Source organism: Lucilia sericata, unplaced genomic scaffold, assembly GCF_015586225.1.
Source record: "Lucilia sericata isolate MDLA Ls3-8-SP2 unplaced genomic scaffold, ASM1558622v1 Contig000549F_arrow, whole genome shotgun sequence".
Lineage (NCBI taxonomy): Eukaryota > Metazoa > Arthropoda > Insecta > Diptera > Calliphoridae > Lucilia > Lucilia sericata.
Genome location: NW_023994559.1, coordinates 223309 through 291177, shown reverse-complemented (window position 1 = coordinate 291177; position 67869 = coordinate 223309). Strand labels below are relative to the sequence as shown.

Here is a 67869-nt window from a genome sequence, read left to right as displayed (position 1 = left end):
TGTTTTTTTTTTTTTTTTTTTTGTTATTTGGTTGGTGAAGGATTACTTTTGTTGAAATTTGTAGGAACTACTTACCATATCTGCACGTTTATCCGTGCAGTTAGGTAGATAGTAAGTTAGTTAGTTAGTTTGTTTTTTTTTTTTTTTTGTTATTTGGTTGGTGAAGGATTACTTTTGTTGGAATTTGTAGGAAACTACTTACCATATCTGCACGTTTATCGTGGATAAATCTACGTCCAATTTTATCAAATCCTCTTCGGAGTTCTATGGGAAATAATGTTTGAGTTACTTTAAAAAGTCCTAAGCTACGACGCAGCAAAACATTGTTTTCTGCCATTTTCGTAATTTTTTGTTGCGCCGCAATAACAGAGTCAACTTTTTTTTTTTAGGCACTCTAGTTCAAATTTTACGACCTCCATTGTTTTTTAGGGTTGTAACTAAAATGTAAACAGCAATAATACATATTATTAAGTACAATTGTGTAATATTGGTTATAAGCACATATTTATGGTTGAATGGTAAATACATGATTTTGCATTTTAACGTTGTCAACATTTAGTTCAATTCGCCATTTCCTTCTAAGCTATCAACTAGCCCCAATTCCTGTTGATGGAACTGATAATGTGAACAAGTTTAGAGGATTTTTAACCTCAACCCCATAAAATTACATTTTCGTTAATTCGTGTTATTTTAACTATCGTTCCCATATTATTATTAGCAGTATCTTTTAGTAAACAAAAATTATCGGTGAAAACAATAGCTTAAATAAGCAATTTGATCCATTAATGTTCAATAATTTTCCTTTCTTTTTTATCGCAACTTATACTTTTTTATCAATTATTATAGATTTGTTCCTCATAATTATTTCTTAGCTGTTGTAAAATTTGATGAGGTTTCTTAACACACTCACATATGTGTAAAAGATTGTGGACTTGTACGTCAGATTTTTTGTCCATATATGTTGGGAAAAAACTTTACAAAATCTTGTAATAATATTTCTGCAGATTCTAAATTATTTTTAAAAGAATACGGGCAGCACAGAAGTCTAAAGCGCAATGGAGAAGTAAGAAATTATAATAATTATCATCACTTACATAATCTTTTTAAAACTACAATACCGGTATAAATCAAAACTTGCGGATATTCTGTTGATTTCCATCTTTTAACCTCATCTAATGGCCTAGGTTTGCGGGCAAATTCTTTAGGGATACAGCCAACTAAAGATAATAATGTATTTGTCATGGATGTTTGTTATCTGATTGCATTTGTTTTAACAACTCATTTAATATTTTCCTCATAACACCTAAATCTATTAAATGCATGGGTTCAACAGGAAATTGAGTTACCATATTAACTTTAACTTCTTCTAAGTCAGTAGTATTTGTTCGGAACATAATAGAATGGTGTTCGGGACAAGTCCTATTTTTAAACATTTCATCTGTTCTTTTCTCCCCTTGGATATCAGAATAGACGGTAACTCTATCTACTCTTTTTCCCACTTGCAAACACCTACTACATCCATGGAATGCATTATGACCGACACAACCAGTCACAAAGGATCTAGCGGGAGCATCACAAATGAAAGCTCTAATATTAACAGGCACATTTCTTTCATTGTGTCTTAACTCTTTTATTAATAAAATAAAATTTTCTTTAAGAACATATAACAATTTTATAGTTTTCTAAAAGGTATCTTTACGCAGAACGCTTTGGCGTAAAAAACTTGTCCTATTTTTTGAAAATGTTGCCACTGCGTCCTTCCGAATATGACCTATTTTTTATCAAAACTTCAACTTTGGGCGACATGTTCTAAAATCCCAAAGCTGGGATCAGAAAACTGAAAGCAGTTTTGGAAACCTCAATATGTTTTCTATTTACTCCAAAAGTATTTTCCCAGCCCTGAAAGAAATGTGGACCCTATGGGCAAAAAAGTAAAAAATCCCATTTTTGGGATTTTCATTCCTATTTTTGGGGAATTGCGGGATGCCCTTTGACCTTTTCAATTTTTTTTTTGCATTTTCTTATTTGAAACGACAAATTTAACAAGCTTTGAAAATTTCATTGAGTTTTGTTCATAAATAAAGATTTTGTCATATATTACACATTTGTTTAATTTCTAAAACTATGATTTATATCAAAATTTAATAGGGTCGCAGATAGCTACAACAATTTAGTCCATATTTATCCCTTAATATCATTTTTTAGTTAGATATGGAAATTCTCGACCCTTTACAAAAAATTTCAAGCCAATATCTCAATTACATTCAAAAATATGTTCATTTAAACCTGTGTCCCTTAATTTCATCTTTTTCATATTTTAGTATTAAGTATGACAGAACATATTTAAATCTATATTTACCTATTTTCTATTTGTTTGCTTATCCTTATAATTGAAAGGACCTATTATGCTTAAATTTTCAAAAATTTATAACTATTTTTTATCTAAATTTTTTCGACAGATCATTTCGTTCTGTTTCGTTTATGATCATGTAGGTAAAAATATACAGGTAATGATAATTTCGATTTATTCACTAATAAGAAATATCAATGACTGAATTACAGGTTATAGTAATATAGTCCTAAATGTTAATAGGTAGACAATTCGTAATTTTTTACTTTGGAATACCTATATCGGAAATGACAAGAATTGGTATAAAAGTAAACTTCTTAGATTTTAAGTACCATATTTAATAAATCTACAATGAAGATTACATTAAAGTACGAAGAGTTGTGTTCCGTTTTATGGAGTGTATCTTCAAAAGGGCCAGAAAGAATTGAAGATATTTCAAATTATATAAAAACTACATATAGTAGAAAAGTAGACAAAACAGGCATATCAAAAACTGAAAACTTTTTAAAACTTTTTGATGTAAAAAGTAAGTCTGTGGATGGAAATCAAAAGAAATTTCGATTAAAATTTTGTAGTTGGATGGAAACTACTACGGAAATCTCAACTTACAACACATCAACAGGAGCGCCTTGCAAGTCATACGAAGACTTATGTTCAAGGTCAAAAAAAAGAGGGTCACACAAAAACTTTTTTCAATCTCAAATGAGGAAATTGCTGATACATTTAACGAAATGCTGAAAAAGGAAAACCAACCTATGGATGTCGTACATATTGCAACTATTTTTCCTAATGCATCACCAAAACGACTTAAGCGAATTGTGGAAAGTATACCAACTCCAACATCACAATCAAATTTTACTTAAGAGGAAGCAATAGCGCTTATGTTGGAACTGGGTCTCAGTCGAAATAAGTACCAAATATTAAGGAAAGCTCTGCATGAAAAAGGACACAATATATTACCATCATACAAGGCGATCCAGGAAAAAAAAACAAACTATCCTACCATCACCTATTGCTGTTAATGATGTGGAAGCTTGTATTGATATATCATCTTTGCTCGAAAACACAGCATCAAGAATTGTGTCAGACTTTTCCGAAGACTAACTAAGGAAAATTCATAACTGTGATGTTGTCTTAATGTGTAAGTGGGGATGTGACGGTTTATCAGCACTTCCAGAATACAAACAAGCTTGTGGAAGTCGGACATTAGCAGACTACAAAAGTGTATTTCATCATTAGTGCCATTACGAATTCGATCATATTCCCTTAATCCATCATCGTCAAGCATCGGAAATTTTTGTAGACCCATTGATTTGAATATATAAAGGAGTCAAAGAAAACAACAAAAGATTTAGTGGAATATTTAAAAGATGAAATAAATGCACTGGAGCCCATTTGCATAAAAATAAAGGAATTCTCTATTAACGTATCATATCAGCTAAGCTTAACAATGATTGATGGAAAGGTCAGCAATGCCATAACAGAAACTTCTTCCTTCTGGAGATGCTCAATATGTAATGAGAAAAAGTTGCAATTCTCAAATATAAACAAAAGCAGAAGTATTAATGAAGAAGTCCTGTCTTTCGGAATTTCACCACTTCATGCCAGAATACGATTTTTGGATTACTTTTTACACATAGCATACGACCTCAAATATAGAAGTGTGCCAGAGAATCTTACTAAATCAATAAAAAATAATGAAGAATTGAAAGAACTGAGAGCTGCGGAAAAAAGCAGAATCCAAGAAGAATTTAAAGTTCAGATGGGATTCAACATCGACAAACCACTTCCAAGTTGCGGTAGTACAAATGACGGTAATACGGCGAGAAGGTTTTTTCGTGATTTTGAAATTACTTCAAAAATAACTGGAATCGACAAGGAGTTGCTTCGAAGAGTTAACACTATTTTAATGGCACTGAATAGTAAACATAAAATTAATGGAAATCGATTTGGGGAATATACATCTGAAATTTCTAAATTACTTGTATCTATGTATCCATGGAGGGAACTAACACCAACAGTACAAAAAGTATTGTGTCATGGTCAAATAATAATTGAATCGAATATTCTTCCACTTGGAGAGTTAACAGAAGAAGCCCAGGAAGCGAGGAATCACTGTTGCCAACTTTTTTCCCAAAAATATCGCTAAAGTCGATTGAAAAATAGCTAGAAAATAGCTAAATTCAAGACATTTTGAAAAATTTAGCGATAAATCGTCAAAATAATATTTATTATATGATTCTGAAAACAAATAGCTAAAAAAACTAGCTAAATTTTTCAGATTTTTTATATTATTCTAAAAAGTCAGCGATTTATCGCTAAAATCTATATACATACGTAGGAATGGGATAGTGATACAAAAATATCTTATAACAAACACATAAGAGAATCTTTTTTTATGTTAAATATTTTCACCATAGAAAAATAAATAGAACTGAAACTGAGAATAAGAAATATTACTCTCTCACATGTATAGGTTCTCTGTGAATTTAATACAATTGTATGAGTATTTTTATTTTTGTTTACATAAAATAACAAAAATATGAAAGTACAAAATGTATCCGAATACACCATACCCTACCACATTGCGAGTAAGTAGCAATAAGTTATTTAGTATTTTTTAATGTAGAAGTTATATTCAAGAGATTGATGTTTGCTTAATTAATGAATGTACTACTCATTATAACAATATATAGTCAAAATTTCGTATATATAAAATTTGTTGAGTCGAATTTTATAAATACTCTATTCTTGTATAGCATGTACCGCTTACAAAAAAGTTCAATAGGCTAATTTATGGGCGGATTACATCATTACATCGACGCAGGTGTTACAAACTTTAAGACGTAAACAAAATACCGTTCCCATTAGTGTGGTGTAGGGTGTATTTTGACTGCATTTGGGCTGCTTTGAAATTAACAATAATCGTTCATATCAAGCGTTAATTTTAGCATTAGCACAATTCCTTTGGCAAAATAGCCCCTGCTGCTACAATAAACACTGCTAAAAGTTATGTTTTCCCATAAAATTATTGAAAACATTTTCAGAAAAAAAAAACAAATTTTTCAATCGTTTTTATTTTTTAATATTATTTTCAAGTGTCAATATTGACTCAACCCAGCAACCACAAAGAGTTTATTTAAAATTAAAAATAATTTTTAATGAAGATCTTTCTTACATTGGTCAACTGATATTGAATAAAAATGGCTAATTCAAACCATTATTTCATAAAATATCGAAATATAATATCAAACAAAAATATAAAAACTTTTTAAACGAAAGAGTTTGTGTTTGTTGGGTTACATATTTTTCAACTAATACATTCTCACGACTTAGGTTTTTGACAGCAGACTTAGGTTTTGTCATACTCAGTTTCAGTTCTATGTATACCTTTTCTATGATTTTCACTTTTGGTTAGGAAAAATGTCAAGTTGAGGTTAATTTCGATATGCGACCCTATACAGATTGCTTTAGAAATGTTGTAAAGATAAATTGAATTTCGAAATGCTGGCTTTTATGGATCGATCCTTTATTTTCAGCATAAGAGTATTATTTATTTTTCCATTACAATACAATTACAAATTATATTCTTACCTAATTTACCGAGCAGGGTGACGATAACCATACGACCGTTGTAGTGTAGCAGACCAGGATCTCTGCTGGAAATCGAACCCACAACCCTCAGACTGACAGCTAGCACACTACCAACTAGCCTACTGGGGCACCCAAGATTATTATTATACACTCCTTTTGTGGGAAGTTTATCTGCAATATCGATATGCGGCCCTATACGCCTTAGAAATGTTGTAAATTTTTAGGACTTTATGGATCGATCCTTTCGTCACTTATTTCCAATGTTCACTAATTTTTAGAATTATGGTAAATTTTATTATCATATCACTCATTTACTAAAAGACTAGAATAATTAAATATTCGTTTTTTAATTGAGTACAACAAAATATACCCCTTTTAAAGTTTTTCGTATAACTTTACCTGTACGCACAAATATTTGCTCCTAATTATGTTCTTCAGAACATTCAAAATAAGTACACACAGTTAAAACTCAAATAATTTACATTGAATGCATATTTTTATATACATACATATATGTAAATCGTCATTCGTAGCAACTTTTAAGCGATATTATCAAAATATAAATGAATAAAAAATGCCTTAAAATCTAAAGAAAAATCGCTAGATTTCCCGCTAATAGCTAAATCATATTTTTCCCCGCAAAATGGGATTAAAAATCGCTAGATTTGACGAGAAAATAGCTAAATTGGCAACAGTGCGAGGAATCGAGATTTTAAGCATGTTCAACTATTCAACTCAAGAAAATGCTCAGGCAATCACAGAATGAAGATATTTTTAATAGTTTACTTCTATCTTCTGATCCTGTTCTTTCAACTATGCGAAAAAGATGGATTTGTTATGAAACTCTATCATCTCAAAACAAGGAAGATTTAAAGGACTTATATTACCTTCTGGATATGTATACCGATATGACAGATTATTTTATAGAAAATAAGTAGTGTTAGGAATTAAATATAAGTAGGTTGTAAATTTTTTGTAAAGGGTCGAGAATTTCCATATCTAACTAAAAAATGATATTAAGGGATAAATATGGACTAAATTGTTGTAGCTATCTGCGACCCTATTAAAATTTTGATATAAATCATAGTTTTAGAAATTAAACAAATATGTAATATAAGACAAAATCTTTATTTATGAACAAAACTCAATGAAAAATTTCAACGCTTGTTAAATTTGTCGTTTCAAATAAGAAAATGCAAAAAAAAATTGAAAAGGTCAAAGGGCATCTCGCAATTCCTAAAAATAGGAATGAAAATCCCAAAATGGGATTTTTTACTTTTTTGCCCATAGGGTCCACATTTCTTCAGGGCTGGGAAAATACTTTTGGAGTAAATAGAAAACATATTGAGGTTTCCAAAACTGCTTTCAGTTTTCTGATCCCAGCTTTGGGATTTTAGAACATGTCGCCCAAAGTTGAAGTTTTTGATAAAAAATAGGTCATATTCGGAAGGACGCAGTGGGCAACATTTTCAAAATGTAGGACATGTTTTTACGCCAAAGCGTTCTGCGTAAAGATACCTTTTAGAAAACTATAAAATTGTTATATGTTCTTAAAGAAAATTTTATTTTATTAATAAAAAGAGTTAAGACACATTTTTGGCAAAAAACGGCAAAAATCTAAAATTTGTTGAATTTTTCAATTAAAAAACGTATATTTTTGGATCTGTAATGATATTGATCTGAAATTTTTTGTATATTATTGGAAATTTTGTTGTATAACTAACAAGAAAAAATTGAGTCCATTTGGTCCAAAATTACGCCCGGTATTCAAAAAAAGGCGGACCAAGGTATGGTAAATTTTGTATCACTAAATTTTTAAATGCCCTATAACTCGGATATTATAAGAGATAAGTAGTATGTCCAAGCATGTTTTTTCAAGATCTCGTTGAGCGCTTTCAGAAAATAGGGTTCATCTTCAAAACTTAAACTCGAATACTCCTTGGCTACGCTCACGCCAAATTTTATCCCGATCGATCAGCCGTTTAGAAATGCCAGATTTATTTCCAAAAAATTTCCATTCTGCCTCACTGTGCATCATTATTTTCAACATTGTTCTGTACTCCCCAAATTTAGCCTTCTTAAGAACTACGTTTTTTACGAACAATTTCTCGTTGCAAGGATCTTAAAGATGCCATTTCAACAAATAATTGTTATTATAATATATTATAAGTATACTTACCGAAATTAAATATATTTTGATAACACTTTTAATTTCACTTTTAAACACTTTAAAAACACTCTACTTATGCAACTGTTCGCACTCAAATGAGTTTTTTACTTTTCTATTTTGCCCTTTTTTCAAATGGCAGTTATTTTACCGTTATTTTACATTTTGGCATTTTTGCAGCTAGATTTAGCATGTTTTATTTTGATTTAGCTGTAAAATTTTAATTTAGCATTTGGCATTTTATTTAGCATTTTTATAGAATATTTTTAGCATTTTTAGCTTTTTGTGCAATTTTAGTATATAAACAAAAAAAAGACAAATTTTTGCAAAAAAGCTTTATATTGGAAATAGGTTTAACCGGAAAAAATCAGAATTAAATGTCTACCCAAACACAAGCAACAAGAAATATGAGAAATGTAATAATTTACACTGTAATTCGAAATAATGCAAAAGATTCATGAAGATAAATAACTTAAAATTACGCCAATACAAGTGAATACTTTAAAATGTTGTATTCTAAAATATTTTTCTGGAACCCAATGCTCTTTTAAATTCGAGGTAATAGAAATAATTCAAGAGATTTCATACATTTTTACAAATACGTTCAGTCCGCTATTATACAAACTAATACTTTAGTTTGCTCATGGAATGAAACATATAATTTTGGAAAAGGCTATGTATGATGGTTAATTAACTAATTTTATTTTTTCCTATACGAAATAAAAAGGTTTTAATTTTTATCATCCTTCAGGAGTTCTTGTTAATTTATTGAAAATAAGTATTAGAAAAAATCAATAATATATAATTAAGACTTTCTCATCCTACTTTCTGTTCTTTTTATTTTTACCAAATTTTTAGTAATTTTGTTGTCACCTTTTTTTTTTTAATTCAAAAAAATACATAAATTTCGAAAATATTATTGACAATTTATTCCAGAATTACAAACTTACGGATTTGAATATATCTCTCAATTCATTTCATACATTCTCATACATATTTTTCCGAAAAAATCTTGGAAGTATGAGTTATAAACCTGACATCTATACACCGAGATTTAAAATTATTTCAACGGAATTTTCAATATTTTTGTGACATGAAAACCATTTTTAAAGTGTTTTGAGGAAGACAAATAAAATTGTTTATATAAAAAAAGTAAAACTAGAAATATTATACTTATCCTTCCGAAAACACATATAGGTTTTATACCATGAGCAACTAGTGTAATTAATAGAGTTTTAATGTAATTTTTGCATTCAGAAATATTTTAAAGTTAGAGACATTACATATTGCTAAATTTACAAAAATTTTGAAACAATTTTTAGCATTTCTGTTTATCTTAATACCACGGAACTTAATTTTTTACCCTACTCCACTATACTACGTTTAAGTATACTAATCGGCTAAGAATCATTTTCAGAATCTGAAATTTTCTAAACAATAAGCACGTATGCTATTTGGTCCAATGATAAAACATTTAAAAAATGGTTAAAGTCCGTCCTTTATTTTACCTAGCGCCCATACATATACAAATGTATAAAGCCTCTCTCAGAAAATTAGTTTAAATATATCGCAACCAAGGTTCAATTCAACATAAATGCTTTATTACGAAAAATAAATCAAATTTTATACTCATATGGTCAACCACGGCAGAATATACTTTCTTACTTGTTATAAATTACAATGAATTTCAGTTACAAATTAATATGAATTGTTCATGAAAACACTTAAAAAATTTTAGAATTTTTTGTTTTTGGCATTTTAAAATCAATCTAGCATTATTTTAGATGGGATTTAGCCGCAACATTTTTTGAGACCTGGTCACAGTGATCACACTGCATAGAAACATTGACTCTCATCAAATAGAATTAAATATGGGACAACTTGCAAGACAATGTCGCTCATCTTGCCGTCAGTATAGTCCAATATAAGACAACATCCAAGACATTGTCGCTCATATCATCATCGTGTGTATTTGTTAGAAGAAAATATTTAAGATTAGTCGCTCATACTGTCGTCAATAGAGTTATTTAAAAGACATCGTTGAAGACATATTATCTTAAACTGTCAGTAATATAATTAATAGAGAGAAGTATATACGAGTTTATTCTCTCAATAGCTTATATAGATGACGATTTTAAAGACATTGTCTTCTATGGTGTCTTCATAAAAAAAGCCCAAAAGACAATGCTTAAGAATTTATCGATCATATAGTCGTCAACAGAGTAAGTTACATGACAATATTCTAGACCTTGTCGCCCATCTTTTCATTATTTCTGTTTGATACAGGACTATTTTGAAGGCGTTGTCTTACTTCATGTCTTTGACATCGTTTATAGAAGAATATATTAAAGACACAGTCGCTAATCTTGTCGTTAACGAAGATTTCTTACACATTGTCGTTTAGCCAACTTCAGCGATAGGGGACAAATTCGAAAATGTCTTGCATGAATCGTCGAAGACAATGTCGCCTACGATCATTTTTCCAACTGGGTAGGTTCACTGTTTTGTTCACATTCAAATTAAATATTTGTAAAAAGTAAAGGACTAGTTAGTAATTTTATAATTTTAGATAATAACATGATGTCTTAGGTATCACTAGTAAGACAAAAATTGCGAAATATCTAATAGCTGATTTTTAGTATTTTTTTTCTAACATACTACGTTTTTTAGCTATATTTTTTGGTTCACTTGATTCGGTTCATTCGGAATAAAATCAGTTTACTGCTGGCAGTGGAAAAAATCTATTTATATTCGGCTGTCTGTGAATATAGACATATATTTTTTAAAAAATAGGCCGCGGTAAGCATTTGCCTGAAGAATAAAATTGCAAAATTTTACTGGAAACAGCTTTTTTCACATTTTCGGATATCTTCAACCCTTACCGTGGATATTTCAAAAATATAATGCCCAGATCCATACCGCCAGGGCTGTAAATAGATGCCAGAATGTAAAAATTTTGGAGTAGCCTCCATAATCTTCTAACCTATTTATTATTGAAAATGTTTCGGATATTCTTTCTCGTAAAGTGTATAGGTCGGACAGACAGTATGACACAAAAGAATCCTAAATTGAAGGAACTAAAAAGGCTTGGACCGAAATGTATTTGTCATTACTTAAGAATCTTAATAACTCTTAATCACCTCGAATTTTCGAAGTTATCTCAAGTAACGGCTGATATGTTTCTTACTCAATCTTTTCTAAAACGCGCAAGAGCGTAAAAATACAAAAAATTATCTTCAGTTGCTTAACAGCGTGCAACAATGTAGGTTGATGTCGCTTTGTTTCAAAAATTGCAATAACAATTTGTAAAAACAACAACACAATTTGTAAACAAGAGAATTACTTGCAAAAAACTCGTACACTCCAAAAAAATTTTACAAATGCATAAGAATGAAAACATATAAAAACAGTATTTTTAATACTTTTTTTACTCATTTTAAATAAAAAACTTTATCTTTGTGAAGAAATATATATATTTCTTTTCTTTGAATGTTTTATCTGCAAAATTTACTATTTTACTTGTTACGAAATTTGATCATAACTAGCGTAATTAGGCTAGTTATGATCACCACTACAATAACAGTTTCTTCGCGTCTCTCTTTCTGCGCTTGGCTGATCTAGTGCAGCTGATCTAGTGATACATAAGACATTATGCTATTAATTAAAATTTTATTATAAGCAATTAGACCATTATTTTTTACAAAAAATTAATTTGAATGTAAACAAAATAGTGAACCTATTTAAGTGAGCGGGAGTGTATCTCCTCTTTCCCCCTCCCTTTCCCTCTTTAATGATTTTTAGAAAAACATTTTTGAGTAACACATTTTTGACCGATTACGGAAAAATATTTAAAGAAAAAAAATATATACATATATATCTTAAATTTCATAAAAGTACAAAAATGTACCAGAGGAACACATAATTACCCGTTTTTGCTCATTTAGGTTGAATTTCTTGTTCCCGTTTCCCCCCTAAGGGTGGGCTTTCGAAATAAATATATTTCTGAGACTACAAAACTCATCGTCTAAAATATTTTTTCTTTACAACGAAAAAAATAGTCTTAAAACACAGAAGTACTAATTTTTCCCGTTTTTTTTTTGTCCTTTGTCCTATTTTTGTCTACTTCATATATATTTCAGACACTTTAAAAAGCTTAATTGCTTTTTTGCTGAAGAGTAGATAATAATTAGTACTTACTCTCAAAAGTACTAATTTTGCCCATTTTTCATCCATAAACCCCTTCTTGTCCCCTTCTAATCCAAGTTTTGAAAATCACCTTCCATTTTGAAACATAAATATAACAATGTTCGAAATTTAAAGAAAATCCTTCCAGCCGTTTAAGTGTGATTAAAAAAGATAGCATTGTTTTAAAAGTACCAAAAAAAAGTTTAAAAGAATACATTGAAGTAGTTTGAATTGTCTGAAGATATGCATTTTTTGATTCTTTTTACGCAGCAAATACATATTTCCTTTTTTACCGTTTTTCCCCCTAAGGGAGATTATACAAATCATAGTCTATAATATTTTGACTTTATAATAGAAAAAATCGGTCTTAAAGCAGACCGACCATTTCGACCATTTGGCCTATTTTTTGTACCCTTCTGGTCCAACATTCCCAACGACACTTTGCTAGTACATATTTCTGACAAATTAAAAAGATTAATCAAAAATGGTTTTGCTTAAGTATAGATAAAATCAGTATTTTCTCTCAAAAGTACTAATTTTGGCCGTTTTTCACCCATTTTACCCCCTTGTTGTCCTATTCTAGTCCAAGTTTAAAAAAAACAAGAAAGTATAGTTGGGCGTGACCGACCATATGATACCCTACACCAGTTGTGAATATTAATTGTGATTTATTTTTCATAAGAAAGCATTTATCTGCGATTACCTTGTTCCGATACATTTAAGCAATTTATGGATGAAAAACTAATTTTCTGAAACAGGCTTTATGTGGGAGCTAGGGGCAAATATTGACCATGCCCGATAAAATTTTGTGAATATATTTATATTTATATAATATTTTATTGTGCTGAATTTAATCGCGATATTTGTGTTTATAAGTTAATATAAGTTAATTTTGGAGCTCAGAAGCCCTTTTCGGGGGGTTCTGTTGTATGGGGGCTAGGTGAAATAATAGACCGATTTTAACCATGGGCCAAAACAAGCGTGTGTGCCAAATTTCATCCAATTATCTTGAAAATTGCGACCTGTACCTTACGCACAAAGTTTACATGGACAGCCAGCCAGACGGACGGACAGACGGACATAGCTTAATTGACTCAGAAAACGATTCTAAGCCGATTGGTATACTTAAAAGTGGGTATAGGGCGAATATTTTTGTATGTTACAAACATCAGCACAAACCCAATATACGCTCCCCACTAAAGTGGTTGGCTAAATTCTCTATCTATATCATTATTCGGTAATGAATATTGTGCATACAATTGATTTTCTGGAGGTGACCTTGTATGGGAGCTATGGCCAAATATGGATCGATCGTGAACAAATTTTATGGTGTGATTTATGTAAGTATATAAGAGCGATATTTGTGCTATCGATATCAATATTTAGTAATGAGTTATGTGCGTTTAAGTAATTTTCGGAAGGGTCCCTTGTATGGGAGCTATGACTAAATATGGACCGATCGGAAAAAAATTTCACAGTAACATTTCTGTATATAAGAGTAATACTTGTACCAAATTTTATATCGATATATTAATTTAGTAATGAGTTGTATGGGAGCTATGACCAATTAAGGACCGATGGGAAAACAATTTCACAGTAACATTTCTGTATATAAGAACACTACTTGTACCAAATTTTATATGGATATCTTAATTAAGTAATGAGTTATGTGCGTTTAAGTGATTTTCGGGAGAGGACCTTGTATGGGAGCTATGTCCAATTATAGACCAATCCTGAAAATTTTTTCTTTGAATTAATTCTATTCTCATAAGATTTTAACTTGTAAAATTTTGTGAAGATATCAATATTCTGACGGAAGTTATTAACAATAAACTTGTTGTTTTAAATTTTGATTCATAACTTTTCCCGATGTGAACCGATTTTGCTCATTTTCAATACCAAACTGCCTAGGACAATAGTAAATATTTTGGGTGAATTTCGTGAATTTTTGTTGTTTCGTATTAACGTGAGAATGTTTTATACAGACAGACAGATAGACAGACGGACGGACAGACGGACATAGCTAGATCGACTCAGAATTTCATAAGGTCCAAGAATATGTATACTTTGTTGGGTTTCAGATGAATATTTCTTGGTGTTACATACGGAATGACAAAGTTATATACCCTCATAATAAGAAAGCAAACTTATACAGATCTGAAGTTATTATTGATTCGTCAGGTATATGGAAGTTGCCATAGGAGGAATAAATTGACCTTTGAATATATAATGCATCTATATCAATAAAAAATTTTATGTCCAACACTAGTATAAATAGAGTTCAGGCTCGCGACGATTCATCGGGAACGGAAGTAGACGACGACTGTCTCGACATAGACATTGAGCCACTGCTTTAATTGTGACCACCCTCCGCTCGCTACGCCTGTGGTTGTTCAAATTACTGTGAATGACACTTAGGAATATTGACAGGTGTCCTTACTTACTTCCTGATAATCAACCTAAGCGCCATTACAGTTTGTGAAAAACCCCAGAAGCATAAATTCTAGGACAGCGACAATTACCCTTATGTTTCGATAAATAAAATCCGTTTTGAGAACGTTTGACAACTTCTCGATTTTTATTATACTCACGCAGTAAACAAGGAAGTGCATTTTATAATCAACGTTATTTATTCGTCTTAATAAGTAACAAATTTCTTCATATAATGGTTGGAATTTGTTTAAATACTTAATTTTTTATTGGTTTAAATGCCAACTTTTTACTAATTTCCTGATTGTCTGAAATTGTAAATCTCCATTTTATATGCATAGTATATGTTTAACATTTCCTAACATTTGTTTAACAATCTCAACTATCCAAAATTTTTAAAAATCACAATAAAAAATCAAAGAAAACATACAATTTTGTACTAAAAATTAGATTTTTTTGAAATCGGTTAACCGAGACTTAAAAACCGGATAACCCGGTTAACCGAAAACCAATGTTTTAAAAAAACCGGTTTGCGAAAAACCGAAATATGCAATAAAAACCGGTTCTTCGGTTAACCGGTTAACCGGTTTATAAACACTACCTCTATCACAACTGATGGTGGTGGAGGGTATAAAAAAGTATTAATATAAAAGTAGCTGGTGGAGGGTATTTAAGATTCGGTTCTGCCGAATATAGCACTCTAACGTGTTTTTCTCTCTTTTTCCTTTTGCAGATGGATCAGTTCCCGAATATGAAATGTGCCTGGTCTGTTTCCGCTACCACCCTTTTCGCTACTGCAGGCAGTTTAAGAAGATGACGGTAAAACAAAGACAATATGTCTGTTTCGCCCGCACGCATCTAGTCGGAGGATGTATTCCAATGGAAGCCTGCCAGGAGTGTGGAGATTTGCACCACACCATGTTGCATCCTGAGCGGTCCCAACGACAGCGTCAACAACCACAGCAACGACAACGTCTTCAACAACAACTACAACGACGTCAACAACAACCACAACAACGTCAACACCAACCGCAACGTCGTCAACAACAACAACGTCGTCGATCACTACCTCGCCAGCAGATGCAATCGTCACGTCGCCGTCAGCAACAACCTTAACGTCGCCGTCAGCTGGTACAACGTCGTCGTCCCCAACCACGCCGTCGTCAATCTGTTGCAGTTACCCAAAATACCCAGGAATTGGTACAACGGATCGTTGCAGCTATGGGCCAATTGTCGGGGGCATTAAACATTGCACCAGTGCAAGAGGGGCGTGATGTCGAGGATCGATCTGGCAACGACTTGATCGACCTCGACTAAGCCGCATCGGCCACATATTCAGCGGCGATGTAAGTACGGTTCCAACCGTACTTTCGCGGCTAAGGAAGAAGAAGAAGTCAGTCTTCGACTACAACCGAACGCCAGCGGCCATAAAAAACAAACTAAAACTTTAAAAAAACATTTAAAACCAAAAAAGACAAACATATAAATATAAAAGAATTTTAAATAAAACAAATTCACAAACATTTATATAAACAATTAAACAAACATTCATACAAACAAGAAAAAGACATTCAAAATTAAAAACAAGTTAAAGTGCTATATTCTTAAATACCCTCCACCAGCTACTTTTATATTAATATTTTTTTAATTGATCAAATATTTGTAGAAATAAGTTTTCTCATGTCTTAAATAGAAAAACTCCAAGATTTAAACGGCTTAAATCTGTTACAATTGCAAGATTTATTGAACATTACAAACTCCATTTTGTTTTATATTTTTAAAGCGCCTTAAGATATGATTTAGCGATATTTAATTTGTGTGAAAGATTTAAGGAAATTAAAATTTTCGGGTCAGGACCTAGTATGCGATATACGACCAATTATGAACCGATCGCAAAAAAAATCTTTAAGTACCATTTGTGTATATAAAGGCTATATTTCAGTCAAATTTTTTATCTATATCGTAATTTGGTAATAAGTAATGTATGTTTAACTGATTTTTTGAAGGGAACCTTGTATGGGACCGATCGCACCCATATTATGAACCGATCGTGAAAAAATCTTAAAATATAATTTTTGTATACAAAACGAATATTTGTACAAAATTTTGTATCAATAGCTATATTTGGTAATGAGTAATGTGCGTTTAAGAGATTTTCGTAGAAGGACCTTGTATGGAGCTATGACCAATTATGGTCCGATCGTAAAAAATTCCACAGTAACATTAATGTATATAAAGACAAAATGTTAGCTAAATTCTGTATCTGTATCATTATTTGGTAATGAATATGCATAAAATTGATTTTCTGGAGGTGACGTTGTATGGGAGCTATGACCAAATATGGACCGATCGTGAACAAATTTTTGCAATATTTGTGCTATCGATATCAATATTTAGTAATGAGTTATGTGCGTGTAAGTGAGGGAGGGGACCTTGTATGGGAGCTATGACCAATTACGAACCGATCGGAAAAGAATTTCACAGTAACATTTCTGTATATAAGAACAATACTTGTACCAAATTTTATATGGATATCTTAATTTAGTAATGAGTTATGCGTGTTTAAGTGATTTTCGGGAGAGACCTTGTATGGAATCTATGTCCAATTATGTGAATTCTGAGTGAATTCTATTCTCATAAGATTTTAACTTGCTAAATTTTGTGAAGTTATCAACATTCTGACGGAAGTTATTAACAATAAACTCATTTTCCGGGAATATGTACTTTTGTATGGGAGGTATATGAAATTTTGTATACTTTGTTGGGTCTCAGATGAATATTTCTTGGTGTTACACACAGAATGACAAAGTTACCCTCTATCACCACTGATGGTGGTGGAGGGTATAATAAGTGCCGTGAGTGGTTCCCACAAAAACACATACATTTATTAATTTCAAAAAAAAAAAAACAATGAAGTACGTATAGTAGGGCGTGACCGACCATATGATACCCTACACCAGTTATGAATATTAAATGTGATTTATTTTTCATAATAAAGCATTTATCTTCTATTACCTTGTTCCGATACATTTAAGCAATTTATGGATGAAAAACTAATTTTCTGAAAGAGGCTTTATGGGGGAGCTAGGGGCAAATATGGACCAAGCCTGATAAAATTTTGTAAATATATTTATATTTACATAATATTTTATTGTGCTGAATTTCATCGCGATATTTGTGTTTATAAGTTAATTTTGGACATTCAAGTAATTTTCTGAAGGGGACTTTGTATGGGAGCTAGGGTCAAATGAGGCCCGATCTCTATGAAATTTGGCAAAGTCATCAAGGCTTGTATAAAACTTAGTTGTGCGGCTTTTTATCAATTTACAGGTATATTTAGCATAATTATGAGCTCAGAAGCCCCTTTCGGGGGGCTAGGTGAAATAATGGACCGATTTTAACAATTTTCAACAGGCTTCGTCCTTGGGCCAAAATTCGTGTGTGCCTAATTTCATCCAATTATCTTGAAAATTGCGACCTGTTTACATGGACAGCCAGCCAGACGGACGGACATAGCTTAATCGACTCTAAGCCGATTGGTATACTTTAAGGTGAGTATAGGACGAATATTTTTGTCTGTTACAAACATCAGCACAAACCCAATATACCCTCCCCACTAAAGTGGTGTAGGGTATAATTACATCCCTCTTCCCAATTTGTTGTGGATCGGCCTATATTTGATCCTAACTCCCATATAAAGCCTCTTCTAGAAATGTAGTTTTTCATCAAAAAATTGCTTAAATACATTGGAATTAAGGTAAAATTCAGCCTAAAAGTTTCTTTATTTAAAATAAATAATTTTCAAAATATACCCATGGTGTACTTGTTATACCCTACACTACTTTAGTGAGGAGGGTATATTGGGTTTGTGCTGATGTTTGTAACATACAAAAATATTCGTCCTATTTTCACCTTAAAGTATACCAATCGGCTTAGAATCGTTTCCTGAGTTGATTAAGTTATGTCCTTCCGTCCGTCAGTCTGGCTGGCCGGATGTCCATGTAAACCCTGTGCGCAAGGTACAGGTCACAATTTTCAAGATAATTAGATGAAATTTGGCACACACGCTTTTTTGGCCCAGGGAAGTCTATTGAAAATGGTTAAAATCCGTCCATAATTTCACTTAGACCCCATACAACAGAATTCCCCGAAATGAGCTTCTGAGCTCATAATTATGTTAAATATACATGTATATCGATAAAAAGCGGCAAAACTAAGTTTTATACAAGCCTTGATGACCTTTCCAAATTTCATAGAGATCGGGCCTCATTTGACCCTAGCCCACATACAAAGTCCCCTTCAGAAAAATTACTTGAATGTCCAAAATTAACTTATAAACACAAATATCGCGATGAAATTCAGCACCAATAAATATTATATAAATATATTCACAAAATTTTATCGGGATTGTACCAGAATGTACAGAAATAACAAGTTAGAGTGGTATATTCGGCTGAGCCGAATCTTAAATACCCTCCACCAGCTACTTTTATATTAATACTTTTTTAATTGATAAAATATTTGTAGAAATAAGTTTTCTCATGTCTTAAATAGAAAAACCCCAAGATTTAAACAGCTTAAATCTGTTACAATTGCAAGATTTGTTGAACATTACAAATTTCTTTTTCTTTAATATTTTTAAAGCGCCTTAAGATATGATTTAGCGATATTTAATAATTTTGTGAAAGATTTAAGGAAATTAAAATTTTCGGGTCAGGACCTAGTATGGGAGATATGACCAATTTCTGTATATAAAGTCTATATTTCAGTCAAATTTTGTATCTATATCGTACTTTGGTAATAAGTATTGTGTGTTTAAGTGATTTTCGGAAGGGAACATTGTATGGGACCAATCGCACCCTTATTATGAACCGATAGTGAAAAAATCTTAAAATATAATTTTTGTATACAAAACTAATATTTGTGCAAAATTTTGTATCAATATCTTTATTTGGTAATCAGTATTGTGCGTTTAAGAGATTTGCGTAATAGTACCTTGTATGGAAGCTATGACCAATTATGTAACATTAATGTATATAAAGAAAAAATGTTGGCTAAATTTTGTATCTTCAAGTTATTTTCTGGAGGTGACCTTGTATGGGAGCTATGACCAAATATGGACCGACCGTGAAAAAAATATTTGTACTGAATATATCGATATCAATATTTAGTAATGAGTTATGTGCGTTTAACTGATTTTCGGCAGGGAACCTTGTATGGGAGCTATGAACAAATATGAACCGATCGTGAAAAAATTTTAAATAACATTTCTGTGTACAAAAATAATATTTATGAGAAAATTTTTAATGGATATCACTATTTGATAATGAGTTATGTGCGTTTAAGTGATTTTCGAGAGGAAACCTTGTATGGAAGCCATGGCCAATTAAGGACCGATCAGAAAAAAATTTCACAGTAACATTTCTGTATATAAGAGCAATACTTGCACTAAATTTTATATGGATATCTGAATTTTGTAATGAGTTATGTGCGTTTAAGTAATTTACGGGAGGGGACGTTGTATGGGAGCTATGACCAATTATGGCCCGATCGGAAAAAAATTCTGTATACAAGAGCAATACTTGAACCAAATTTTATATGGATATCTTAATTTAGTAGGGACCTATGCATTTTTAAGCAGTAGTCAAGCTCTCGTGTAGAAAGGTATGAATGATAATTTTCATGCAATTATATTGTATAGTTTTCGTGAAAATATATCAGAATGTAAAAAATGCTTATTTTTTTCGGAGTTGTTTTAAATTTTGATTCATAAATTTTCCCGATGTGAACCGATTTTGCTTATTTTCAATACCAAACTGCCTAGGAAATAATAAATATTTTGGGTGAATTTCGTTAATTTTTGTCGCTTCGTGTTAACGTGAGAATGTTTTATACAGACAGATAGACGGACATAGCTAGATCGACTCAGAATTTCATAAGGTCCATGAATATACCCTCTATCATCACTCATGGTGGTGGAGGGTATAAAAATACTTTACTGTTTATAATTTAAGAACAATTTTTCATTATAAATAAAAATATTATTAATGAGAACAAAATTCATTAGTTAAATTGAAGAAATTTCTTCAAAAACAACAAAAAAATATATTCAAATTATTATATATTATAATTATATTAGTTAATTTAACTAAAATTTCTTCATATTTACCACCCCTAAACAACGCAACGATATTAGTAAATATGAAGAAATTTATTCATATTAACTATTTACTAAAATACAAAAAATTAACGAATAAAACTGTAGCTGGAATAAAATTTTAGTTGGCTGTATAACAAAATTTCGTCATATTTACAACCCATTTTGAAGTATTTAGGTAAATTTTTGGTTCTGTGCGTGATGTGTATTTAACATAAAGTTCTCTTAATAAATAGGTTTTCACTTAGGGTTCTCTTAGTTATTATACCCTCCACCACCATCAGTGGTGATGGAGCATATATATATGTACCTTTGTCATTCCGTGTGTAACACCAAGAAATATTCATCTGAGACCCAACAAAGTACATATATATATTCTGGGTTCTTATGAAATTCTGAGTCGATTTAGCTATGTCCGTCTGTCTGCCTCAAACACGCTCACGTTAAAACTAAGTAAATGAAATTAGCCAAAATTTCTCATAGCCCCCATACAAAGGTACATATTTTCGGAAATAGATTTATCGTTGATAACTTCGGCAAAAATATCGGTATCACCACGAAATTTTGCACATTAACATATATATAATATGAACAGAAATCATATTACCAACGTAGATCTGTATTGGTCCATAATTGGGCATAGCTCCAATATAAGGCCCATTTCCGATAACCACGTATACGCACATACATACATATTTCATAACTGAATGAAAATATCGGTATAAAATTCGTAATGAATGTGTTTCAAGTATATATAAAGACCCTGCGAAATATTTTCCAGGTCGGAAATTGGAATAATATTCAACATAAATATGTTTTGTATATACATTTATCACCCTGCAAAAATATTTTTCGGATCGGTCCATAATTGGTCATAGCTCCATAATTGGTCATATCTGTCATATAAGAAAATCACATATCTATATATATAAAAACTAGCTGCATGTCCCCGCTGTTGCCCGGGTTTCTTCGAAAAGTAAAGAGAATATTTTTCTATCTGTAATGACTTTTTTTTTGGAAATAGATATCAAAATTTAGCTAATAACGATAAAATAGTTACTATATTTTTTGCCTTTTTTAAACCTTAAAGTCAGTTTTTGGACCAAAAAGTCCCTTAAAAATTTAGATATTGAAAATGAGCTTAAATTAGAAAACTTTGTCTAATTTGTAGAAAATTTAAGAAACTTTTTTTGAGAAATTTAAGAAACTTTTTTTGAAATCAGAACTTTCAATCACTGGTAGGGAACTAAGGACGCTTTCAAATTATTTGTTTTATTTTTTCCATATGCAGTAGATTTAAAGAACTGTTCAATTTAATTTAAATTGTCACACCATTAATTTAATGGTCACACCGTACTTTGAATTGTAGTCCCCCTGGTGTAAGGGCAAAAGTCTTCGGGGCAATTTATTAATTTCAACAAGTTAGAGTGCTATATTCGGCTGAACCGAATCTTAAATACCCTCCACCAGCTACTTTCATATTAATACTTTTTTAATTGATCAAATATTTGTAGAAATAAGATTCCTCATGTCTTAAATAGAAAAACCCCAAGATTTAAACAGATTAAATCTGTAACAATTGCATGATTTATTGAACATTACAAAGGCCATTTTCTTTTATATTTTTAAAGCGCCCTAGGATATGCTTTAGCGATATTTAATAATTTGTGTGAAAGATTTAAGGAAATTAAAATTTTCGGTGCAGGACCTACTATGGGAGATATGACCAATTATGGACCGATCGTAAAAAATCTTTAAGTAACATTTCTGTATATAAAGGCTATATTTCAGTCAAATTTTGTATCTATATCGTAATTTAGTAATAAGTAATGTGTGTTTAAGTGATTTTCGGGAGGGAACCGAATGACCAAATATGAACCGATCGTGAAAAAATGTTGAAATAATATTTCTGTGTACAAAAATAGTATTTACGAAAAATTTTTTTATGGATATCACTATTTGGTAATGAGTTGTGCGCCATTTAGTGTTTTTCTGCAGGGGACCTTGTATGGGAGCTATGACCAATTATGAACCGATGAGAAAACAATTTCAGAGTAACTTTTCTGTATATAAGAGCAATACTTGTACCAAATTTTATATGGATATCTTAATTAAGTAATGAGTTATGTGAGTTTAAGTTATTTTCGGGGGAGGACCTTGTATGGGAGCTATGACCAATTATGGACCGATCGGAAGAAAATTTCACAGTAATATTTCTGTACATAAGAGAAATACTTGTACCAAATTTAGTAATAAGTTATGCGCGTTTAAGTAATTTTCCGGAGAGGACGTTGTATGGGAGCCATGTTCAATTATGGACCGATCTAGAAAATGTTTTCTCTATATGAATTCTATTGACATAGAATTTTAATCTGTAAAATTTTGTTAAGATATCGACATTCTGAGGGATCTGAGGGGAGTTATTGACAATAAACTCATTTTCCGGGAATATGTAATTTCGAATGGGAGGTATAAGAAATTGTGGACCGATTCCGGCAATTTTCAACAGGAAAAAAGCTCTCTTATAAAAACAAATTTATGATGATTTTCATGGAATTATATAGCATAGTTTTAGTGAAAATTACATCAGAATGTGTAAAAAATGCTTATATTTTTCGGAGTTGCTTTAAATTTTGATTCATAACTTTTCGCGATGTAAACCGATTTTGCTCATTTTCAATAACAAACTGTCTAGGACAATATGGAATATTCTGGCCTAATTCTAATACTTTATTTCACTTCGTTTTTACGTGAGCGTGTTTTACACAGACAGACAGACGGACGGACAGACGGACATAGATAAATCGACTCAAAATTTCATAACGACCCAGAATAAATATACTTTGTTGAGTCTCAAATGAATATTTCTTGGTGTTACACACGGAATGACAAAGTTATATATACCCTCTATCACCACTAATAGAAAAACCCCAAGATTTAAACAGCTTAAATCTGTTCCAATTCCAAAATTTATTGAACATTACATTTTCTTTTATATTTTTATAGCGCCCTAAAATATGCTTTAACGATATTTAATAATGTGCATATATGCATGTGTGTGAAAGATTTAAGGATTTTGAAAATACAGTAGTTTTCCGATTTAACGAACCCATATGTTGTCAGGCCTGTTCGTAAAATTGAAAAGTTCGTTATATGCAGTACTAACTAAAACATGGGTTTTTGGTAGGAAAATAATTAAAAATAGGTATTTTATAAAAATTAATTCTTTTTTTTTATAAAAATAGCACAAAACACAAAGTTCCGGATCTTTTATACCCACCTTCAAACCATATTTGTGTCGAATTTCATCGCTGTATTTTTAATTCAGTCATGAGCGTTAAAGCTATTTCTCGAAGTTCATCGCTATACTCGTATTTTTAAGCGAGTAATGAGCGTTGAAGTAATTTTCTTAAGGGGCCTGATATGGAGGGTAAGGTCAATTATGGACCGATTCCCATAAAATTTGTTAGAGATTTCGGTTAGTATAGAACATGTTTGAATCGAATTTAATCGTATTGTTAAGCGAGTAATGAGCGTTAAAGTCATTATCTGAAGGACGGACGGACATAGCTACATCGAACTAAAATTTAATAAGAACCCAGAACGTGTTACAGTTTTGGGTATAAAAGCACCGCTACAACTTAGGTTATTTGTTATTTTTGATAAATGTCATTTTATCTTCATTTAAATAATAATATTTTTATTAGTTCGTTAAACAGAGTACAAAAAACAAGTTTCATTCGTTATTTAAGGTAGTCAATAGGAAAAATTAGCTTGTTCGTTAAATGCGATGTTCGTAGAATTGAATGGTCGTTAAATCGGAAAACTACTGTACATATATATAATTTTGTTCTACACAAATTGATAATGATTGATAATACGGTTAAAGTGCTTTAGGGGCGGGACCTAGTATGGGAGATATGACCAATTATAGACCGATCGTAAAAACTTCTTTAAGCTAAAGTTCTGTACATAAAAGCTATATTTCAGTCAAATTTTGTATCTATATCGTAATTTAGTAATAAGTAATGTGTGTACAAGTGATTTTCTGAAGGGAATCTTGCATAGGACCGACCGCACCCATGTTATGGACCGATCTAAAAAAAAATCTTGAAATAGAATTTTTGTATACCAAACTAATATTTGTGGCAAATTTTGTATCAATAGCTTTATTTGGTAATGAGTAATGGGCGCTTAAGACCTTGTATGGGAGCTATGACCAATTATGGATATAAATACAAAATTTCAAAATTCTATGACCAAGGATGGACCGATCGGAAAAAATTTCACAGTAATATTTCTGTGCATATGAGCAATACCTGTACCAAATTTGATATGGATATCTTAATTTAGTAATGAGTTATGCGCGTTTAAGTGATTTTCGGGAAAGGACCTTGTATGGGAGCTATGGCCAATTATGGACCGATCGGAAAAAAATTTCACAGTAATATTTCTGTATGTGAGAGACTTGTACTTAACTTTATATGGATATTTCAATTTAGTAATGAGTTATGTGCGTTTAAGTGATTTTCGGGAGGGGACCTTGTATGGGAGCTATGACCGATCGGAAAAAAATTTCATAGTAATATTTCTGTGCATATGAGCAATACTTGTACCAAATTTTATATGGATATCTTAATTTAGTAATGAATTATGCGCGTTTGAGTGATTTTCGGGAAGGGTCCTTGTATGGAAGCTATGACCAATTATGGACCGATCGGAAAACAATTTCATAGCAATATTTCTGTGTGTGAGAGCAATACTTGTACCAAATTTTATATAGATATCTTAATTTAGTAATGAGTTATGCGCGTTTAAGTGATTTTCGGGAAGGGACCTTGTATGGGAGCTATGACCAATTATGGAATCTTAATTTGTATGGATATCTTAATTTAGTAATGAGTTATGCGCGTTTAAGTGATTTTTGAGAGGGGACCTTGTATGAGAGCTATGTCGAATTCTGGATTCATCCAGAAATTGTTTTCACTCAATGAATTCTATTGACATAAGATTTTAAGTTGTAAAATTTTGTGAAGATATCAACATTCTGACGGAAGTTATTAACAAAAAACTAATTTTTCGGGAATATGTACTTTTGTATGGGAGGTATATGAAATTATGGACCAATTCTGGCAATTTTCAGCAGAAATCAGGATCTTGTGTAGAAACAAATGTATGATGACTTTCATGAAATTATCTTGCATAGTTTTCGAGAAAATTACATCAGAATGTATAAAAAATGCTTATTTTTTCGGAGTTGTTTTAAATTTTGATTCATAACTTTTCCCGATGTGAACCGATTTTGCTCATTTTCAATACCAAACTGTACCGGATAATAGTGAATATTTTTGCTGAATTTCGTTACTTTCCATTGCTTCGTTTTAATGTGAGCGTGTTTTACACAGACAGACGGACGGACGGACAAAGCTAAATCGACTCAGAATTTCATAAGGACCCAGAATATATATACTTTGTTGGGTATTCTATAGTAACATTAATGTATATAAAGGCAAAATTGTGGCTAAATTCTGTATCTGTATCATTCTTTGGTAATGAATATTGTGCGTTTAAGTGATTTTCTCTACGGGAGCTTTGACCAATTATGGACCGATCGAAAAGAAATTTCACAGTAACATTTCTGTATATAAGAGCAGTGATTTTCGGGAAGGGACCTTGTATGGCAGCTATGACCAATTATGGACCGATCGGAAAAATATTTGACAGTAACATTTTTGTATATAGCCAGGTACTCTGTTTAAAGTTGCGAAAAAGTATGGGTTTTTCATGCGAAAAATTTGATGTGCGATTTTGGAAAGTGCGTCGCTTTTATTGCTATAAAGTGTGCATCATTGCTTTAAATACGTAAACAAAAACCATATGTTTTTTGAAAGCTGAAAATAAAATAAATCTTAATAATATAAACTACTCCCTATACCCAGTGTTCTTTGCTACCCTAAAAGCAATATAAATAAAAAATCTTCTTAATAATTTTGAAGATTCCAACTGTAATGTTTTCCAGAGATACAATTTTTCCGAACGTTAATTAAGATTTTAATGTAATCGATGACAAATTTAAACAAGTTAGAGTGCTATATTCGGCTATGCCGAATCTTAAATACCCTCCACCAGCAAGCTACTTTTTATTAAAACCCATTTAATTATCTAATCTTTAGAAAACTTGGCAAAATTTTTGTTTCCGTATTGAGGGTATTAACATTTATGCAAATGCCAAACTAATTTTAATTAGGTCCAGAAATATTTATATTAATAGGCCAGTTCAAAAACATGTTAACAGAATGATTTATCTGTAGTCAGAACATACTCATTTTGAATTTTATTTTTTATGAGAACTAAGACAACTTATGGACCGATCCGGAAAAAAAGAATATATATATAAATACAATATACACATTTGTGTCGAATTTTATCCCGATAACTTTGATTTTCAATGTGCATTTGAGTAATTTTCGGAAATGGTCCTTACATGGGAGTTGTGACCAATTATCGACCGATGAGATAAGTTATTCGATGCAGAACTCTAATATGTATAGGAGCTATGACCTTACAGAAATCAAGATATCTTTATTTGATAATGAAATATGTGCGTTTAAGTGATTTTCTTGAAGTGGACCTTATATAGAAGATATTACCATATATGGACCAATCCGGAAAAAATTTGGTAGAATGATTTATATGCTCACAAAACATATTCATGTTTATCCCGATAGCTTTATTATTCAAAGTGGACCCTCTATGGGAGCCTATCCTAATAAAAATTCGTAGAGTGATTCATATAAAGACAAAACATATTTGTGTCGAATTTTACCAAGATAACTTTATTTGACAATGAAATATGTGCCTTTAAGTGATTTTTAGAAGTGGGACTTATATCGGAGCTATGGCCAATAATGGACCGATCCAGGAAAAAAGTGGTAGAATGATTTATATGAACACAAAACATATTTGTGTCGAATTTTATCCTTATAGCTTTACTGCCTTATTCATAAACATTTATCAAAGGTTTATAGTACAAATTTTGTATGAAAATTTGATTTATAAACCTTTGATAAAAGTTTATGAATAAGACCCTTAGAATTTAATGAAATATATGCGTTTAAGTGATTTTCGGAAGTGGTCCTTATATTGGAGCTATGACCAATTATGAGCCTATCCGGAAAAAATTTCGTAGAGTGACTCATATAAAGACAAAATATATTTGTGTCGAATTTTATCAAGATAGCTTTATTTGATAATGAGATATGAGCTTTTAAGCGATATTCGGAAGTGTGCCTTATATGGGAGCTATGACCAATAATGGACCGATCCATAAAAAATTTAGTGGAATGATTTGAATGTACACAAAACATATTCAAGTCGAATTTTATCTCGATAGTTTTAGAATTCAATAAAATATATGCGTTTAAGTGATTTTCGGAAGTGGACCTTATATGAGAGCTATGACCAATTATGGGCCCATGCGGAAAAAAAATTAGTAGAGTTATTCATATTTAGACAAAATATATTTAAGTCGAATTTTATTACGATAACTTTATTTGACAATGAAATATGTGTTTTTAAGTGATTTTCGGAAGTGGGCCTTATATGGGAGCTATGACCAAAAATGGACCGATCCGTAAAAAATTTGTTAGAATGATTTGTATGTATACAGAACATATTTGTGTCGAATTTTATCCCGATAGCTTTATAATTCAATGAAATATATGCGTTTAAGTGATTTTCGGAAGTGGACCTTATATGGGAGCTATGACCAGTTTTGGACCGACTGAGATCTACGTTAATGGTATGATTCTGTTCATATTATATTTGCATGTACAAAATTTTGTGTTGATACCGATATATTTGAGGGAGTTATTAACGATAAACTAATTTCCGGGAATATATAACTTTGTATTGGAGCTATGGGAAATATTGGATCGATTGTAAAGATTTTGAACACAATTGATCACTGCCCTGAAAAAATAATGTGTGACAAAATTCATCGAAATATCTTTAGTAGTTTCTGAGAAAACTTCAAAACAATTAGAAAAAAAACGTAATTTTTTTCGAAGTAGTCTGAAATTTTTACTCATAACTTTTTACGTTGTAAACCGATTTTGCTGATTTTCAATACCAAACTGCTTAGAATAACAATAAATGTTTTGGGTGAATTTGGTTGATTTCCTTTGCTTAGTTTTAACGTGAGCGTGTTTTACACAGACAGACGGACATAGCTAAATCGACTCAGAATTTCATAAGGATCCAGAATATATATACTTTGTTGGGTCTTAGAAGAATATTTCTTGGTGTTACACACGGAACGACAAACTTATATATACCCTCTATCACCACTGATGGTGGTGGAGGGTATAAAAATGACCTTGCGTAAACCAGCGTTAAGGAATGCGCGTAAAAGTTGAGGTAAGAAAGAGAAGTACTGTTACAGGTCATTTTTATGACGAATGCGTTAAGGAATGTGCGTAAAAGGATAAGGTAAGAAAGAGAAGTACTGTTACAGGTCATTTTTATGACGAATGTGTTTTTTGTTATTGCTTCACACATATTTACATCTATTTATATCTGTTTTTGTGCACTTGTTGTTACCCTGCCAGCAACTCAACTAACTTTACATGCATTAAAAGCTGACTTTTTCATCAACTAGTTATGGTTGATTCTTGGATTATTTTTAATGGAGCCGACTGACTATTTTAACATGGCGATGTCATACGCAGTAGTCAATTATCCGACTCTGCATGACTTTTCAACTAGCTTAAAGTTAGTTACTAAAAAATTAGCTTAAAGTTAACTCTTTATTAACTAACTTAAGCTGACTATTTTAACATGGCGATGTCCTACGCAGTAGTCAATTGTCCGACTCTGCATGACTTTTTAACTATCTTAAAGTTAGTTACTAAAAAATTAGCTTAAAGTTAACTCTTTATTAACTAACTTAAAGTCAGTTGCAGAAAAGTCAAGTAATAGTTTTCTTTTGTATTCCCTACTGTATTAATTAATTAAATATATTTAAAATTTAACTATTAGTTATCTAAATTACATATCGCTTTAATACAAGTTATGATATTAGTTCGTTAAAATTAATACACATCAGTTTTCTGCAGTGGAACTAATAATAACACCAGTATCCATAAAATTATGAATTGTTAATTATTTAAATGATTTCCATTGATCCAAATCTAAAATTTAAAAATGTTATATGTTTACTATTAATGTATTATATTTACAGTATTAATCAGCAGAATTTAGAATTAAGGGACCGAGTTTTGAAATATTTAACATTTTATAATTAATTTTTCCAATTTACTGACTCTAATTTCACACGTGTACAAAATGCCAAAAATGTAAAACAAAATTCCGAATAATAAAGAAACATGAGAAAACATGTCGAAACAAAATGATCTCCAGATAATTTTGGGGTACTCCTGCATTATATAATAGTTAGCTTGTAGCTAGTTTTTAAAAGTAGGTTGTTTACGTTATAAATATCTAACTTTGGAACATTTCTGCATTACATTGTTGTTCGTTTATAGTCAGTCTACTAAAGTTAACAAATAAAATCATAATAATAGAGAAACAAGAGAAAACATGTTATTCTCTTATTAATTCTCTCCAGATAATTTTGGGACACTTCTGCATTACATGATAGGTAGCTTGTAGTTAGTCTTTAAAAGTCGGTTCTTTACGTTGCCAAATACAAAATTTCGGGACAGCTCTGAATTACATTGTAGTTAATTATAGTCAGTCTGTAAAAGTAAACTTGAAGTGAATTTTTCTCGTAGTCGACTACAAAATTGCTGGCAGGGTATGTACATGCACACATACCTACATATGTTTTTTTTCTAGCTTCGGCATATGAATTTCTCGTAATTATTGCGCTATTATTTTACATATGCATCACATTGTTTTGGTTACTATTGTAATAAAAAGGAAATGTGTCCCAGAATTTTTGTGGGAATTAATTCACTGATATAAAGTCCGGGGAATGAGTTTGAAAAATTAATATTCTTTAATGGAAAAAGGAAAAAACAATTTTGATGTGGTTTATTTAAAAAAATACCTAAAATAAAACAGTAATTTTATATCAATCCTAGCTATACCCAGTATGCTATGCTACCCTAAAAGCAATATAAATAAAAAATCTTCTTAATAATTTTGAAGATTCTAACTGTAATGTTTTCCAGAGATACAATTTTTCCGAACGTTAATTAAGATTTTAATGTAATCGATGACAAATTTAAAAAAACCCCATTGAAAGTCCGCCCGTTATTTTCTAAATGTTCACATGAATGTCAAAGATCTTCATGTAGAATTTGAAGATTCTAGCTCTAATAGTTTCTCAGATACTCACTCAGAACTCACAACCCCCAGATGAAAGTCCGCCTTTTTGTTTTCTTCAAAATGTACATATGTCTAAAAAGTTCTTCTTGCTAAATTTGAAGAATCTTGTTCCCTCCCTGATAAGCGAAATTTTGTATTTAATTCATATGTGAGGTGCCAAGCTCCCCATTGAAAGTCCGCCCATTATTCTCTGAATGTTCACATGAATGTCAAAGTTCTTCAATTACAATTTGAAGATTCTAGCTCTATTCTATTTTCTATTTAATTTATATCCAAGCCCCCCATGACGAAAGTCCGCTCTTTTTTCTCCAAAATGTTCAGATGAATATTTAAGTTCTTAGTGCAAAATTTGAAGAATTTAGTTCAATTAGTTTCCCAGATAAACTAATTTTTGTATTGTATTAATATGGGAGGTGCTGCTCCCCTCATGGGTAGTCCGCCAATTTATTTCCCAAAATGTTTACATGGATTTTAAAGTTACTCTTGCAAATTTTTAATGTTCTAACTGTAATAGTTTCCAAGATAAACGAATTTTTGTATTTAATCTATATGGGAGGTGCCACGCCCCCTAATGCTATTCCCACTTTTTGTCTTAAATAATTATATTGATACTAAAGTTGCTCCGACAAAATTTGAAGACTCTAGCTGTTTATTATCTCAGATATACTAATTTAATATTTTCTTAATATGGGCGTGGAACGTCGCCCACTGGAAATTTTAACATAAAAAGTAGCCAATAGTTCCTTCCAGACATACAGGAAGAAACTGTGAAAATTTCAGGAAAATCGATCCTGCAGTTTAGCAGTCTATAAAGCACAAACAAACAAACATACATACAAACACACTTTCATTTATATATATATATATATATATATATATATATATATATATATATATATATATATATATATATATATATATATATATCGATAGAAGATAGATAGATTCATATGGGAGGTACCAAGCGCCGCTTATGAAAGTCCGCCCACTTTTCTCGCAAATATTCATATGGATGTTAATGGTCTTCCTGCAAAATTTTAATATTATAACTCCAATAGTTTTCCAGATAAACGAATTTTGGTATTTAATTCCTATGGGAGATGCCACGCCCCCTATTGGTAGTCCGTCCTAAATATTCATGTCGATACTACAGTGGCTCCGAAAAAATTTGAGGACTCTAGCTGTTATATTTTCTCAGATATACTAATTTAAGATTTTCTTTATATGGGAGGTGCCACGCCCACTGTAGGTATGCTGCCAATTTTGTCAACACGTTTTCATATGAATGTCAAAGTTGTTCATATAAAATTTGAGGACTCTAGCTGTTGCAATTTCTGAGATATGCGACTTTTAATACTTATTTTGTAGGTGGGCGTGGCACCTCGCCTACTTGAAATTCCAAAACAAAAGGTAGCCTGTAGTTCTTTCCGGACATAGCTGAAGACACTCTGAAAATTTCAAGGAAATCGGTTCAGCCGTTTAGCTGTCTATAAAGCACAAACATACATACAAACACACATTCATTTTTATATATATAGATAGATTCAGTTTTTATACCCTCCACCACCATCAGTGGTGATAGAGGGTATATATAACTTTGTCATTCCGTGTGTAACACCAAGAAATATTCATCTGAGACCCAACAAAGTATATATATTCTTGGACCTTATGAAATTCTGAGTCGATTTAGCTATGTCCGTCTGTCCGTCCGTCCGTCTGTCTGTATAAAACATTCTCACGTTAACACGAAGCAACAAAAATTAACGAAATTCACCCAAAATATTTATTATTGTCCTAGGCAGTTTGGTGTTGAAAATGAGCAAAATCGGTTCTCACCGGGAAAAGTTATGAATCAAAATTTGAAACAATATCGAAAAAAATAAGCATTTTTTACACATTCTGGTGTAATTTTCTCGAAAACTATGAAAGATAATTCCATAAACATCAGCATACAGTCGTTTCTACACAAGAGCTTGACTCCTGCTTAAACTTGCCAGAATCGGTCCACAATTTCATATACCTCCCATACAAAAGTACATATTCCCGGAAAATGGGTTTTTTGTTGATAACTTCCGTCACAATGTCGAAATCTTTACAAAATTTTACAAATAAAAATCTTATATCAATAGAATTCATTCAGAGAAAACATTTTCTTGATCGGTCCATAATTGGACATAGCTCCCATACAAGGTCCCCTCCCGAAAATAACTTAAACGCAAATAATTCATTTCTAAATCAAGTTATCTATATAAAATTTGGTATAAGTATTGCCCTCACATACAGAAGTATTACTGTGAAATTTTTTTTTCCATCGGTCCATAATTGGTCATAGCTCCCATACAAGGTCTCCTCCCGAAAATCAATTAAACCCGCATAACTCATTACTTACATAAGACATCCATATAAAATTTGGTACAAGTATTACTCATCTGCACAGAAATATTATTGTGAAATTTTTTTCCGATCGGTCCATTATTGGTCATAGCTCCCATACAAACCACTTAAACGCGCATAACTCATTACAAAATTAAGATACCCATATAAAATTTGGTACATGTATTACTCTCACATACAGAAATTTTACTGAGAATTTCTTTTCTGATCGGTCCATAATTGGTCATTGCTCCCATACACGGTCCCCTCCCGAAAATCACTTAAACGCACATAACTCATTAACAAATTAAGATATCTATATAAAATTTGGTACAAGTATTGTTCATATGCACAAAAATATTACTGTAAAATTTTTTTCCGATCGGTTCATAATTGGTCATAGCTCCCACTCAAGGTCCCCTCCCGAAAATCACTTAAACGCACATAACTCATTACTAAATTAAGATATCCACATAAAATTTGGTACAGGTATTGCTCACATATACAGAAATATTACTGTGGAATTTTTTTTCCTATCGGTCCATAATTGGTCATAGCTTCCATACAAGGTCCCCTCCCGAAAATCACTTAAACGCACGTCACTCATTACTAAATTAAAATATCCATATATAGTTCGGTACAAGTATTGCTCTCACATACAGAAATATTACTGTGAAATTTTTTTCCGATCGATCCATAATTGGTCATAGCTCTCATACAAGGTCCTCTTTCGAAAATCTCTTAAATGCACATTACTCATTACCAAATAAAGCTATTGATACAAAAATTCTATTTCAAGATTTTTGCACGATCGGTTCATAACACACATTACTTATTACTAAATTACGATATAGATACAAAATTTTACTGAAATATAGCTTTCATGTCCAGAAGTTTTGCTTAAAGAATTTTTTACGATCGGTCTATAATTGGTCATATCTCCCATACTAGGTCCTGCCCCTAAAACCGTATTTAACTAGTTGCATTATCAATTTGTGTAGAAAAAAAATATATATATGTATTTTGAAAATCCTTAAATCTTTCACACACATGCATACATGCAAATTAATAAAAATCGCCAAGCGTTGGTAATGTTCAATAAATCTTGGAATTGTAATAGATTTGAGCTGTTTGAATCTAGGGATTTTTCTATTTAAGATATGAGAAAACTTATTTCTACAAATATTTGATCAATTAGAAAAGTATTAATATAAAAGTAGCTGGTGGAGGGTATTTAAGATTCGGCTCAGCCGAATATAGCACTCTAACTTGTTAATTGATCAAATATTTGTAGAAATAAGTTTTCTCATGTCTTAAATAGAAAAACACCAAGATTTAAACAGCTTAAATCTGTTACAATTCCAAGATTTGTTGAACATTACAAACCCCATTTTCTTTTATATTTGTATAGCGCCCTTAGATATGCTTTTGCGATATTTAATAATGTGCATGTATGCATGTGTGTGAAAGATTTAAGGATTTTCAAAATACATATATATAATTTTCTTCTACACAAATTGTTTTTAGGGGCAGGACCTAGTATGGGAGATATGACCAATTATAGACCGATCGTAAAATATTCTTTAAGCAAAATTTCTGTACATAAAAACTATATTTCAGTCAAATTTTGTATCTATATCGTAATTTAGTAATAAGTAATGTGTGTTCAAGTGATTTTCTGAAGGGACACTTGCATGGGACCGACTGCATCCATGTTATAGACCGATCATGAAAAAATCTTGAAATAGGATTTTTGTATACCAAACTAATATTTGTGCCAAATTTTGTATCAATAGCTTTATTTGGTAATGAGTAATGTGCGTTTAAGAGATTTTCGTAAAAGGACCTTGTATGGGAGCTAGGACCAATTATGTATATAAAGACAAAATTTCAAAATTCTGTATCTATATCATTATTTGGCAATGAATATTGTGCATTTAAGTGATTTTCGGGAGGTGACCTTGTATGGGAGCTGTGACCAATTATGGACCGATCGGAAAAAAAATTCATAGTAATATTTCTGTGCATATGAGCTATATTTGTACCAATCTTTATATGGATATTTTAATTTAGTAATGAGTTATGTGTGGTTAAGTGATTTCCGGGAGGGGACCTTGTATTGGAGCTATGACCAATTATGGACCGATCCAAAAAATGTTTTCTCCCAATGAATTCTATTGACATAAGATTTTAATTTATAAAATTTTGTGAAGATATCAACATTCTAACGGAAGTTATTAACAAACAAGTAAGAGTGTTATATTCGGCTATGCCGAATCTTATATACCCACCATCAAATTACTGCCATTTAAATAAACTTTGATATTTTGAATATTTTATTATTATATATCGATACTAATGTGAACATCACGGTAATATTTGAAATGGGTCTATTAATGGGGGTTCAACTATTGACAGTGCTCTTTCGAATTAAAAATAATAATTTGTATAGGGAGTAGGGTTATTTATACATATATGGATGAATTCTCATAAAAGTCGGTAGGAAGATTTCAGTTCAGTTTATGTCGAATTGCATTGCAGTATCCGTATTTTCAGGCAGTTAAAGTAATTTCCTTAAGGGGACCTTGTATGGGGGAAAAGATTAATTATGAACCGATCATCCTTAAATCTCGTAGAACGAATCATATTCATGTAAAATTTCCAACCAGTAATGAGCATTGTAATCATTTTCGGTGGGGTAATTATGGACTGATCATCATAAAAATTGGTAGAGACTTATCAGTGTCGAATTCCATCGCTGTACTCGCATTTTTAAGCCAGTAATAAGCGTTAAAGTATTTTTCTGATGGGGACCTTAAATGGGTAGGGTCAATTATGGGTCGACCCCCACAACATTTTGTAGAGAGATGTTAGATCAAACAAAACTAGTTTATGTCGAATTTCATTGATCTACTAGCATTTTTAAGCCAGTACTGAGTTTTAAAGTCATTTTCTGAAGGGGCCTTATATGGGGGAGGGCCAATTATAGACCGATCCTCGTAAAATTTTGTAGAACAATCTTGGTTCATACAGGTCACGTTTATATCGAATTTCATCGCTTTACTCGTTTAAGCCAGTAATGAGCGTTAAATTATTTTTCTGATGGGGACCTTATATGTGGGGGGGGTTGTTCAGTTAAGGCCCGATCCACAAAAAATTTGGTTAAGTGATTTTGGCTTGCAAGGAACTTACTTGAGTCGAATTTCATTGCTATACTGTTTTTTTTTTAAATCAGTAATGGGCCTTAAAGTCATTTTCTGAAGGGGACCTTATATGGGGGGTAGGGTCAATTATGGACCGATCCACATAAAATTTATTGGAGAGAATTTCACTCGTATAAAATTTACTTATATCAAATTTCATCGCTATACTCGTAGTTTTACGCCAATAATGAGCGTTAAAGTCATTTTATGGAGGGGACCTTATATGGGGGGTAGGGTCAATTATGGACCGATTCACATATAGTTTGGTGGAGAGATATTGGCTTGCATGAAACTTACGTTCGTATGTTTAAGCCAGTAATCAGCATTATAGTCATTTTCAAAAGGGGACCATTTTATTGGGGGGTAGGGCCAATTATGGACCGATCCACATACAATTTTGTAGAGAGATTTTGGCTCATATAAAACATACTTCTGTGAAATTTCATCGCTATACTCGTATTTTACGCCAATAATGAGCGTTGAAGTAATTTTATGGAGGGGACCTTATATGGGGGGTAGGGTCAATTATGGACCGATCCACATAGAATTTTGTGGAGAGATTTTTACTCGTATAGAACTTACTTATGTCAAATTTCATCGCTATACTTGTATTTTTACGCCAATAATGAGCGTTAAAGTCATTTTCTGAAGGGGACCTTATATGCGGGGTAGGGTCAATTATGGACCGATCCACATATAGTTTGGTGAAGAGATATTGCCTTGCATGAAACCTATGTGAGTTAAATTTCATCGCTATATTCGTATGTTTAAGCCGGTAATCAGAATTATAGTAATTTTCAAAAGGGGGCCTTATATGGGGGTTAGGGCCAATTGTGGTCCTATGTCCGACATAATTCAGAATTTTATTTCGGAGGTCAAAAAACTGACTTATGCGAAATTTTGTGCCATTTGCTTCATAAACAACGAATTTGTGAATGTTTGAAGCTCTTTATACAATATTCCGGGGGGTACATTTGTATGGGGGCTATGTGAAATCGTTGACCGATTTTGCCCATTTTCAATACCAAATATTTCTGATCAATAAAAAATATTTTGGGAAAATTTCATCTCAATATCTCTTTTTTTGTGGACGCTATCGTGCCAACAACAGACAGACGGACAGACGGACGGACATAGCTAGATAGTCTTAGAATCTTACGAGGTCCCAGAATATATATACTTTATGGGGTCTGTGAACAATATTTCGATGTGTTACACACGGAATGACAAAATCAATATACCCCCCATCTTTTTTGATGGTGGGTATAAAAACTCATTTTCCGGGAATATGTACTTTTGTATGGGTGATTTTCGGGAGGGAACCTTGTATGGGACCTATGACCAATTATAAACCGATCGGAAAAAAATTTCATAGTAATATTTCTGTATATGTAAGCAATAATTATACCAAATTTTATATGGATATCTTGATTTAGTAATAAGTTATGTGTGTTTAAGTGATTTTCGGGAGGGGACCTTGTATGGGATCTATGCCCAATTATGGACCGATCGGAAAAAAATTTCATAGTAATATTTCTGTATGCGAGAGCAATAATTGTACCAAATTTTATATGGATATCTTTATTTAGTAATGAGTTATGTGCGTTTAAGTAATTTTCGGGAAGGGACCTTGTATGGGAGCTATGACCAATTATAGACCGATCGGAAAAATATTTCATAGTAATATTTCTGTGCATATTAGCAATACCTATTCCATATTTTATATGGATATCTTAATTTTGTAATGAGTTATGCGCATTTAAGTGATTTTCGTTAAGGGTCCTTGTATGGGAGCTATGACCAATTATGGACCGATCGCAAAATAATTGCATAAAAATATTTCTGTATATGAGAGCAATACTTGTACCGAATTTTATATGGATATTTATTGGAATAAGTATTGCATATGAGCAATACTTATTCCAAATTTTATATGGATATCTTAATTTAGTAATGAGTTATGAGCGTTTAAGTGATTTTCGGGAGGGGACCTTGTATGGGAGCTATGTCCAATTATGGACCGATCCAAAAAATGTTTTCTCCCAATGAATTCCATTGACATAAGATTTTAATTTGTAAAATTTTGTGAAGATATCAACATTCTAACGGAAGTTATTAACAAAAAACTCATTTTCCGGGAATATGTACTTTTGTATGAGAGGTATATGAAATTATGGACCGATTCTGGGAATTTTCAGCAGGAATCAATATCTTGTGTAGGAACGAACGTTTGATGACTTTCATGAAATTATCTTGCATAGTTTTGGAGAAAATTACATCAGAATGTGTAAAAAATGCTTATTTTTTTCGGAGTTGTTTTAAATTGTTTTAAACAGACGGACGGACTCAGAATTTCATAAGGACCCAGAATATATATACTTTGTTGGGTCTCAGATGAATATTTCTTGATGTTACACACGGAATGACAAAGTTATATATACTCTCTATCGCCAATGATGGTGGTGGAGGGTATAAAAAAAAAGATTTCTTATATACACAAAAATACTTATTCCGATATCTTTATTTATCAATGAATTATGCGATTTTCTGAAAAGTATCTTATATGACAGATATGAACAATTATGGACCGATCCGAAAAAAACTTATTTATATAGCCTATTTTTAAAATATCTTTATTTCTTAATTGGATATTTGTATTTAAGCGATTTTCGGAAATGGTCCTTATATGGGAACTGTGACTGATTATGGACCGATCCGAAACATTTTGCAGGGTGTTTCATATCTACTTTAACATACACTCATGACTAATTTTATACCGATATCTTCATTCGGTTATCGGAAATGGGCTTTATATGGGATCTGTGCCCAATTATGGACCGATCCAAAATATATTTTGCAGAGTGATATATGTATACACAAAACATATTTATGTTGAATATCTTTATTTCTTTATTAGTTATTTGTATTTAAGTACTTTTCGAAAGTCGACCGTATATGGGAGCTGTGACCAATATCGACCTATACAGATCTACGTTGGTAATATGATTTCTGTAAATAAAATAACGTGTGACAAAATTCATTCCGTTATCTTTAGTAGTTTCTGTGAAAACTACTCAAGAATTAGGAAAAAAATTAAATTTTATTCGAGGTAGTCTGAAATTTTTACTCATAACTTTTTACGTTGTGGACCGATTTGGCTGATTTTCAATACAAAACTGCTTAGGATAATAGTGAATATTTTCAGTGAATTTGGCTGATTTATTTTACTTAGTTTTGAGGCAGACACACAGACGTATGGACACAGCTAAATTGACTCTGAATTTCATAAGGATCCAGAATATATATACTTTGTTGGGTCTCAGATGAATATTTTTGGAATGACAAACGTATATTTACCCTCTATCGCTACTCATGGTGGTGGAGGGTATATCATTAATAATATATTAATAACAATTTTAGAATTTGGACCATTTCTGAAATATTTGAAAAAGTTTCCATTGTTTTGTCGACCACTGTATATCACTTAACAAAATATTTTTCGGAATGGTCCATAATTGGGCATAGCTCCCATATAAGGCCCATTTCCGATAACCTCGTAAACGCACATATTTCATATCTGAACGAGTAAGAAATTATAATCGGGCGTGACTGACCATATGACACCCTACACCAGTTATAAATATTAAATGTGATTTATTTTTCATAATAAAGCATTTATCTTCAACATTAACTTGTTCCGATACATTTAAGCTATTAATGAATGAAAAACTAATTTTCTGAAAGAGGGGCAAATATGGACCACGCCCGATAAAGTTTTGTAAATGTATTGATATTTATATAATATTTATTTGTGCTGAATTTCATGGCGATATTTTGTTGATAAGTTAATTTTGGACATTCAAGTAATTTTCTGAAGGGGGACTTTGTATGGGAGCTAGAACACCCTGCAAGATTTTTTCCGTATGGGTCAATATATAGGGTATAATGAAAATATCGGTAAAAAATTCGTCATGAATGTGTTTAAAGTAGGTATAAAACATCCTGCGAGATTTTTTCCGGATGGGTCTATAATTGGTCTCCCATATAAGACCCTTTTCCGAAAATCATTTAAATGCAAATATCCAATTAAAAAATAAAGATATTTTATAAATAAGCTATATAAATAAATTTCGGATCGGTCCATAATTGGTCAAATCTGTCATATCAGATCCAATTCAGAAAATCACATATTTCATTGATACATACAGATATCGGAATAAAATTTTGTATATAAGAAATCTTTTTTTTTTAAATTTAGGATCAATGCATAATTTGTCATAGCTCTCATATAAGGTCCATTTCCTTCAGTCGCTTTTTCCAATATATTTCATTAAAATATAAGTATATACGTATAAAATCCGACAGAGTGTGTTTTTTTTTATCGATAAATCATTCTGTTCGGATTGGCCAATAATTGGCCAAATCTCCATAAAAGGTATATATGATTTCTAAATGATAGCGTCATTACGGAAGCACAATTTAAATAATGTTATTAAGCTCCGGGGCGTCATGAAATAACTCCCCAAAACAAAAATGAAATAAGTCCTCAAATTTGGGGACTTTTTTCATTATGAAATAATTCCCCAATTTAAGAATGAAAAAACACTCCAACGAAATGAAATAAATTCCTTTATTTCACATAAAACAAATCCCTAATTTTAAAATGAAATAAGTTCCCATTTAAAAATAACAAGTTATGGAACAAGTCGGTTTCAGTGATATTTCTAAAAAAGCAGTTCGCTCACATTTTCGAGTGGGGCTTCGAAGTTTAATTAATTCAGTTTAATCGCTTAATAAAGATTCCCTTAATAGCAGGCCTGCGGCCGGGCGCAAGGACATTCTACTCTATGGTATGTCCAACAACGGCTTCGCTTAACAAATATTTTCTAAATAGCCGGCCTACGGCCAGACGGAAGGATTTACCACTCTATAATATGACCATCACCGGCTTCGCTTAGTAAATATTTCCTAAATAGCCGGCCTAAGGCTGAACACTCTTGACACAGGGAGAGTGTATTCTTAGCGAAGCCGGTGTCCAATGTACTCCAGAGGATGAAACCCTTGCGCCCGGCCGAAGGCCTGCTATCAGACATATTTTTTTTATGTCGAGTTATAAAAGTAATATAATGTAATAACTCCCCAAAAATATTTTTAGGGATTTATTTCATTTTTGAATTTTGAGGAATTATTTCATAATGAAATAACTCCCCATTTTAAATGTGAAATAATGCCCCAAAAAATTAATTAAAATTTCGTTGTTTTTGCTTTCTGAATAAATTTTTAGGGACTTATTTCATTTTTGTTTTGGGGAGTTATTTCGTGGGGAGTTATTTCATGACGCCAATCTCCAGATGTCGAATTTTTAAATGGGAACTTATTTCGGCGTTATGAAATAACTCCCCACGAAATAACTTACCAAAAAAAAAATTAAATAACCTTACATTTGGGGATTATTTCAATATGAAATAACTCCCTAATTTAAAAATAAAAAAAGCCCTAACGATATGAATTAACTTCCTAAATTAAAATGAAATAACACCCTATTTTTATACCCACCATCAAAAAGGATGGGGGGTATATTGATTTTGTCATTCCGTTTGTAACACATCGAAATATTGGTCATAGACCCACAAAAGTATATATATTCTGGGTCCTCATTAAAGTCTAAGACGATCTAGCCATTTCTGTCCGTCTGTCTGTCTGTCTGTTGAAAGCACGATAGAGTCCAAATGGAAAGAGCTAGAGGGTTGAAATTTCACATAATTATTTCTCATAGGTAAGGTTTGTTTGGCAATATCGGTCCACGTTTTCGGATAGCCCCCATACAAGTGGCCCCTCGGAAAAATCACTATGCAAAATTTTATGAGGATCGGTCCATAATTGACCCTACTCCCCATATAAGGTCCCTTCAGAAAATGACTTTAACGCTCATTACTGGCTTAAAATACTAGTATATAGATGAAATTCGAAATAAGTAAGTTTCATACGAGTCAAAATCTATCTTAAAAATTTTATGAGGATCGGTCTATGATTGACCCTACCCCCCATATAAGGTCCCCTTCAGAAAATGACTGCAACGCTCATTAATGGTTTAAAAATACGAGTGTAGCGATGAAATTCGACACAAATAAATTTAATACGAACCAAATTCTGTCTACAAAATTTTATGAAGATCGACCCATAATTGACCTTTTACATACTTCACTTGAAATTCGAAATAAGTAAGTTTCATTCGAGTCAAACGAGGTTTGATGGTGGGTATATAAGATTCGGCATAGCCGAATATAACACTCTTACTTGTTGGGTATTTATTTCATTTGAAACAAATTCCTCATTTCTTTCCCATATAATTGATGTTGCCGGTTAATTGAATCACGGATAATCCAGGTCCTAGTGTACACCCACACCCACCTTAAAGTATACCAATCGGCTCAGAATCACTTTCTGAATCGATTTAGCTATGTCCGTCCGTCTGTGTGTCCATGTAAACCTTGTTCGCACTCTACAGGTTGCAATTTTCAAAATAATTGGATGAAAGCTAATTAGAGATAAGAAAAGCATTTGAAATGCTCTTCTTTTGAACCAAGGAAACCTATTGAAAAGTTAAAATCGGTCCATCGTATAGCCCCCATACTTCCGTACCCCGCGAATAGGGCTTTTGGGCTCATACATATGTTAAATGTTCTTGTATCACTTCAAAAATCGGCAAAACTTAGTATTATTTAAGTCTTAATGACACTTAATGATACTGTAATGATCGGGCCTCAATTGACCCTATCCCCCATACAAAGTCCCCTTCAGAAAATGACTTGATGATCAAAATTCACTTATAAACACTAATAACATAAATAACTAATGTAGACATAAATTCCTCTACCAAAATGTACAAGGATGGGACCATATTAACCCCTGTCCCCATTTAACCCCTCTTTTGAAAATCTCTCTTTTGTCAACATATTGTTAAAATATTTCTGAATTATAGTAAAAATTAATTTAAATATTATAAAAAAAATAATCAACATTTTTAACATAATCACTGGTGTAGGGTATCATATAGTAGGCCATATCCGACTACAAATTCTTACTTGTTTTATTATTAAAAACAAAACAACTTACTCAACAACTTCTTTGTAAGCGGGATTGCAAATATTTTTTCAACTTCCTATTTGTAAGTGTGTGTGGTAAGTACCAAAGTAAATTAATAAAGTAGCATCACTTGAACAGCTGACTATTTTTTTAAACTAGATAAATGAAGCAAGTTGTCAAAGTTTGTTTTGAAAATTGTTAACATTGTTTACGTCGCCATTTTTAAATTGTGTTTTGCTATTTGTTTGAAAAGTTGAAAAAGTGAATTAAAAGTGGTTTTAAAGTAGTTTAAAAGTGTAATAAATTGTATAATATATAATAATATAATTAAATCGTTAATATTTTTAACTTAAAAGTAATATTTTTTATTTATGTTTTGTTCACATTGTTGTTCAAGGAAATTTTATTTTGACACAATCTTAAATTATTCCAAAAACAAAATACATGCGGTTGTTGTAGATATTGTTGTACAACAAGAGATGTCGTTACTTTATTAATATACTTTGGTAAGTACTTGCCTCCAATGTCATCACCGTGTTAAAAGAATGAGTTTAAATGCCAATGAGTGCGTTGTAAAAAGAGGTTTAATCAGCTTTTTAACTCATTACTTTTGAATGTAAGTTTTTCCTGGGTAAGGATATAGTTTTTGAAATGTTTACATACACACCTATACACATGCACCTACAAACACATGCTATAACAAGTAAGAAAGTATGATACCCTACAACAGTTATGAATATTAAATGTGATTTATTTTTCATAATAACATTACCTTGTTCCGATACATTTAAACAATTTATGAATGAAAAACAAATTTTCTGAAAGAGGCTTTATAGGGGGGCTAGGAACAAATATGGACCAAGCCCTAAAAAATTTTGTAAATATATTTATATTTACATAATATTTTATTGTGCTGAATTTCATCGCGATATTTGTGTTTATAAGTTTTTTTTTTTAATAATATCCTTTATTCCATATTAAAGATTTTGACATTTTATGAGATTTTACATTAGTATTACAGCAGTTGTATCATTTGACTTAGGTCTAGATTTTTATTATTTATTTATGGATATCACAGTTTAGGGATGAAAAGTTAGGATTAAAAACCCTTTGATATGAATTATAATTTAATCTTACGTACAAAAATATAAATGAGTATAAAATTTTTCAAAATTTATTAATTAATAGAAAAAACAACACTCATACAAACTTGTATAATACAAGTTGAAGGTGTTGTTTTTTATTTCTAATAAAAATTTCTAATTATATCATAATTTGACTGTTGACATCTGATGTTGAATGCCATTGTCAAGTTTCTTATAATATCAATGATTTTATTATGACGATATTTGTCATGCAATCTTTTTGTAGAGTATCTTACATTTAAACTATGTATTATCTTAAGGTTTTTATTTTGTATAATCTGTAGTTTTTCAATATGTGATTTTGCTATTTTAGGATACCAGGCCTGGCAACCGTATGTCAAAATAGGCCTTATGCACATTTTATAAAGCAATAATTTGTTTTGTAGGTTTAAAATGGATTTTCTGTTTAATAAAGGGAACAGTGCTCTACCACATTTGATGGCCTTTTCAACTACGTGATTAACGTGATCTTTAAAGCTCAGTTTTTTGTCTAAAAACACTTCTAAGTATTTGATTGAGTCTTGGATTTCAATTCTAGTACCTCGTATCGTTAGGGGAAGACTGGGTGTACGCTTGGGGGATTTATTAAATGGAAAAATTATGGCCTGAGTTTTTTCCTGGTTTATTCTGATTTTCCATTTATGAAAGTATTTCTCAGTGCATAATAACGACTCTTTTAATTCTTTGATGATTGCGTTAGAAAGCTTTCCGCGGCAGACAATGGCGCTATCATCTGCATAAAACGCAGCTTCGTTATTTCTTTTTATAACAATATCGGCTGTGTATATGGCATATAACGTTGGTGATAGTACAGAGCCTTGTGGAAGCCCTGCAGGAATTTTTCTTGGTGAGGAGAAACTATTGTCAATTCAAACCACAAATGATCTATCATATAGAAAATGTTTAATAATTTTCTGAATATAAAATGGGAATCTAAATTTGTTAAGCTTAAATATTAAACCGTCGTGCCAAAAACCGTCGGTGTCAAAAGCTTTTCCAATATGGAGAAAAACAACGCCCGTGCTATATCTGTTAGATTTGTTACTTTCTATAAAATTCAAAACTCTCTTAATTTGATGAACAGTTGAATGTTCTTTTCTAAATCCGAATTGTTCCCTGTTTATAATATTATTTGTCTCAGTATGGGTAAGTAATCGCTGTTGTATGACCTTTTCGAAATGTTTATCCAAGACACTAAGCATGCTAATTGGCCTGTAGCTATTTAGAAGTTTAGGATTTTTACCTTTTTTCGGCATTGCGACTATTTTGGCTTTTTTAAATATTTTTGGAAAATAGCCATTTAAAAGACAAAAATTAAACAAGTTTGCAAGAACTTTATAAACGATTGGTGGCATATTTTTCAGCACAATTGTTGAGAACATATCGAATTCTGGCGATTTATTATTTTTAAATTTTCTTGTAATATTTATTAATTCGTTGTAATTAGTCAAAATAACTTCATCACCTCTTATATCATGATTGTTTTCAATACTATTTATGAAGTTTTGAACTTTGTTATCCATTGTGGAAGAATTATTTAATGTTAGTCTATGACATTGTTCAAATACGTTTGCAATTTCATTAACTTTTGTGTCATTATTACTTATTTCAATATTGTCAACAATTAAATTTGGTATTAGAGAAGTTTTATTTTTAAGAGACTTTGTTATCATCCAGAATTTTTTGCCTCCCGGAGGCAACTTAGATAAAAATGTACCCCATTGATTATTGCGATCTTTGTTTACATAATGATCAATTAGGAACCTTAATTGTCTTATAATCGCAGCAAGTGTCAACCTTGCAGGAATATTGTTACATCTATGCAATTTACGCTGATATTTTCTTCGTTCTCCTATTAATCTTAATGTTATGTCTGATAAACGTCTTTGCCATCTTTTATTTTCGCCTACTGGTATCTGATCAGTTGCATCTCTAATAATAAACGTTAACTGATTCAAGTATAATTCGATGTCGTCAAGAGTTATTTCGACTGTAAGAAGATTTCGGTTAATAATCTCTCTTTCAACATATCTTCTTATATGATTCCAGTTTGCTTGGTGATATAATGGGATTTTTGAAGAAGAACCTTTCACATTTCCATATGTGTTACATATTATTGGAATACGATCAGATGGTAATTCATATGGATATGTTTCCAAATTTGAGAATGGAAGATTAGAATTGGACAATAGTACATCAATAGTAGATGGTAAAGATGGGGACGATGATTGGCTATAACGTGTGAAATTCTGTGGATGATAGACATAGTAGTTAGATTGATTTTGATGACTAAATAAAATATTACAGGCTGTGTTATTGGAATAACAGTTCCAAGTTACATGTTGTGCGTTAAAATCGCCGAATATGAAAAAATCGTTTATTAGTCAAAATATCAAGGTCATTCTTATAATGATCAGAAAATTTGGTCTCCTATTAAAATTTAAAGATATTGATAGATTTTCAATTATAGACGTTTTGTCTGATTCTAAAATCTTGTATTCTATACAATCTCGTACAGCAATTAAAATGCCACCGCCGTGGGTTTCACGGTCCCTTCTGTAAACTTTAAATCCATTTATATGAAATTTATGATTATTTTTAAGAAAGGTTTCATTTAATAAAAGTATATCTATATTGTTCTTTCGAACGAAAAACTCTAGCTCAGATAAGACTGAATTTGTCGTTATGCCTTGGGCATTCCAATGCATAACACGAATCTTACTAAAATTTATATTATTATATGACATGTCTTAACATATTTCCTAAAACTCTTAATTTATCATATTTATTTTTACATTTTTGAAGAGCATCGATAGCTTCAAAATATATATCTAATAATTTATCGTTGGATACATCATCACTATTTTCCTCTTGACTGTTATACTTTGACATGTTAGAGTATAACACTTTTTGGCGAACAGCTGGCTGAACATATGGTGTTGAATGTAATTGTGGAAATTCTTCTTCTTGCTAATTAAAATCTACAGAAACATTTCTGTGTTTTGCGTGATTTTTAGCTGAATTTGATGTAATCCTTTTGCGAACATCAAGGTAATCCTGTCTGCAAGGACATCTAATGTCGTCAGCTTTATGATTCACATTTTTGTAGTTTTTCTTAACGCAATTAAAACACTTATATATTACAGGCCCCTCGTGTGGAGTTTTGCTTAGGATACATACCGAGATGTCGTGGCTACCAGCACAAGCTGGACATACAGATGAACGGTAGCAATTACTAGCACCGTGACCAAACATAGAACATTTGCTGCATTGAGTGGGTCCTTTATTGCCTTTATACGGGTTTCTCCATTTTACAGCGATGTTGTAATAGAATCTAATTTTTTGAATTTCTCTTTTTGAGATTTCATCTTTATTAAATTCAATCATATAAACTGCGTCGTCAATACCAGAGTATTTTGTTTGTATTTCTTTTATGTTTACCATGTTTACGACTCGATTTTTCAACCGGTTTTAAAACCGGTTTTTTCTGCTTTACCAGTGTCGGTTTTTTCTTAATGTTGATTTTTCGAATATCGAATAACCCGTTTTTTTCACTTTTTAAAAACCGGTTTCGAATACTTTTATTTGCTTTGTATTCAAAGATTATTTAAATGAAATTTTTAAGTAAATAATAATACAGCCCGTCTAAATTTTAAAAATATTCGAGTCGAGGAACTAGCGTATATTTTTCTACAGCTCCTTTGGTTAAACTTTTTTGATTTTCCTAATTAATTAAAAAAATTATTTGTAAAATCGATAACTGTGTGATAAAATTTTATCAATCTTAACATTATATTCCAGTTACATAATTAAATTTTATGGAAGTGTTGGAATGCCTATGCAAATTTCCTAAACATGGCTTTTAAAATAAGCTAGGATTACATAGTACCTTATGTTTAACAGAAGTGTCCCACTTTTTTCCTAATTTTTTATATTAAAGAAATAATGTATAATTTAAAGTTATAATCTTTTAAACTGTTAAAAATCATTTCGGGCCATGTTTTATTAATCAAATTAAAACATAAACATTAAGTTTTTCAATTTAAAAAATATTTTTTTTTATTTATAATGAAAAACCGGTTAACCGGTTTTTTCTGAATTTGAAAAATATCAACCGGTTTTTTTTAAATGTCAACTATTCGAACTATTCGAAAACCGGTTTTTGGAAAATGTCGAATAATCGATCACCCTATTACCAACAGGGGGCAGAATCGAAATTTTTTGGAAATAAATCTGGCATTTCTAAACGGCTGATCCGATCGGGATAAAATTTGGCATAAGCGTAGCCAAGGAGTATTCGAGTTGAAGTTTTGAAGATGAACCCTGCAGATGCCCCAGGGACGGCGCTGTGGCGGCTCAAAGTAGGGTACCTACGACATATAAATTTTAAACTATTGCCATTTTTTCACCCACATACAAGATTTTTATATTTTCTGAAAGCACTCGACGAGATCTTGAAAAAACATGCTTGGACATACTACTTATCTCTTATAATATCCGAAATATAGGCATTAAATTTTAGTGATACAGAATTTATCATACCTTGGTCCGCCTTGTTTTGAATACCGGGCGTAATTTTGGACCAAACGGACTTAATTTTTTCTTGTTAGTTAGACAACAAAATTTCCAATAATATACAAAAAATTTCAGATCAATATCATTTACAGATCCAAAAATATACGTTTTTTAATTTAAAAATTCAAAAAATTTTAGATTTTTGCCGTTTTTTGCCAAAAATGTGTCTTAACTCTTTTATTAATAAAATAAAATTTTCTTTAAGAACATATAACAATTTTATAGTTTTCTAAAAGGTATCTTTACGCAGAACGCTTTGGCGTAAAAAACTTGTCCTATTTTTTGAAAATGTTACCACTGCGTCCTTCCGAATATGACCTATTTTTTATCAAAACTTCAACTTTGGGCGACATGTTCTAAAATCCCAAAGCTGGGATCAGAAAACTGAAAGCAGTTTTGGAAACCTCAATATGTTTTCTATTTACTCCAAAAGTATTTTCCCAGACCTGAAAGAAATGTGGACCCTATGGGCAAAAAAGTAAAAAATGCCATTTTTGGGATTTTCATTCCTATTTTTAGGAATTGCGGGATGCCCTTTGACCTTTTCAATTTTTTTTTTTGCATTTTCTTATTTGAAATGACAAATTTAACAAGCGTTGAAAATTTCATTGAGTTTTGTTCATAAATAAAGATTTTGTCTTATATTACATATTTGTTTAATTTCTAAAACTATGATTTATATCAAAATTTGAATAGGGTCGCAGATAGCTACAACAATTTAGTCCATATTTATCCCTTAATATCTTTTTTAGTTAGATATGGAAATTCTCGATTCTTTACAAAAATTTTCAAGCCAATATCTCAATTACATTCAAAAATATGTTCATTTAAACCTGTATCCTTTAATTTCATATTTTAGTATTAAATATGACAGAACATATTTAAATCTTATATTTACCTATTTTCTATTTGTTTGCTTATCCTTATAATTGAAAGGTCCTATTATGCTTAAATTTTCAGAAATTTATAACTATTTTTTACCAAAATTTTTCGACAGATCATTTCGTTCTGTTTCGTTTATGATCATGTAGGTAAAAATATACAGGTAATGATAATTTCGATTCATTCGATTCATAAGAAATATCAATGACTGAATTACAGGTTATAGTAATATAGTCCTAAATGCTAATAGGTAGACAATTCGTAATTTTTACTTTGGAATACCTGTATCGGAAATGACAAGAATTGGTATATAAGTAAACTTCTCAGATTACATTAAAGTACGAAGAGTTGTGTTCCGTTTTATGGAGTGTATCTTCAAAAGGGCCAGAAAGAATTAAAGACATTTCAAATTATATAAAAACTACATATAGTAGAAAAGTAGACAAAACAGCCATATCAAAAATTGAAAACTTTTTAAAACTTTTTGATGTAAAAAGTAAGTCTGTGGATGGAAATCAAAAGAAATTTCGAATAAAATTTTGTAGTTGGATGGAAACCACTACGGAAATCTCAACTTACAACACATCAGCAGAAGCGCCTTGCAAGTCATACGAAGACTTATGTTCAAGGTCAAAAAAAAAGAGGGTCACACAAAAACTTTTTTCAATCTCAAATGAGGAAATTGCTGATACATTTAACGAAATGCTGAAAAAGGAAAACCAACCTATGGATGCCGTACATATTGCAACTATTCTTCCTAATGCATCACCAAAACGACTTAAGCGAATTGTGGAAAGTATACCAACTCCAACATCACAATCAAATTTTACTGAAGTGGAAGCAATAGCGCTTATGTTGGAACTGGGTCTCAGTCGAAATAAGTACCAAATATTAAGGAAAGCTCTGCATGAAAAAGGACACAATATATTACCATCATAAAAGGCGATCCAGGAAAAAAAACAAACAATCCTACCATCACCTATTGCTGTTAATGATGTGGAAGCTTGTATTGATATATCATCTTTGCTCGAAAACACAGCATCAAGAATTGTGTCAGACTTTTCAGAAGACCAACTAAGGAAAATTCATAACTGTGATGTTGTCTTAATGTGTAAGTGGGGATGTGACGGTTTATCAGCACTTCCAGAATACAAACAAGCTTGTGGAAGTCGGACATTAGCAGACTACAAAAGTGTATTTATGTCATTATTAGTGCCATTACGAATTCGTTCATATTCCCTTAATCCATCATCGTCAAGCATTGGAAATTCATTTGAAGATATATGGATCAATACAACTCCGGGTTCAAAAAATTTTTGTAGACCCATTGGATTTGAATATATAAAGGACTCAAAGAAAACAACAAAAGATTTAGTGGAATATTTAAAAGATGAAATGAATGCACTGGAGCCCATTTGCATAAAAATAAAGGAATTCTCTATTAACGTATCATATCAGCTAAGCTTAACAATGATTGATGGAAAGGTCAGCAATGCCATAACAGAAACTTCTTCCTTCTGGAGATGCTTAATATGTAATGAGAAAAATTCGCAATTCTCAAATATAAACAAAAGCAGAAGTATTAATGAGGAAGTCCTGTCTTTCGGAATTTCACCACTTCATGCCAGAACACGATTTTTGGATTACTTTTTACACATAGCATACGACCTCAAATATAGAAGTGTGCCAGAGAATCTTACTAAATCAACAAAAAATAATGAAGAATTGAAAGAACTGAGAGCTGCGGAAAAAAGCAGAATCCAAGAAGAATTTAAAGTTCAGATGGGATTAAACATCGACAAACCACTTCCAAGTTGCGGTAGTACAAATGACGGTAATACGGCGAGAAGGTTTTTTCGTGATTTTGAAATTACTTCAAAAATAACTGGAATCGACAAGGAGTTGCTTCGAAGAGTTAACACTATTTTAATGGCACTGAATAGTAAACATAAAATTAATGGAAATCGATTTGGGGAATATACATCTGAAATTTCTAAATTACTTGTATCTCTGTATCCATGGAGGGAACTAACACCAACAGTACACAAAGTATTGTGTCATGGTCAAATAATAATTGAATCGAATATTCTTCCACTTGGAGAGTTAACAGAAGAAGCCCAGGAAGCGAGGAATCGAGATTTTAAGCATGTTCAACTATTCAGCTCAAGAAAATGCTCCAGGCAATCACAGAATGAAGATATTTTTAATAGTTTACTTCTATCTTCTGATCCTGTTCTTTCAACTATGCGAAAAAGATGGATTTGTTATGAAACTCTATCATCTCAAAACAAGGAAGATTTAAAGGACTTATATTACCTTCTGGATATGTATACCGATATGACAGATTATTTTATAGAAAATAAGTAGTGTTAGGAATTAACTATATAAGTAGGTTGTAACAATTAATTGTATTATGTTTAAGATAAACAGTTCAAATAAAAAAAGCTATTATACTAACTGATGATATTGTATTAAATTGTGTTTTATATTTCGGTGGGCGGGAAAGGTGGTTTGTGTGGGGTGATTTAGGTGTTGTTGTGCGTGGCTCATAATAAAATTATAATTTTTTTATTGTATATACAATGTTATAGTCTTTAATAAAATAATTAACTAAATAATTTTTAAAAATTTTCCAAATATTTTATTCAACACCAAATGTATGTTCTGTCATACTTAATACTAAAATATGAAAAAGATGAAATTAAAGGACACAGGTTTAAATGAACATATTTTTGAATGTAATTGAGATATTGGCTTGAAATTTTTTGTAAAGGATCGAGAATTTCCATATCTAACTAAAAAATTATATTAAGGGATAAATATGGACTAAATTGTTGTAACTATCTGCGACCCTATTAAAATTTTGATATAAATCATAGTTTTAGAAATTTAACAAATATGTAATATAAGACAAAATCTTTATTTATGAACAAAACTCAATGAAATTTTCAACGCTTGTTAAATTTGTCATTTCAAATAAGAAAATGCAAAAAAAAAATTGAAAAGGTCAAAGGGCATCCCGCAATTCCCAAAAATAGGAATGAAAATCCCAAAAGTGGGATTTTTTACTTTTTTGCCCATAGGGTCCACATTTCTTTTAGGGCTGGGAAAATACTTTTGGAGTAAATAGAAAACATATTGAGGTTTCCAAAACTGCTTTCAGTTTTCTGATCCCAGCTTTGGGATTTTAGAACATGTCGCCCAAAGTTGAAGTTTTGATAAAAAATAGGTCATATTCGGAAGGACGCAGTGGCAACGTATTCAAAAAATAGGACAAGTTTTTTACGCCAAAGCGTTCTGCGTAAAGATACCTTTTAGAAAACTATAAAATGTTCTTAAAGAAAATTTTATTTTATTAATAAAAGAGTTAAGGCACATTTTTGGCAAAAAAACGGAAAAAATTTAATTTTTTGAATTTTTAAATTTTAAAACGTATCTTTTTGGATCTGTAAATGATATTGATCTGAAATTTGTTGTTAGTTGTCTAACTAACAAGAAAAAATTGAGTCCATTTGGTCCAAAATTACGCCCGGTATTCAAAAAAAGGCGGACCAAGGTATGGTAAATTTTGTATCACTAAATTTTTAAATGCCTATAACTCGGATATTATAAGAGATAAGTATTATGTCCAAGCATGTTTTTTCAAGATCTCGTCGAGCGCTTTCAGAAAATATAAAAAAATTTGGATGAAAAACAAAAAAATGGCACGAGTTTAAAAATTTTACATGTCGTAGGTACCCTACTTTGAGCCGCCACAGCGCCGTCCCTGGGGCATTTGCGGGGTTCATCTTCAAAATTTAAACTCGAATACTCATTGGATTCTGCCCCACTGTGCAACTCTGTGTTGTGTGTAAATTTAAACTCATCAGTGATTGTTTTTAAATCAAGTTTGGGAAGGCCAAATAATACTAGTTTAAACTTTTTAACCCATTAATGCCCACAGTTACATATACGTAACGCAAATTAATTCGAATTTGGACTCGAAATGCACAGAAATGGAAAATGCAAAGTTACTTTTTTGTGATGGATAGGTTAACTTAACATATTCTTAACGATTATAAATCGAATTTGAGAAATTTTTGCCTATAGTTTTTTATCAGAAGAATGGGTTTTTAACGTAATAATAAACAATATATTTTCTTGAAATATTGATATTTGATGACAAGCAATATATTTTTAATGTAAATGTTTCTATTAAATCGTCCTTTCGTGGATATTTTAATTTTTTTAAGAATTTCTGTAAAGGATATGCCATTTGACCGCATTAGAACTTGTTCAAGGCACAGTTGGCGAATATTAAATATATATTTTTACAAGAAAAACGGAATATAATTGCAATTATCCTTCAAAAATTAAACATGGGTTGAAAATTATGACCATTTTCTTGGATTATTAGGGAAATTGCAAGGATACAAGCGCCAAGGACCTTTGGTAAATTTATGCAAAATGTGTAACGTTAGTCAATATATCTGTTGCTGCAAGAAAATATACAAATTTCTTTAAATTCATTAATTGACATTACATTCCACAAATTAAAATTTTATACTTTTAAATAATTTTTATTTTATATGAAAAATTTTTGTATGATACACCAAATTAGCTAATCCAAGCTTAAAGCTTAATAATTTACCAGTTCTTTTACGATTTTTTGGTAAAAATATGTAACTTTTACTTAAAATACTTAAGGGACAAAAATTCGTGAGTAATGCCCACTGTTACGTATACGTAACGTCTTCTAAAATCCAAACAAGGCAAGATAGAACAAATTTTTTAATTGAAATCGGTTTATATACACAAGTAAACTGTCATATCCAAATTTCACATTTCTACCTTACGTAGATCGCCGTGGGCATTAATGGGTTAAAATCTTTTAGCTGGTGGGTGTAGAATTTAACTTTAGAATCTTTTAATAACTTCAAAACATCTTCATAAAGACGAAGCGTGCTGGATATAACTTTAGTGCCGATGGACATTCTTTGAAACTTATACTGAGATCCCATAAGTTTATGAAAATATGAAAAACTTGTAGAAACATCTACCACTATTGGAGGAATCTTGTTTAAAGGAGTTTTATTCTCCTCTTCGTATACACTAACATCATCGAAATCGTCATCGAGAGGTGCAAACCGGTTAGCCATTGCTGCTCGACTTGTTGAAGGTCGGTCCGAAGGCATACGTATCTTAAACTTGGGGTTATTACCAAATGTCTTTTTTCTTTTCATTATAACGAGAAAACGTCGATATAATAATTAAAATAAAGCAATTTGTAACTTTAATTCAAAAGATTAAATATTTTTGGGGAGCGCAAAAAATTCACGTGTAATATCAGCTGATATCAAACATAAACTGTGTTTATAAGTTAATTTTGGACATTCAAGCAATTTTCTGAAGGGGACTTTGTATGGGAGCTAGGGTCAAATGAGGGCCGATCTCTATGAAATTTGGCAAGGTCATCAAGGCTTGTATAAAACTTAGTTGTGCCGCTTTTTATCAATATACAGGTATATTTAACATAATTATGAGCTCAGAAGCCCTTTTCGGGGGTTCTGTTGTATGGGGGCTAGGTGAAATAATGGACCGATTATAACCATTTTCAATTGGGCCGAAAAAAGGGCGTGTGCCAAATTTCATCCAATTATCTTGAAAACTGCGGTCTGTACCTTGCGCACAAGGTTTACATGGAGAGCCAGCCAGACGGACGGACGGACAGACGGACATAGCTTAATCGTCGTAATCAGAAAACGATTCTAATATTTTTGTATATACCATCCCCGGCATCATGAAATAACTCCCCAAAACAAAAATGAAATAACTCCCTAAAAATTTCTTCAGAAAGCAACAACAACGAAATTTGGGGATTTAATTCGTTTTTTGGGGCATTATTTCACATTTAAATTGGGGAGTTATTTCATTATGAAATAATTCCTCAAAATTCAAAAATGAAATAAATCCCTAAAAATATTTTTGGGGAGTTATTTCATTATATTAAATTTGTCACACGAAATAAATAATATATGTCTCATAGCCGGCCTTCGGCCGGGCGCAAGGATTTTATCCTCTGGGTTGCATTGGACACCGGCTTCGCTAAGAATACATTCTCCTTGTATTAAAAATGTTCAGCCTTAGGCTGGCTATTTAGGATATCTTTATTAAGCGAAGCCGGTGTTGGTCATATTATAGAGTGGTAAATCCTTGCGTCCGGCCGTAGGCCGACTATTTAAGAAATATTTATTAAGCGAAGACGTTGTTGGACATACCATAGAGTAGAAAGTCCTTGTGCCCGGCCGCAGGTCGGCTATTAAGGGAATCTTTATTAAGCGATTAAACTGAAATGTATTAAACTTTGAAGCCCCACTCGAAAGTATGAGTGACTTACCTTTTTTAGAAATGTCCGACTTGTTCCATAATTTGTTATTTTTAAATGGGAACTTATTTCATTTTAAAATTAGGGATTTGTTTCCTATGAAATAAATCCCAAAAATGGGGTGTTATTTCATTTTAATTTAGGAAGTTATTTCATTTCGTTGGTGCTTTTTTTTCATTTTTAAATTGGGGAATTATTTCATAATGAAATAAGTCCACAAATTTAGGGAGTTATTTCATTTTTGTTTTGGGGAGTTATTTCGTGGGGAGTTATTTCATGACGCCAACCTCCCCACTAAAGTGGTGTAGGGTATAAAAAGTGTAAAATCTTTAAAATTTGTATGTCTCAACATTTTTCTAAATCACATTACAACGTTCCGTTGTATTATAAATTTAATTTAGTTTAATTAATGGAGCTCATCATACATATATTAACGGAACTATTTCAAGTCAAAAACAAGTAAGAAAGTATAGTCGGGCGTGACCGACCATATGATACCCTACACCAGTTATGAATATAATATATGACTTATTTTCCATAATAATTCATTGTTCAGATACATTTAAGCAATCTATGGATGAAAAATTAATTTTCTGAAAGAGGCTTTATATGGGGCTAGGGGCAAATATGGACCTCGCCCGATAAAGTTTTGTGAATATATTTATATTTATATAATATTTATTTATTTGTGCTGAATTTCATCGCGATATTTGTGTTTATAAGTCAATTTTGGACATTCAAGTAATTTTCGGAAGGGGGCTTTGTATGGGAGCTAGGGTCAAATTTGGCAAGGTCATCAAGGCTTGTATAAAACTTAGTTGTGCCGCTTTTTATCGATATACAGGTATATTTAACATAATTATGAGCTCAAAAGCCCTTTTCGGGGGGTTTTGTTGTATGGGGGCTAGGTGAAACAATGGACCGATTTTAACCATTTTCAATAGGCTTCGTCCTTGGGTCAAATAAAACGTGCGTGCCAAATTTCATCCAATTATCTTGAAAATTTCGACCTGTACCTTGCGCACAAGGTTTACATGGACAGCCAGCCAGACGGACGGACATAGCTTAATCGACTCAGAAAACGATTCTAAGCCGATTGGTATACTTTAAGGTGGGTCTAGGACGAATATTTTTGTATGTTACCAACATCGGCACAAATCCAATATACCCTCCCCACTAAAGTGGTGTAGGGTATAAACAAGAAAGTATAGTCGGGCGTGACCGACTATATGATACTCTACACCAGTTATGAATATTAAATGTGATTTATTTTTCATAAGAAAACATGTATCTTCTATTACCTTGTTCCGATACATTTAAGCAATTTGTGGATGAAAAACTAATTTTCTCAAATAGGCTTTATATGGGGGCTAGGGGCAAATATGGACCAAGCCTGATAAAATTTTGTGAACATATTTATATGTACATAATATTTTATTGCACTGAATTTCATCGCGATATTTGTGTATATAAGTTAATTTTGGACATTCAAGTAATTGTTCCGATACATTTAAGCAATTTATGGATGAAAAACTAATTTTATGAAACAGGCTTTATATGGGAGCTAGGGCAAATATGGACCAAGCCCGACAAAATTTTGTGAATATATTTATATTTACATAATATTTTATTGTGCTGAATTTAATCGCGATATTTGTGTTTATAAGTTAATTTTGGACATTCAAGTAATTTTCTGAAGGGGACTTTGCATGGGAGCTAGGGTCAAATGAGTCCCAATCTCTATGAAATTTGGCAAGGTCATCAAGGCTTGTATAAATGGTATATTTAACATAATTATGAGCTCATAAGCCCTTTTCGGGGGGTTCTGTTGTATGGGGGCTAGGTGAAATAATGGACCGATTTTAACCGAAAAGCGTGTGTGCCAAATTTCATCCAATTATCTTGAAAATTGTGACCTGTACCATGCGCACAAGGTTTACATGGACAGCCAGCCAGACGGACGGATAGACGGACATAGCTTAATCTACTCAGAAAACGATTCTAAGCCGATTGGTATAGTTAAAGGACAAACATTTTTATATGTTACAAACATCAGCACAAACCCAATATACGCTCCCCACTAAAGTGGTGTAGAGTATAAATATAATTGTACTAATAAACAAAAACAGTGAAATATTTAAAACCTACATTATACAAAACAAAACAAGATCGAGAAAAGTTATGAATCAAAATTTAAAACAACTCCGAAAAAAATAAGCATTTTTTACACATTCATGAAAATCATCATACATTTGTTGTTACACGAGAGCTTTATTCCTGTTGAAAATTGCCGGAATCGGTCCACAATTCCACATACCTCCCATACGAAAGTACATATTCCCGGAAAATGAGTTTATTGTTAATAACTTCCCTCAGAATGTTTTACAAATTTTACAAATTAAAATTCTATGTCAATAGAATTCATATAGAGAAAAAATGTCTAGATCGGTCCATACAGTAATCGCTCGATTTACGTCGTAATTGGTTCCGGGAAAAGGCGACGTAAATCGAGACGACGTAAATCGAAATTCAAATAACTCATACTATCAGATGCATTTATTTATGTTGGTATATTTTATAAAATAAAACAAAATAATTAAATTTTTATTGTATATAACTTCATACATATATGTATGTATTTTTAATTTCTTTTAAAAATTTATTTCATACTTTGTTCACAAAAAGTTTAATGAATAATAAAAAAAATAATGCATTAACACAAATATATAAATATGTACTATTTAAAAGAGGTACATATAGAAATTTTTACTTAAAAACTAAAAAGATAATTCAATCACATATTTTTTGTACATGGTATATATTAATTAAAAGAAAAAACGTTAAAAAATATCAATAATAAGTGAACTAATTAGTGAATATAAAAGTTAATCATTGGAATCCGAGTTCGATGAACAGGTTTCAGAAATTATCATTTCAATGTCATCATCAAAAGTAGTTTGCTGTGATGTCTGACTCTGACTTATGGATGTCGTGTCTGATGAAATAGGTTTAAAAAATGAATCAATTCGCTTCTGAGGCATGGTCAACTTTTTTTGTTCGTACAGTTCCTTGTAAGACTTAAGGCCTATAGTTATTGACTTTTTTGTTGACTCAACTCTTTCTTCATCATCGTCAAATTCTTCAAAAATCTGCATAGCCTTTTCAAGGCAACTAAAGGCCTCTGAGAGTTTTGCTAATGGAATCTGAGGATATTTTTCACTTTCTCTTTCCCCTTGATTTTGTTGCCGATTTGAGGGATTTATGAGTGCAAATAGTTCAGAGTTGGTTAGTGGTTCTTCTTCAAAATTTAAAATTTCAGCCACATCTGATTCATCTATTTCAGAAAATCCTAATATATGGGCCAAATTTATAATTTCATCGTTTATATTACTAACATTTTCAGCAGTTTCAATATCAGTTGTATATTCAGGCCATATTTTTTCCACGAATTTCGCATAGTCGACGCAGATACCTCACCCCAACTATGTTTTATATTTTCTACTGCTTGCATAATATCATAGTTCTTCCAAAACTGCCGTATAACATCGTTATTTTCATTAGATTTCTTGTCTATTTCTTTTATAAGATTATTAAAACTTCGTCTTAAATAATATTTTTTGAATGCGGCAATAACACCTTGATCCTTAGGTTGAATGAGCGAAGTTGTGTTTGGAGGTAAAAATACGACTTTAATATTATCGTCCATGTTATTTAAATTTATAGTATGACCTGGAGCATTGTCCATTAGTAGCAGTGCTTTATACGATAAATTATTTGTTTTGCAGTATTTTTTTATTTCTGGGCAAAAATGTATTTTGAACCAGTCATTAAATAATTTAGAAGTCATCCAAGCCTTTTTGTTTGACATCCACACTACCGGAAGATTTTCTTTTGAAATGTTTTTCATAGCCCTTGGAGTTTCAGACTTATATACCAATAACGGCTTAAGTTTAAAATCCCCTGCAGCATTACCACCAAGTAAAAGTGTTAGCCTTTCCTTCGAAACCTTTGGACCGCTAGCTATTTTTTCTTCCTTAGATATGAATGTTCTTGATGGCATTCGTTTCCAGAAGAAACCTGTTTCATCTATATTGAAGACTTGCTGAGGGGTATATCCTCCATCATCAATTATCTCCTTTAACTTTTTAGGAAAGCTAATAGCTGCCTTATTGTCTGCACTCGCAGATTCCCCGACAACTTTTATATTGTGTAGTTGAGCTCTTTTTTTAAATTTGTCCAACCATCCTCCACTGGCAGTAAAACTGCAATCAGCTGCATCATCATTTTGTACAGAATTCGATTTTAATTCATTGAACAAACTTATTGCTTTTCTTTGAATAACTAAAGTTGTTAAAGGAATGTTTTTTTTGCCCAAATCCTTTATCCACATTAACAGAGCATTTTCCATTTATCCTACAATCAATGGTCTTATTTTGGAGGTGTTTTAAGGGAAGAAGACGCAGCCGCTGTTGCACTTGCACGGATTTCTGCTCCACTTTTTATAATTGATCTAATTGTTGTAGGTGGAAGACCCATTATATTAGCTATAACAAATGCCTTTTCGCCACTATCATGACGCCTAAAAATGTCTAACTTAGTTTTTAACGAAATTACATTTCGTTTTCTTTTTATAACATCACTTGTTTTATTTTTTGAACTCATAGTTAATTTAATTAAATATTTTTTTATTGTTAAAACTCTATCTTTACTTTATTCAAATAGTTACAAAAAATTTTAAAATTTTTTAAAGAGGAAATTCCCCTGATTTCATTTATAAACAACAGAGGCGACGTAAATCGAATGACGACCCAAATCGAAGTTGAGAGCAACAAAATTTTTGACGACGTTAATCGAAACAACGTAAATCGAGACGACGTAAATCGAGGGAATACTGTAATTGAACATAGCTCCCATACAATCACTTAAACGCACATAACTCATTACTAAATTAAGATATCCATATAGAATTTGGTACAAGTATTTCTCTTATATACAAAAATATTACTGTGAAATTTTCTTCCGATTGGTCCATAATTGGTCAAAGCTCCCATACAAGGTCCCCTTCAGAAAAACACTTAAAGGCACACAACTCATTACCAAATAGTGATATCCATAAAAAATTTTGTCATAAATACTATTTTTGTACACAGAAATATTATTTCAAAATTTGTTCACGATCGGTTCATATTTGGTCATAGCTGCCATACAAGGTTCCCTCCCGAAAATCAGTTAAACGCACATAAGTCATTACCAAATATTGATATACTACATACATTTAGCACAGATATTGCTCTTATATACATAAATCATACTATAAAATTTTTTCACGATCGGTCCATATTTGGTCATAGCTCCCATACAAGAATATCACTTAATGCACAATATTCATTACCAAATAATGATATAGATACAGAATTTAGCCAACATTCTGTTTATATATACATACATTAATGTTACATAATTGGTCATAGCTCCCATACAAAGTCCACTTACGAAAATCTCTTAAACGCTCATTACTCATTACCAAATCAACAAAATTTTGCACAAATATTAGTTTTGTATACAAAAATTTGACTGAAATATAGCTTTTATATACAGAAATGTTACTTAAAGATTTTTTGCGATCGGTCCATAATTGGTCATATCTCCCATACTAGGTCCTGCCCCGAAAATTTGAATTTCGTTAAATCTTTCACACAAATTATTAAATATCGCTAAAGCATATCATAGGTCTCTTTAAAAATATAAAAGAAAATAGCGTTTGTAACGTTCAATAAATCTTGCAATTGTAACAGATTTAAGCTGTTTAAATCTTGGGGTTTTCCTATTTAAGACATGAGAAAAATTATTTCGACAAATATTTGAACAATTAAATAAGTATTTATATAAAAGTAGCTGGTGGAGGGTATTTAAAATTCGGTTCAGCCAAATATAGCACTCTAACTTGTTATACCCTCCACCACCATCAGTGGTGATAGAGGCTATATATAAGTTTGTCATTCCGTGTGTGTTTTCTGGGTCCTTATGAAATTCTGAGTCGATTTAGCTATGTCCGTCTGTACGTCCGTCCGTCTGTCTGTCTGTGTTAAACACGCTCACGTTAAAACCAAGCAATGGAAATTAACGAAATTCAGCAAAAATATTCATTATTATCCGGTACAGTTTGGTATTGAAGATATGAATCAAAATTTAAAACAACTCCGAAAAAAATAAGCATACATATATATATTCTGATGTCATTTTCTCGAAAACTATGTCATCACACATTCGTTCCTACGCAAGATCTTGATTTCTGCCGAAAATTGCCAGAATCGGTCCATAATTTCACATACCACCCATACAAAAGTACATATTCCCGGAAAATGAGTTTTTTGTTAATAACTTCCGTCAGAATGTTGATATCTTCACAAAATTTTACAACTTAAAATCGTATGTCAATAGAATTCATTGAGAGAAAAAATTTTCTGGATGGGTCCATAATTGGACATAGCTCTCATACAAGGTCCCCTGCCGAAAATCACTTAAACGCACATAACTCATTACTATATTAAAACATCCATATAAAGTTTGGTACAAGTATTGCTCTCACATACAGAAATATTATTGTGAAATTTTTTTCCGATCGGTGCATAATTGGTCATAGCTCCCATACAAGGTCCCTTCCCGAAAATCACTCAAACGCGCATAACTCATTACTAAATTAAGATGTCCATATAAAATTTGGTACAAGAATTGCTCACATATACAGAAATATTAGCAGCATTTTTTAAACAATTGGATTTATTAAATCCAAAATTTAGTTCTCCCTCTGTACGCCAGGTGGATAAAGCAAAAGGTTTTAATCGAGGCTAAACAAATTTCAAATCACAATGTCAGCAGCGGCCGACAGATGGAGTTATTTCAAAATTTAATATTAAATTTGTAAATTTTCCATAAAATTTGTAACAATTTGTTGCAAAAATTGGTATTTGCACTGAAATATCATGTTTGAAATATTTAAGTTACATGAATTTTGTTTATTTTCCTATTTTTATACATTTTAAAAAATATTTGCCATCTATTGGTGAATAGCAAAATAAAACAAATTAAATCATTTTTAAATTATTTTGGTTTTATTCTATGAATACAAAGCATTGCCATATTGAAATTAGCTAAATCCAACTATTTTTTTGGATTTAATAAATCCAATTTGGATTTACTTCTTTTAGCTGCAGAACCGCCATTGTTGCACTAAAATTAATTTTTCTTTGACCTTCTATTAGCATATACAGTGTATTTTCAGATTATGATGACCGAAACTAAATTTCAGCCTCCAAAGATAGTTTTTTTCTTGAAATAAAATAAATCCAAAATAAATCCAGTGATTAAAAAAAGCCCCTATTATTATGAAATTTTTTTCGGATCGGTCCATAATTGGTCATAGCTCCCATACAAGGTCCCCTCCCGAAAATCACTTAAACGCACATACCTCATTACTAAGTTAAAATATCCATATAAAGTTTGGTACAAGTATTGCTCTCACGTACAGAAATATTATTGTGAATTTTTTTCCGGTCCATAATTGGTCATAGCTCCCATACACTTAAACGCGCATAACTCATTACTAAATTAAGATATCCATATTGCTCATATGCACAGAAATATTACTGTTAAATTTTTTTCCGATCGGTCCATCCTTGGTCATAGCTCCCATGCAAGGTTCCCCCTCCCTAAATGCTCATATTTCATTGTCAAATAAAGTTATCTTGATAAAATTCGACACAAATATGTTTTGTTTTTATATGAAATTTTTTACCCTATAGGGATAAATTCGACTTGAATATGTTTTGTGTACATATAAATCATCCTACAAATTTCTTTACGGATCGGTCCATGATTAGTCATAGCTCCCATATAAAGCGCACTTCCGAAAATCACTTAAACGCATTCATTGTATTCTAAAGCTATAGAGATAAAATTCGACTTTAATATGTTTTGTGTACATATAAATCATTCTACCACTTTTTTCCGGATCGGTCCATTATTGTTCTTAGCTCTCATATAAGGCCCACTTCCGAAAATCACTTAAACGCTCATATTTCATCAAATAAAGTTATCTTGATAAAATTCGACACAAATATGTTTTGTCTTTATATGAATCACTCTACGATATTTTTTCCTGATAGGCTCCCATATAAGGTCCACTTGCGAAAATCGCTTAAACGCATATATTTCTTTGAATAATAAAGATGTGTATTTTGTGTATATAAATTATTCTACGGAATTTTTTCCGGATCGGCCCATAAGTTTTATTGGCTCCCAGTAAAGCACTTAATACCACCTTATTCGTTGTTAAATGATTATGTATGGATAAAATTCGACATGAGTGTGTTCTGTGTATAGATAAATCATTCTATTAACATGTTTTCGAACTGGCCTATTAATATAAATTTTTCTGGACTTATAAAAATTAGTTTAGTAATACTAATAAATGTTAGTACTCTCAATACGGAAATAAAAATGTTGCCAAGTTATCTAAAAATTAGACAGCTAAATGGGTTTTAATAAAAAGTAGCTTGCTGGTGGAGGGTATTTAAGATTCGGCATTGCACAGTGGGGCAGAATGGAAATTTTTTGGAAATAAATCTGGCATTTCTAAACGGCTGATCCGATCGGGATAAAATTTGGCGTGAGCGTAGCCAAGGAGTATTCGAGTTTAAGTTTTGAAGATGAACCCTGCAGATGCCCCAGGGACGGCGCTTTGGCGGCTCAAAGTAGGGTACCTACGACATGTAAAATTTTTAAACTTGTGCCATTTTTTGTTTTTCACCCAAATACAAAGATTTTTATATTAAATATATATGAAAGCGCTCGACGAGATCTTGAAAAAACATGCTTGAACATACTACTTATCTCTTATAATATCAGAGTCATAGGCATTTAAAAATTTTGTGATACAAAATTTACCATACCTTGGTCCGCCTTTTTTTGAATACCGGGCGTAATTTGGGACCAAATGGATAATTATTTATAAAAAATAATTATAATTTAAAAATTCAAAAAATTTTGGATTTTTGCCGTTTTTTTTGCCAAAAATGTGTCTTAACTCTTTTATTAATAAAATAAAATTTTCTTTAAGAACATATAAGAGTTTTATAGTTTTCTAAAAGGCAGAACGCTTTGGCGTAAAAAACTTGTCCTATTTTTTGAAAATGTTGCCACTGCGTCCTTCCGAATATGACCTATTTTTTATCAAAACTTCAACTTTGGGCGACATGTTCTAAAATCCCAAAGCTGGGATCAGAAAACTGAAAGCAGTTTTGGAAACCTCAATATGTTTTCTATTTACTCCAAAAGTATTTTCCCAGCCCTAAAAGAAATGTGGACCCTATGGGCAAAAAAGTAAAAAATCCCATTTTTGCGATTTTCATTCCTATTTTTGGGAATTGCGGGATGCCCTTTGACCTTTTCAATTTTTTTTTTTGAAAATGACAAATTTAATAAGCGTTGAAAATTTCATTGAGTTTTGTTCATAAATAAAGATTTTGTCTTATATTACATACTTGTTTAATTTCTAAAACTATGATTTATATCAAAATTTTAATTTTAATTTAGTCCATATTTATCTCTTAATATCATTTTTTAGTTAGATATGGAAATTATCGACCCTTTACAAAAAATTTCAAGCCAATATCTCAATTACATTCAAAAATATGTTCATTTAAACCTGTGTCCTTTAATTTCATCTTTTTCATATTTTAGTATTAAGTATGACAGAACATACATTTGGTGTTGAATAAAATATTTGGACAATTTTTAAAAATTATTTAGTTAATTATTTTATTAAAGACTATAACATTGTATATACAATAAAAAAAATATAATTTTATTATGAGCCACGCACAACAACACCTAAATCACCCCACACAAACCACCTTTCCCGCCCACCGAAATATAAAACACACACGCAAAGAATAAACATGGTTGTACATTTTCATTGCGATCAAAATATTTTCCTAAATGTCTCATATGACTATTACAATAAAACCTTAATTTATATAACCATTTAACATGTCATATTATAAAATTACATGATCCTCAATTATGAAATTTATTTTAAAAATAAAAATTATAGTCGGGCGTGGCCGACCATATGATACCCTACACCAGTTATGAATATTAAATGTGATGTATTTTTCATAATAAAGCATTTATCTTCAATATTCCCTTGTTCCGATACATTTAAGCAATTTATGGATGAAAAACTAATTTTCTGAAAGAGGCTTTATATGGAGGCTAGGGGCAAATATGGACGAAGCCCGATAAAATTTTGTGAATATATTTATATTGACATAATATTTTATTGTGCTGAATTTCATCGCGATATGTGTGTTAATAAGCTAATTTGGGACATTCAAGTAATTTTCTGAAGGGGACTTTGTATGGGAGCTAGGGTCAAATGTGGCCCGATACATTTAAGCAATTTATGGATGAAAAACTAATTTTCTGAAAGAGGCTTTATATGGGGGCTAGGGGCAAATATGGACCAAGCCCGATAAAATTTTGTGAATATATTTATATTGACATAATATTTTATTGTGCTGAATTTCATCGCGATATGTGTGTTTATAAGCTAATTTGGGACATTCAAGTAATTTTCTGAAGGGGACTTTGTATGGGAGCTAGGGTCAAATGTGGCCCGATCTTTATGAAATTTGGCAGGGTCATCAAGACTTCTATAAAACTTAGTTGTGCCGTATTTTATCGATATATCTGTATATTTAACATAATTATGAGCTCAGAAGCCCTTTTCGGGGGGTTCTGTTGCATGGGGGTTAGGTGAAATAATGGACCGATTTTAACCATTTTCAATAGGCTTCGTCTTTAGGTCAAATAAAATGTGCGTGCCAAATTTCATCCAATTATCTTGAAAATTGCGACCTGTACCTTGCGCACAAAGTTTACATGGACAGCCAGCCAGCCAGCCAGACGGACGGACATAGCTTAATCGACTCAGAAAACGATT

At 31.5% G+C, this 67869-nt stretch overlaps 1 protein-coding gene across 1 annotated transcript; it reads left to right on the top strand.

The window, feature by feature from the left end:
• Nucleotides 1-13607: 13607 nt before the first annotated feature.
• LOC119606052 (general transcriptional corepressor trfA-like) lies at nt 13608-16196 on the top strand. The gene is made up of 2 exons (XM_037959426.1): nt 13608-13636; nt 15460-16196. Exon 2 carries the CDS (start codon nt 15483-15485, stop codon nt 15840-15842), a length of 360 nt encoding a protein of 119 aa, XP_037815354.1. The 5' UTR covers nt 13608-13636; nt 15460-15482; the 3' UTR covers nt 15843-16196.
• Nucleotides 16197-67869: the final 51673 nt, after the last annotated feature.

What these genes read in the sequence shown, in the direction of transcription:
- LOC119606052 (XM_037959426.1), top strand. Translation starts at nt 15,483, where the DNA reads ATGTGCCTGGTCTGTTTCCGCTACCACCCTTTTCGCTACTGCAGGCAG.